This window comes from Ruditapes philippinarum, unplaced genomic scaffold (assembly GCF_026571515.1).
Source record: "Ruditapes philippinarum isolate M1 unplaced genomic scaffold, ASM2657151v2 ctg1900_1_1_1_1, whole genome shotgun sequence".
Lineage (NCBI taxonomy): Eukaryota > Metazoa > Mollusca > Bivalvia > Venerida > Veneridae > Ruditapes > Ruditapes philippinarum.
In genome coordinates this window covers 189,023-261,111 of record NW_026861695.1, presented here as the reverse complement: position 1 = coordinate 261,111, position 72,089 = coordinate 189,023, and the positions used below count along the sequence as shown (strand labels likewise).

At 32.3% G+C, this 72,089-nt stretch overlaps 1 long non-coding RNA gene across 2 annotated transcripts; it reads left to right on the top strand.

The window, feature by feature from the left end:
• Positions 1–21,654: 21,654 nt before the first annotated feature.
• On the top strand, positions 21,655–44,435 carry LOC132716544 (uncharacterized). Of its 2 annotated transcripts, XR_009623820.1 has the most exons (6): positions 21,655–21,773; positions 24,911–24,989; positions 36,735–37,256; positions 41,662–41,736; positions 43,416–43,519; positions 44,322–44,435. It is a non-coding gene; the product is annotated as an uncharacterized LOC132716544 (long non-coding RNA). The 2 variants fall into 2 exon arrangements; XR_009623821.1 differs by lacking the exon at positions 36,735–37,256.
• Positions 44,436–72,089: the final 27,654 nt, after the last annotated feature.

The window sequence follows — 72,089 nt, the reverse complement described above, 5'->3', positions numbered from 1 at the left end:
TATTACAAGATAAATAACACCTTTCTATACTTTTTGAAGGTGTTCAATTTCACAATTTTAAGATATGAATCTGTTTTTAATATACTACCACAGCCTTAATTGATACAAATTAAAACATTTTTTGTGCAATTCTTTAATCCTGGCTGCCATTGCAGGTGTGCACGAGGAATTCCAGTTGTGTAGTATTATCAGGAAATATTTGTTTTGTAGGCTATGATTATTCAGCCATTATTTGATAGTGCTAGTGAGCTCGTGTCTGATTAAGGAGATGGTATCGAGGCACTTGTAGTGCGGGCCAAGTTTCTCGTGCATAACCAGTCACATGTCAGGCCAACACCTACAGTAGAAGCAGCTGTTGATACAAAACTTAGAAATTAGTTTTTTATGCTAATTTATAGCAAAGACACATAATCAATATGTCCTCATGTACTTTTAATGGGTTTTTTTTTTAGTGTGTGTTTTTTTTCTTGATTGAATGAATATCAAGTTTTTTGTAAACTAAGTCTCAGCTTGTAGGACCAGGTTGTAATTCACTATCTCCCTTGTGTTATGAATGTCCTGAAAAAAAAACAACAACAAAAAAACCTAGATGTTATGATAGAGAATGCCAGGGTGTTAAAAATTCAATTGTTGGTATTTTGAAATAAAGTTCTATTCATTCACAGATGTTAGTGAAATATTCAGCATGCATAATGAATGGATGTTGCTGTTCAATTTGTTGCTGATTGTATAACTGCTTCAGTATGACCAACTACATTCAAGGCACATTAAATAGACCAAAAATAATGGAGTAATTATTTGCTTTGAATATTCAATTATATTGTAATTCCAGATTGAAACCGGGACATCCAGGTGTCTGCACAGGTCCCTGTGAATAGCTTTTTCTCTCTAACTATTATTTACTAAGTACCTTATGATCTAATATTGTACCTTAATTGACCTTGAAAATTAATGCAATAATCATTCAAAATATTGAATTGGTATTATTTATTGCTACATTGAATAAATAATATGTGTATATATCAAATTAAAATTTGTATCTGTTTTTTTATATATATTAAAAGAGTTTGAAACAAACAGAAACAAATTTCTAGGTAATGTCCTGACTGTTGTCTGGGTATATAGGTCATATTACAGGTGTGTTATATATTGTATTTGGTGCATGTCCTGTCTGGTGCCGCATATTACAGCAGGTTAACTGTCTTTATAACCTGCTATCATTGCCAATGTTCTGTAACATTCAAAAACAGTCTGTCTGGAGGGGAAGGTTACATAATCAAAAATTGTTGAAAAATAAATGGGCCTGGTAAAAAACACTGTAGATTGTTAGAGACCATATGTTGTACTGGAGTCTTATGTTGAATGTTTTCCTCTGTTTACAGGTATAAAAACATTGGAAAATCATTCTCCCATGCATTTTACAGAAAAAAATGGCTTCAAACTGTGCTAAGTTTTCTCATGAAGATTTTTAACAAGTGTGGTTGTGGTGATTTCTGACAGAAAAAATATATTAATTTGCAGGGGAGATTCTTGGATTTATGATTGTTTAACTTCAGGTTTTGGTAATTAACTGTCAGGGAAAACTGATGTCAGTATTATCACTGTCTGTTTAACTTAGACCATTCTGACATGTCTGTTGTAATGTCTTACAGGTTAAATTTATGAGGGACTGTAATGGACATATTCTATGAAAAAAACAAAATGCTATACCTTTAAATGGACAGTCTTAAAGTGGAACGTTTCAAATAGTTAGTTTAAAGCAAAAGAAACAAATCAAACAAAATAACTGAGATTGGTTTACAATTTAGATCAGAAATGTATTATTTTTGGATAAATTAATTTGTAATTTTCAATACTGCGCATTTGTAATGTTGTATATCATTGTTTCTATCTTCAGGTTACAAGATGATCTAACATGCTCAGAAACCTTTTTGCCCTTTCAAAAAAGTAAAAATTTATTAGTTTCTGAGGCATATTATGCCTTTAAATGGCTGAGAATTGAAATAGTTGTGTGCTATATGACACACAACTAGTAGTCATATAACCTTACACCCATTTATACTTGGTCATATAATCTGTTGATCTTTATTACTAAAAATATAAACATGCAGCAGCTAATTAAAATGGTTGCTGCTTTGCAGTGACAACCTTCAGATAATTATGAATGTTACTGAGGTTATGACCTTTTCAAGGGTAGAGGTCAAAGTAGCAGAATCATATTCCGAAGCATGGTCATAAAATGCATAAAACTAATCTACAGTGATAAAACCGTAATTGATATTTTTTTTCTGTAAACTGTTTGATTGGAGATAAAGCAGGTTCAGCTGCTTCCCCTGAATGTAGTGTAGACAATTTATTAAAAACAAATGGCATGAAGTATCAAAGGTAACATTTTGGCATGTAAGGACATTTATTATAAAGTCAATTATTCTTCATACAACCGTAGCATTTTCGTGTCTTGCATAATTTCAAAATAAATATTTTGCTGATTTATTATGTTTGAGTTATCTACCTTTATCAATTTTGAAGCAGGTATTTGTAGATGCATATGTTCTCCTGTTTCATAAGTAAGATAAAATTGACAACATAAATAATAAAAACAGTAGGGAGTTAATAAATAGGTGGAAATAATCTAAAATCTGGATAGAAAATGTGTGGGAAAATTTTTTAAAGACGTTTACAAAAATATTTTACAGGAGTTATTGCCCTTTGATCAGATAATGCAAAATTAAGATTATCTGAGATTTCCGATCCATATCATTCTGTTTAAAAGAATTGTCCTTTATATAACAATCTACTTAGATATTCTTATGGCATTGGCATTAAATTTGTTAGAGAGGGGTTTTAGTTTTTATCCAGTCCATATGTGTGTGCACAAATTTTTGAAGATAATAATGCACAGTCATGATCACCATAAGTAATGGATTAGCAAGACGCAGGGCTCGAAGGTCAAAGATATAGTATGGGATTGAACTTTGTGTATTTGTGGTGCAGCTGGTATTCATGTCCGGTCAATAACTTCTGCATACAAAATGGGATTTCAAAATAGCTTTGTACACTAGGTAACCAACAGATACTGATGTATTACATGCCTAGTTTAAAGGTCAAGGTCACAGCAAAGGATTAAAGCTGAGTCTTCGATCAGTACAGTTGCAGTTTATGTCTTAAAATACATAAAGTTTGCACACACAATGGGACTTCAAAACAAATTTGTACACAAGATGGCTGTTCTTGGAGGTAAAAGGTCAAATCCTGTCCAGCTTATAACTTGGTCATTGCTTGGTAGATTGTTGAAATGTTTGGCATAATTGTTCACAGTCAAACTGAGTCACAAACAAAGCCCAAGTCCATAGTTTGTACTGGGAAGTTAAAATTCAAAGCATTGTCTGGAATTACTTTATAGGGTCTATAAGGCCTACATGTGTGAAATGCAAGACACACATCTAGTCATCTTCAAGGTCAAGGTCAAACTTAGGAATGAAAGGTCATTATGCATCAGGCTTAGGACTTTGTAATTACTTGGTGTATTGTTAAAATATTTATCAGATGTAGTCACCACAGTCGGACGATGTGGTGGGCACGTCCAAAGCTGCATCTTCAAGGTCAAGTTCACACTTATAACAACATGATAATTTCTTTGCTGTGACACCAAACCAGATAAGTGCCTTTACAAAAAAGCAAAAACATTATTAACTTAAATCTACTTATATTTTCCTTATTCGGTATATACATTCATTTATTATGCCCCCATTTTGAAAAAAAGGGGGTATATTGCTTTGCACTTGTCGGTCCGTCGGTCAGTAGACCAAATGGTTTCCGAGTGATAACTAAAGAACCCTTAGGCCTAGGAACTTCAAACTTGGTATGGTGACTGGTCATGACCAGTAGATGACCCCTATTGATTTTGGGGTCAAGGGGTCAAAGGTCAAGGTCACATTGACCTTGAAAGCAAAAACGGTTTCCGATCAATAACTAAAGAACCTTAAGGCCTAGGAACTTCAAACTTGGTATGGTGATTGGTCATGACCAGTAGATGACCGCTATTGATTTTGGGGTCAAGGGGTCAAAGGTCAAGGTCACATTGACCTTGAAAGCAAAAACGGTTTCCGATCAATAACTAAAGAACCTTAAGGCCTAGGAACTTCAAACTTGGTATGGTGATTGGTCATGATCAGTAGATGACCCCTATTAATTTTGGGGTCAAGGGGTCAAAGGTCAAGGTCACATTGACCTTGTAGGTAAAAACGGTTTCTGATCAATAACTAAAGAACCTTAAGGCCTAGGAACTTCAAACTTGGTATAGTGATTGGTCATGACCAGTTGATGACCCCTATTGATTTTGGGGTCAAGGGGTCAAAGGTCAAGGTCACATTGACCTTAAAAGCAAAAACGGTTTCCGATCAATAACTAAAGAACCTTTAGGCCTAGGAACTTCAAACTTGGTATGGTGATTGGTCATGATCAGTAGATGACCCCTATTGATTTTGGGGTCAAGGGGTCAAAGGTCAAGGTCACATTGACCTTGTAGGTAAAAACGGTTTTCCGATCAATACCTAAAGAACCTTAAGGCTTAGGAACATCAAACTTGGTATGGTGATTGGTCATGATCAGTAGATGACCCCTATTAATTTTGGGGTCAAGGGGTCAAAGGTCAAGGTCACATTGACCTTGTAGGTAAAAACGGTTTCTGATCAATAACTAAAGAACCTTAAGGCCTAGGAACTTCAAACTTGGTATGGTGATTGGTCATGATCAGTAGATGACCCGTATAGATTTTGGGGTCAAGGGGTCAAAGGTCAAGGTCACATTGACCTTTTAATTAAAAACGGTTTCTGATCAATAACAAAAGAACCCTTAGGCCTAGGAACTTCAAACTTGGTATGGTGATTGGTCATGATCAGTAGATGACCCCTATTGATTTTGGGGTCAAGGGGTCAAAGGTCAAGGTCACATTGACCTTGTAGGTAAAAACGGTTTCCGATTAATAACTAAAGAACCTTAAGGCCTAGGAACTTCAAACTTGGTATGGTGATTGGTCATGATCAGTAGATGACCCGTATAGATTTTGGGGTCAAGGGGTCAAAGGTCAAGGTCACATTGACCTTTTAATTAAAAACGGTTTCTGATCAATAACAAAAGAACCCTTAGGCCTAGGAACTTCAAACTTGGTATGGTGATTGGTTATGACCAATCAGATGACCCCTATTGATTTTGGCGTTAAGGGGTCAAAGGTCAAGGTCACATTGACCTTGTAGGTAAAAACGGTTTCCGATCAATAATGAAAGAACCCTTAGGCCTAAGGACTTCAAACTTGAGATGGTGATTGGTCATGATCAGTAGATGACTCCTATTGATTTTGGGGTCTAGGGGTCAAAGGTCAAGGTCACATTGACCTCTTAGGTAAAAACGGTTTCCGATCAATAACTAAAGAACCCTTAGGCCTAGGAACTTCAAACTTGGTATGGTGATTGGTCATGACCAGCAGATGACCCCTATTGATTTTGGGGTTAAGGGGTTAAAGGGCAAGGTCACATTGACCTTGTACGTAAAAATGCTTTCCGATCAATAACTTAAGAACCCTTATGCCTAGGAACTTCAAACTTGGTATGGTGATTGGTCATGACCAGCAGATGACCTATTGATTTTGGGGTCAAGGGGTCAAAGGTCAAGGTCACATTGACCTTGTAGGTAAAAACGGTTTCCGATCAATTAACTAAAAACGCTTAGGCCTAGGAACTTCAAACTTTGTGTGATGATTGGTCATGACCAGCAGATGACCCCTATTGAGTTTTAGGTGAAGGGGTCAAAGGTCAAGGTCACATTGACCTTTTAAGTAAAAACGGTTTCTGATCAATAATTCAAGAACGCTTAGGCCTAGGAACTTCAAACTTGGTATGGTGATTTGTCATGACCAGCAGATTACTCCTATTGATTTTGGATCAAGGGGTCAAAGGTCAAGGTCACAATGACCTTGTAAGTAAAAACGGTTTCTGATCAATAACTAAAGAACGCTTCGGCCTAGAAACTTCAAACTTGGCATGGTGATTGGTCATGACCAGCAGATGACCCCTATTGATTTTGGGGTCAAAGGTCAAGGTCACATTGACCTTGTATGTTAAAACGGTTTCCGATCAATAATAAGAGAACCCTTAGGCCTAAGAACTTCAAACTTGGCATGGTGATTGGTCATGACCAGCAGATGACCCCTATTGATTTTGGGGTCAAGGGGTCAAAGGTCAAGGTCACATTGACCTTGTAGGTAAAAACGGTTTCTGATCAATTTACTAAAAACGCCTAGGCCTAGGAACTTTCAAACTTTGTTTGATGATTGGTCGTGACCAGCAGATGACCCCTATTGAGTTTTGGGTCAAGGGGTCAAAGGTCAAGGTCATGACCAGTAGATACTTTATAACCCTTATTAATTGTTTGATCACTGGGTCAGAAGTCATGCATAATAACCTTATCACATGACTAATTGGCTGCTGATAGGGGGCATACATGTTTTACAAACATATCTTGTTAAGTCATTGCCATGCTTTCTAGTAATTAGTGTAACTTGATATGATATCATATAAAAATGTGAAAGATTAATTAAATTGTCTGGAAATAAAATAAAACTATATTTCCTTCTTTTTGTTGTTCATGCATGGGTTGACCTTTGCCAAGAATGTTTGCCTCCCTTGAATAGGGGATTTCAAGATCAAGACACTAAAACATCATACAGTGTAGCTAGACTGCATTGAAATTTGGACAGGCAGAGTCAGACTGCCCTGTATCATAGTGACAGGGCCATCACTTATACTGCCTCACAGAATGAAAGTACCATATCCTTAAAATCCCATTACCCCAGTCTGTATATTATTACATACATATTAAAAAGATTTCAGAAGTTTCCACTGCAGAGAAATATAGTGTACTAAGAAAACAAGAGCTATAAAGTAAAGGCAAAGCAATTATATTTCAGAGAAAGCTAGAATTGCTATGTTCAGCAGTGGGAAGCCAGTATCAGTCATGATAAAATCTGTTGATTTCCTTCCTATCTTTAACTGATACACAAATAGGAGTCATACTCACCTTTACTGATAAAACATGATAAGAAATAACCTGGAAAACTCTGTATGAGAAAAAAATACCATGTTATGATTCATAACAAATAAAAAGAACCTATGATGTAATTGTTGACAAAGATGAGAAAAGGTTTTTTGATCTGTTTACATTGCCCCAGTTTTCTCTTATTTTTCCTGCTTGCTCAACTGAATTTTACATGTTGGACCACCAAGAATCCATGATGTTTAAAAACAAAGTATGAAGTTAATTTGTTCTTTTCTGAAAAAAGCTTCTCATATGAACCAATTCTAGAACTTAACAGTCCTGTAATGATACCGTTCTTGTATATGTCAAAGTATGATTCACTACTTTACACATAGCAATTAATTTACTTATTCCCTGCATTTAAATTGCAACCTTTTTCACTTTGCAAATGTTGAAAATACCTGGTACCATGCAGATATTTTGTCCTTTGATACATATGAATTAAAGTTTACATCATTGAGACATCTTATATTATATTCTTTTATAATGATCATAATTATACATTTAATAATTATCAAAGGAAATCCAGCAAACCACCAGTCCTATAACATTACATGATATAGCATACTCCTGTAAGTACAATAGCACCACAACTATCAAAGTTACAATTTTGAAATACCATAATTATGTCCTTTTAACCTAGTTGTCATTAAATAAATGAATAAATATGTTTTATATGCACGCAAGCATGCTGTGCTTTGAGATAGAAAACAAGCATCTGGTTTCATATGAAATGTTGCTTTTTGCAGGGACATTTATAGTGATTTCCTTGAATCATCGTCTATCAGTATCAAACTGATATCAAATTTGTTCAGGAAGATTTACAATACCTTGCAGGTGTGTGCTTAATTGCTGGCCTTGCTAATTCTGTACAGACTGATTTTCCGTGAAGAAATAGAGATAGTTTCATTAGCTGAAATTCCTTCTAAGACATGTTTTATTGTGTTTTATTGGTTGACTCCCATAATTTGTGTTAGAAAGGTATGTGAAGATTTCCCAAAGAACTCCTATTGAATGAATAGCAGAGAAATCTGAATGAAAAAATGCAAAACACAGACTAGCTCTATTAAAGTAATCTTAGTGGAAGTTATAATAAATAAGCAATTAGTCTCTAGATGAAGGAATAAGATAAAAAAAAGTCTCTGAATGTACATTTTTTGCAGGATTTACAGGGGATAGGTTTTAGCTTTTAATGTTTGCAACCTGTTAAAAATGTTTTTGTTACCCAATGTTGTCATTCAGCCATATTAGGTCTAACAGTCACCCTCCATTACCATCCTTGTTTTGAGTAATTCACAAAAAAATTTTGAAACTATTCTAAATTTCAAGGGGAAAAATCAGTATTAACTCCTGTATTGGTTTATACAGAATTTATTTTAGTTCGATTGTGTAGGAAGCTATAAGCTTATAGACACACTTTCGAATCCGTTCCTGGAACTAACCAGTACTGAGCAATGAGTGTAAAGTTTCTTGCCCAAGGAAACAACGACTTGCCCCTGACGGGGTTTGAACCCATCTGGCTAACCATCATTAGATTACTTATCCGACACGTTAACCCCTCGGCTGTGTCACCACTGACTCCTGTATTGTGAGCTGGTTGTCTTGGGTAAGTCCTAATGATACACGTCTTTAATTAAATTCAAAGGATTTTTTTGACTGTGAGAGAATTTTGTTTAAGGGTTGTGCATATTATTGATGATTTATCAATTAGCAGCATGTACTACACCAAATTTTGTGATTGTAATAAATATATTAATTAATTTTCATTAAATTTAGTTAATTTGTTAGCCTAGTTTATTGTGGAATGCTAAACGGCACATTTGCAAGCATTTGGTAAAGAAAACAGTCTGCTGGCAAATTAAGAGAATCGAAATTATACCATACCACTGGCTTAATGATAAAATTTATTGCTTATTTACAGGATAATCTCAAAACTGCATTAAAACACAAACAAAAAATTGGTTAATATATTGGATCGGAACCACAGTTTACCTCATATCCTGTCATTGCCATGTTTCATAACCTTCCTGTAAAAGTTTTATATGCTTTCTGTTACTCCAGGTGCCATTTTGATACACCTGGTGAGCCGGTATTTACAGGTGAAAGCTGTTTATGAGCAATTAAACAATATAGGTAGGTGTTTTTATGGATTTTCAGTATTTTTTATGCAAAATCTTATGGGAAAATATTATGGATGGGGATTAGAATAGGAGTATTTTTTACCCTGCTGATTGGTTTATTTGAGGTACAAAAGTGTTATCTTGGATTTACAAGCCACAAAACCTTGAATCTTTCAACCCTTCAGATACAAAAAAAAATATATGTGTCCTTTTATGAGATGGAAATAAAAACTTTTAATAGTATACTAAACAACTGTAAGATTGTTTTAGAACAACCACTTCTAGTATAGAATTAAATTGTAATTCATATAAATCGAGATTACATTAATGAAAATAAAGAATGTCAAAAGTTTACTAGCACTGTAAAATTGTCTCAAACCTATTTTTGAAAGAGAATTGTATCACAGACTTTTTAAACCTGAAGTGTCTTAAATGATTTTTTTTTACAAAGGAATGCACTGTTAATAAAAATATAATATTCCCTTTTTAAGTTAGCATATACATTTGTATTTCCAATAAGTAATGAATGGTTTTGTCCTTATTGAAAAGATTGACAAGTCCATTTTAAAGATATTTAGCAAAGTTAGGGTTAATTTACTACAAGTTAGGGTTAACTTACTACTCTACAGCAGCATAACATATATTAATATATTTTCAATGAATATAAAATCTTTCTTTTTTTATATGCCTGAAATAATTTCTGGCATATTATGTTATACCCCTTGGCGTCCGTCCGTCCATTAGCAATTTGGTTTCAGGAGCATAACTTAAGTTCCATTTGGCCCACAATATTCAAACTCCATAGGATAATTGTCCATATTGGGTAGAAGATCCCTATTGATTTTGGGGCCACAAGGTCAAATGTCAAGGTCACTATTACCTTAAAACTGAAAACAGTTTGCTCTATAACAACTTAAGTATTAGTAAAATTTTATAGGATGAACAGCTAAGTCCAAAACATGACCCCTATTGATTTTAGGGTCATAAGGTCAAAGGTCTTTACACTGAAAATTGTGGTTTCTGGAGCATAACTTAGTTTCCATTTGGCTTACAGTGTTCAATTTTCATAGGATGATTACCTATATTGAATAAAAGATCCATATCTATATTGGGGTCAAAAGGTCAAATGTCAATATCAAATGACCTTAATATTGTTAACAGTTTTACAACTGTCAGACTTCATAGGATGATTTAACTTATATTGAGTACATTAATTATATGCCCTAAAAAATTTGCTTATATTATGTTATACCCATGGTTTCTTTCGGTCCATCCGTCAGAGCATTTTTACTTACAAGATAACAACTTGATGGTGGTGCTTTGGAAACAGCAACTGTATATATATGAAGGCTCTTCAGTGCTTTTTTGAAGGAGGTAATAGTTTATTTAATTCCCATGTCTTACAAGTGCTTCATTCTTACTAAAAAACAAAACAAAAAACTTTCGGGCATATAATGCTCCGCCTAGCGGTGCTCTTGTTACCTTATATAAAGATGCAAGTCACATTTTTCAAAAGCACATGTTGTGCTTCAATTTTCTATAATTATATTGAAGAAACTTACATAAACTTAAAGGAGTGTCCACTGCACATGGCATTTATCCTTGAAACTGGGGGCTTGGTAAAAAAATGTATGTAAAAGTTCTTTGTCATAGGCATGATTTGCATGTTATTTAACCATTATATTCTTGTATTTCTTGATAACTATTACGCACATTATTATACTCCTAGAAGGGAGAGAATATAGTCACTGCCTTATCCATTCCTCCATCTGCCTGTCCTTCCAGCCAAACATTCTATTGTTTTGATCTTCAGTACATCCATCAAATCAGGTGGAAAATGTAGTAGAGAACTTTATAATATTATTAAAAAAGTCATTTTTTAGACATAAATTTACTGGTTTGTGAGCTACAAATAGCTTTATTTTTCATGTTATGTAAGTAGATACATTGGGTTGGTGGCCCTCTAACTTTAGATGAAGTAGGGGTCATTAAATTTAGCTCAAGGTCACTTGGGCTGATTTTTTTTTTTTTTTTTTTTTGCAGCCTTTATTAAATTTTATTAACTGATGTCTTTACTTATATATTGCTAGGGAGATATCTTGGTTTTCTTCTTTGATGGTTTTCTTCTTTTTATTCATTTCGGCCAAGGTCACTAGCTGGTGCTTAAAATAGATTTTTACACTATGCTTTTGCTCTAATTCTCTTTTTATTGACTCAGATGTTCATTGTAATACTTTGATAAATGTGCCCATTGTTTAAAGCAATATTTTTGTTAATTTAAAAGGCCATAATGGTATGTAATGTCTATTGGTAATGTCAGACGCAATACATTATGATTTACCAAGGTGTTTTTTTTTCTGACTTAGTAATACATGATAAAATATGTTGAACATGGCTTAGCTTGATAATTATATAGTCTTAACAATACTGCACAATATAATTATGCTTTGGTCAACTTAATTAATGGTAAACTTGGATAATTCTTGGTGAATTTGACCCTTTTTATCAATGAAGGTTGAAATATTAATCTTGTTCATTTGAAAATAAAGGACAAAATGATAGATATGATTTTAACTGTTTTCCCTCCTTTTTTCAGAATGCTGTTTCATCAGTAAGGTGGTAAATTAATTCAGTAAGGTTGGTGGTCTATATATTTCTCTGTCTTAATTGATTATTTCTTACATTGAAATTGGGTGGTATTTTAGTTGAGATTATGAATGAATTGAAAAATTACTTATTTCAATAAGATTGATAGTTATACTATTGAATAACTTTGCCGTAGTAAGAGTTTTATAATTGTGATGTTTATCAATGAATATGTTAATAATACAGTCAGGCTGTTATTTTATAGGCACATCTGTGATGGTACTATTACTATGTAGTTATTTGCCGTTACCAGTAATATTGATATACAAAATAGTAGATGGATAATGTGTAGGAAATTGGTATTGGACTAATTTTATCAGAAAGTAATGCTTTATGCTGTATCCTTTTCTCGGAAAGATGACTTCGATCAGTCTACCTCAGAACTTTGTTTTGCTTTTCTCTGCACTAATTCCTTGAGAACCACTCACACTGTCCGCAAATTCTGATTTTGACTTGCTTGTCAGTTTAACCTGAAGCAGTTCTTTACTTGTTCCTATGATTTTCTGGAAAAAATTAACTTGATTCTGCTGCACCATATTTGTAGTGAAGTGTCAATCCAATTTTCTTGTATACTTCTACAGTTTTAAGGCCTTCAGATAACTTATAATAATGCAAAAGATTTTGAAGTGGCAGAAGGGTTTCTGAGTGAGTGAACAGACTGAAACTTAGTTAGTTGTGGTAACTAACTGTCTTGTGAATGGCAGACTTTTGCCCACAAATAGAGCCAGTTTATGTGTGCACATTTTGTCAGTCTGACAAGACCCTTTACTGATGACTGCCTTTAGTTTCTTGATGATGAAAAATCCATTACAAACTATGAGTATCGTACCTGAAAATTTGGAAACATTAAATATAAATCACAGCCTATTAAAATGAAACTGTCTTATAATAATAATAATAATAATATTTCTGAGATATAATTATAAAAGTTGTGTGTATTATTTCTAGTTGTTAATTTCATATTTAAACAGAAACATCATATTTTGTACAGAAATAGCAAGACTATACATATTTTAAGAAAAATATTACATTGATGTGTTAATATGCATGAATTTTTATATCCTTTTATAGAAATTGAAAACAAGCTCTATGCGAGGGTGATTAGGATGCAAACTGCACCTTGTTTTTATAAATACATATTTTACTATTTAATTTTAAGACTTTTTGTTGTTTTATTTTTTTATTTTCCTGGTTAAACTTTAAAAGTTTGTATTACAGAATAATTCCTTCTTACAATTATTAGTGCCCAGTGCAGTATTCCAAGATACACAAAATTATTGTTCATGTCCAGTCACAAAGATATGTAAAGGTGTAAAAGATATGTAGAGTTGTAATCATAAAACTGGTGAAGTACCTGATATGATGTTTAATGTTATAGGAAGATGGTATGAAGTAATAATCAAAACAACCTGCTGAACAGAAAAACATTTGAAATGTCCAGCTGTCTTTGCTTTTTCATAATAATCACTTTGAAAAATCCTATGTTGAAATAAAATGATCTTGAAAGTTGAGCTTAAATCTGCATATATAGTCTTAGTCATCTGTTCATCAGTATTGTTTGTTTGTTTGCTTGCTTGTTTGTTTGTTTTGTCAGATTTTCATGTCCTCTAGTCTATGCCCCTTTAAGGATTTTCATGAAATTCAAAGGTCACTTTGTGTATACTATATGTAGACAAGGGACAGAACAAGTATGGTAGCTGTGCCAGCTCAAGATCATCTACACACATGTATGTCAAAAGTTCAAGCTTTCAGCACTATGATTGTCCCAGATTTCCTTGATATGTTTATTGGCAGTCAGAAATATTGTCATTGTCAGTTACGCACTATAAGCAGTTTGATACAAAAAGTCATATTGGACCAGGTCTAATATAACAACAGTGTGAAAATGGTTCACAAATAAGCAAAATGATTTCCAAAAATATGATAAATAATGGCAATATTATACATGTATTAAAAAAAACACCTTAAAATCTTTATGCTTATAAAACTTGTCAAGCATTCATAGAAACTAAATAATAGAATATTAAGACATTTAAGTTCATTTATAAAATGATACTACATATTTTATATAATTTACAAGTTGTTAAAAACTCCCAACTGCCTTTTGAAATATTTTATAACCTCTCATAAAACAGTGTTTGCATGTTGCAGATATGCATTCATTTGATAGTTTTATGGCAGGTTATACTACCTTGTACATCTTTATTGCCCATGGCAGAGGTCTTGCCAATTACATAATTATATTGATAGATGCCAATTTCCCAACATTTGATCACAACATTGATCAGGGCAAATTGTACTAAAATTTATGATCAGTCATGGCATCCTGGCAATTCCTGTAACATAGAGCATGTATTTACATAGCAAACATGCAATACTGATATAGATATGCTAGTAAGATACATTGTCTGTGCTTTAATTATCATTTAAAACTTCTAGAACAATCAATGAATATGGTGTTTTCTAAATACTTGAAGCTGAGTTGTAGCTGTAGCTTTCATGCAGTAGTTATCTATGTGATAATTAAATTCCTTCCTTAAATACGTCATATGATCTTCCCAAAGATATTCTTTCTGCATCTTCCTTAAGCAATTGTCAACAATAAGTATTATGTATGGAATGTCGTCATTTATCTGTTATATCGTCATGATTCTGTTAATCACGTACATAATTATTACGCATTTTATCATTTTCTAATATTTTCTTATGTTGTTTTTTGTTTCATATCATGGATATATTAGCACTGCACGGATATATTAGCTCTTGCATCATAAAAGCACTATCCTTCTATTTAGCAAAGACATTATTTTTGTCCAGAGTGCGTACATGAAAACTCTTTGTTACGAAACTCTTTTGTTGCTTTTAGTCATGATGATTTTTGTCATGATAAATTATTTCATTATCATGTGCACTCTGAAAGAAGTAATGCATGTATATTCAGTAAATATTTTTGTACAGGTGAACTTTGCCATTTTAATGGACATTGTTTTATATTTTGTTATTGTTACATGTAATGGTGCTCAGGTTGTCTTTTTCATGGCATTCAAGAATGGTCTATGCCACATTTACAGTTGACCCTTGTCTTTCACTATGTCAATCATATATGGTCAATGTCACATTTACAGTTGAACCTTGTCCTTCACTATGCCAATCATATATGGTCAATGTCACATTTACAGTTGAATTTGTCCTTTACTATGCCAATCATATATGGTCAATGTCACATTTACTGTTGAATTTGTCCTTTACTATGCCAATCATATATGGTCAATGTCACATTTACTGTTGAATTTGTCCTTTACTATGCCAATCATATATGGTCAATGTCACATTTACTGTTGAACCTTATCCTTTGGCATTCATAAATGGTCAATGTCACATTTTCAGTTGAACCTTGTCCTTCACTTTGTCAATCATAAATGGTCAATGTTACATTTACAGTTGAAGTTTGTTTTTCTCGTAGTCATTTCTCATGGTCAAAATCACATGCTCCTGGGATAGAAGTAACAAGAACACGCACTAGGAAAGAGCCATGCATTAATACATTTAGTCATACAGTTTACAAATAGCATAAAGAAATCATGAGTAAAGTTAACAATATAAACATGCTGAAAGAAGGTTTTATATGTAGATGGTGTGGAGAGATATATGTTCTTACAGAGGCATATGTTTCTGCACTGAATTGAGTGTTACATAATCATTGTACGAGAGTGCTTTTAGTCAAAGGAAGGTCTTATATTGTACACTTATTTAATTTATTCCACATGAATCACATGACATATGTTCAAACAAAACCGTTCCCTCTAGCTTCTAATTATTTTATTACAAAAAAATTATTACATATGCATGATTTTTGAAAGAGGAAACAAACAATTATTTTCTCTTTTTTTTCTGTTTTTTTTTTGCTAGGGGAATTATTATTTTTTTATTATAGATGTGGTACATAAAGTTGTTTAGGGATGGGATGGAGTTTTTATGTGGAGTTTTTTATTTGAAGTGTATGCAAATTTTTTATTTAAATGATAAATAATATGTGACTAAACTTTTCATCAGAAAAACCTCGAAAGCTACTGAAAATGACAAGTGTAAAGGTATAAGAAGAGTAATTAGAACGGATGATCAAAAGGTTTTATGATTATATATAGGTAAATCCTTTGATTTCTTTTCCATAGAGACATTAAAAAACCATTGAATACTATCACTCGACAATCGTCATGGAAATTTAATTTTAACAAGTGTGAAATCACCCAGAAACCACATCAAAATCATGACAAGGTTTTAATATTGGGAGCAAATTTGCAAGCAATTTTAATCCTTTGAAATGTAATTGTGTCGGATGAAAGTAAATCAATTTAAAACTGCCTTAACCCGCTATGTCATTGCAGGGTGTAATAATTGTTTACTAACAGTTTCATGTCATTTTCTTTTTCGGTAAATTTTAATTTTGAAATAAGATACGGACCTTGAATAAAAGGCCTTACCTATTTTAAAGGGGCACATATGTGATTAGTAGTCTATTAAGATAAGTTGATAATACTGAAGTAACATAAACTATGTCTGAAGTTTATTTCATCAAAGAGCGTACATTTTATTACGCCTTTTCTTCATCATGTTGTAAATTGAATAAAGCTTATTTAATTGAGTAAATACGCAAGTATCAAAGACTTTGTGAACTGTTATGTATCTCAGAATATTTTACTGTCAAAATGATAATAAAATGAGAATGTAAAAGATTCTTTTTGATGTTTTGTATACATGTTTAAAGGTGTGGTAAGAACTTAATCTAAGGACTATATTTTCAGATAATTTTATGTGAGGATTTGGATATTAAAAATGAAATAATGTAAACACTTATTATTTAATATAATTCACAATATACTGATGTCTTTAAATTTGTTAATGAAACATAGATAATGCAAATTCATTACCTGTTGGTGCAGTGTGAGGATTGTAATTTATGGATTGTTTTATTTGATTAATTAAATAAATATATAAGGATGAAGTACATCACAGTTTTTTATTGCTTTGCCAAAGGCGAAGGGGATATTAGAAATAGTCTTCAGTCTGTGCATCCGTGCGTCTGTCCCAATTTTAACCACAGTGCAACTTCAAATTAAAGTAATTGAACAATATTCTTTAAACTTCAAATACTGTCAGAGCACATTTAGAGGAAGTGCATTGTGCAAGTACTATGACTCTACCTTTCCTACTTACTTTTAGAGTTATTTCCCTTTTTTTTATATTTATACATTGACATAGCACACTGGTAGCAAGCCCAGTGTTTAAGAACAATAACTCAATGTTGCCTTCTTCAAGATTTATCCCTTTTATCAGATTTACTTTAAAGAAAATTTCCTGAGCATAACTCCAAATGTACATGAGTGATTTTCTTCAAACTTTATAAACTGACAAAAATAAAACAAAATAAAAAAATCACATATACATTCTCTTACTTGAAAACTGTACTTGGCATGACCATAACTACAGGGCTTTTAAAGGATTTCCTCGCACCAAGTAAAATGTGCCAAAGTTCAACCTTCAGGTAATTTCTTCCGGGGGAAGGGATTAACCATTTGTAATATGAGTCTTGTGTTCTTCTAATCGGTTTTGTTAATTGAAAACACCCTTTTAGCCCTATGAACCTTAGTCTGCCGTTTTAGCTGAATTATAAGGTAGGTCAGTCCCTCGACCAGTCCGTAGACCAAACTGTTTCCAATTAATAACTTTAGAAAAGATTGTGCCTAGGAACTGCAAACTTAGCATAGAGGCTGGTAGTTGACCCCTATCGATTTTTGGGTCAAAGGTCAAGGTCACATTGACCTTCAATTCCAACCAATAACTCAAAAACCCATTGGCCCTTTTCCCTCTGACTTCCCAGGTGGATGCACCTGGTGCATGTTTGTAACATCTCTTGTTAGGTTAAGTTCATCTGAGCACTCATTTCATTATGGTATCTTAACATTAGTACATTGTAGTCAGTGTACCATTTATGACATCATTATTATCACTTGATAAATTTTAAGCAGGAAAATAAATTCTAATGACTAACTTTTAGCCTAAGGAAATGGGAAGAAATATTAGCACTTGGGAGAGGATATTAGGGTCTACTGGTGGGTGGGGTTGATCCCTTGATGAAGATGAAATTTGATTACCCCCCAAGGAAGAACCCTATAAATGAATAAAGATTTGCTTGATCTTTTAATTGAAATTCTAGATTGCTAATTTCTGTTGAAATGTAAGAACAAGATATGCAAGAAATTCTTAATTTGTGGAAATAATTGAATTTTGTTGAAAGTGATGAAAAATTATGTCACAAATTTTGTACAAATGCTCCGTGTTTTGGATTCAATATGTGATGAATTACTTCTCTTTAGAGAAAAAACACCATAAAAAAATTCAAAATAAATTCAAATGATCTTCAAGTTGGTGCACAAATTCCAGTGGTTGATAAGTAAGTAATAATGATTGTTATCAAGCAGCTAATCAAACATGTTGAAACATATAACTTGTTTTCCCCCTTGTGGCTAAGGGTTGAGGCATCAGAGTTGCAGCGACTGTTTATTCCTGCGTGACGGTAAAAGGTGACTAAATGGGCTCTAATAACTGGAGTCTATGCACATCTCTTAGCTTTAGGAGGTGTTGTGGTTTTGACCATTGGTGATGATTTAAATTTGTTACATAGAGTTTACTACCACCTGTCCTTTGATACTGGATAATGTCCTGGAAGCACATCTGAAAGTGCATTTTTATAAACATGGATCTTCAATCATAATTAAACATTTATTGATAAGTTTAAACTACTTATATTATGTTTTGGTGACTGACTGCAGACTTTGATCAGCCTTCAGGATATGTTAAATAATTAGTCTGCTTGCAAGATATCATAATTAATTAATTATTAATTGCCAATCCTTATTTCTTACAGGATATAACATTAATAGAAATAGTTTTGTTGCTGATTATGTGTACCGAAATCTGGAAACATTGATAAATACTTGGAGACACTGAAAACTGGACTAACCAAACAATTATAATCTCCCTAATTAAGAATGATATAGACCCTTTGGCATGAGGTTTTATACATTTTGCTTTCAGTCACCTGAGCCCAAATTATCATTAATTCCAAGGACTAGCCTTTGAAGTTAAATAACAGATAAATGTACTTTCAAATAATTCCAATCTATGAGAATGATTATAGGGTAAATATGGCATTCTGTTAAAACTTAATCATGATTTGTATTTGCAATCATTACTGAGATAATTCACTTCTTGATTGATTAATGAATTATTGTTATGGATATTCACAGTGTATATGTATGATTCATTATGATTGTCATTTAGTTAATACTTCTTATATTTGTGCTTTCTTACATCGCAGACATGATATAAGTTTGTTTCTGCTTAAATTATTTTGGTTAGATCAATTCTGGATTCATTTATAATTAATATTACAGGCAAGTGTTGTTTTTTATTTCTGAATTAATACTTAAGAAGTTTTATGATGATAGGTCAGACACTTGGATTACTTTTTATTAAGGGAGGTATGTATGTTACGATATTTCTGCACCCGCTACACTTATTATAGATAACGAGAATATTAAAATTGTAAATATAACCTTAATACAGCACACATCAAACTAAAATATTGGCACCAATCTTCAAATTTAGGTGTCTCATTGATTTTGATGGGTAATAAATGTACATATACTTCACATTAATTGCAGAGTTGCAGACATATAAAGTAGAAAACACCGACTGAACCTCTAGGGTATCAAAGGTAGCATAAATGGGAACAACCTTTTTAGAAAAATATGTGCATCAAAAAGGAGATAAAAACTGTTTCATTACATATAGTTTTTAGTTTAAATTTTGTTGTCACACTAAGTCAACAGAATATCTGAATAAATCCAACAGCCAGGTGCTTTTGGCTCCATGTTGTCCTTTTTCTTATACTTTAGATAATTGCATTGGACAGTTCAAAAGAACCAGTTGTTTATTCTCCACAAGGCACTGACAACTTCTTTTCATAATTTAAAATATTTTAAAGGTTATGAATAAAGGACTTATAAGTCACACAGAGAACATTTTATTACAAATTCTTACCTGGTGTTTGAACATATTTACAACTTAGCAACCAATATATCTTTTTTTCTCCTTGGCAAGCGTTGTTGGTGGGCTTTTATATTAGTAATAAAGTTATTAATGCGGAACACAGTGTATAAAATTAATAGTGATTGACCACAAGTTACAAAAATACAAGACCTTGTAAAGAGGAGTGTGCCAAGAGCCTGCTGGTTGTCAACCACAGAGCCATCTGACGTTTATAAATGATTGATATTGTCACCTTTGTGCGTGAACCCTTTCTAAATTTACCTCATCCAGCAATATGCTAACACCATTAAATTGATTGTTTTTACCTTTTTGGACATTAACCATCAGTACAGTGTATTTGCATTCAGCTGGTGCTCATTAAAATTCCTTGTGGTTAATTTGCAATTTTGATTGTAATATTTTCAAAATGTATTGATTTTTGTAATGTAATAGAATTATTATAGTAGCTTGTTTATTTAAATTTTGCCCTCATTGATCCAAGAGAAAGTTCTTTTCACTGTACTTTATAGATACTTTAAGAGTGCAAAGCTATAACTAGCGTTACAGATTCTGGAATTCTAAAAATTTATAAGAACACAGTATTTTCATACTCTTAAGGTCATTTTTAAAAGAAGATTTATCAAAGAGAACCTCAATCATTTTAATAACATTGTAAAATATCCTTCGACAGAATATCACATTGATATTTAAAATAAAATTAATTGGTAATGCTGCTCAAATGCAGCTAGGTACAAAACAAAATTATTTTCAATGATTTCAAACTTTAAACAAAGATCAAAATAAGTTCCTATTGTTACTACATCACATTGGGACAGACCAGTCTGCTGATTAGTCTGACCAGGTTCTATACTGTTTGTAACTATTGTAACTACTAATTAACTAATTATTTGTGTGTGACATCTTATAATTGTTATTGAAATCCCTTTAAATTGGAATGGACTGTTCCAAATTCAAAGTTTGGCAAATCCATTTCACAAAGTTTAAAAAACAAACCTGATATTAAAAGTTAGGGAAGTTCTAGTTTAGACTTTACCTCACACAGTTAGCTTACATTATAATAACCTCCGAAGTTGATGAAAATAGCAAGTGGAAAACATCCTAAAACTTTATTGTAGAAAATGCAAGGGATGCAAAAAAAGTTTATAGTGGAAAATGCTATGGATGCATGGCAGAAGGCAGTTTTAAGGTCCATTAAGTTAATGCTATGATTATTTTGATAGATAACCTTTCAGACAAGTCTGAGGGAGCATTCATGATTAACTCAGGGGGTTCTTATTTTCTATCTTAACCAATGTGTCACATGTTTTCAAGAAAATTTACGACATTTGCAATTAGTTAATGTTACAGTCAGTGCATAATGTAACCAGGGATGACTCAGTGTTTGTGTCACAAAATGTCACAGTCATTGATGGAAGGGATTTACATGTACATGTATGTGCAAAATTTATGATGTCATAAAATTCTGGCACAAGTTTTATGTCAAATACAAATTAAATTGTGAATTAAAGGCACATTATGTCCCATAAATAAATAACTTATCATGCTAATGGTAGAATAGGACAGGAACTGTTCATTATAATGCCCTGAATTTCAAAGACCCATTTGGTTTGGTTGCTTACTTCAACTGCATCCTACTGACATTACTGTTACTAGTGTATTTTTGATCTTTAAAATGTATCATTGTAGGTATCCACTCGCCTGGAAGTTGTGTTAAGCTTAGGTGTCTGTCTCTCCAGCCAGGGACCATGGATATAAAACCCTTTAAAAATCGTCACCATGTTTCCACACAAGGCACCAATACTGGTAAGTTCCATGTAGTTCAAGATGAATTAATCAATATCAGTATGTTCAATCTAAGTTCCTGGTAGTTCAAGATGTTGTACGATTAAGACAAACTCATTATGTTCAATCTGTATCAATGAACATCTGGCAAAAAAAGCAAGAAGAAAAGACATTTATTTTAATAAAAAAATGAAAATGAAGAAAAAAAATAATACATTCATAAAAACACATTTTTTGTGCTAGGGGTCAGAGTGATGTTGGGGTATATCACTGTTACTGTCAAACTTTGTTTTGTGATAGTGACTGATATTAAACAGATGGTTATCTGATAATTTGACAAGCTCAGTGAAATATGAGCCCCTACCTGCCTAATCATCCAACACTTGGCCTTATCTCCCACATCTTGGACATGGAAAATGCATTATCATGCAATACATGCTTCCTTCCTGCCGTAGATTTATATTTGATGAGCGTTTCATTTTATAACTGCATGTTTTAATAGTGAAAAAAATGTTTAATGCAATGTTATGAATTATTCCTTTATTTCTTTTTAGGGGCATTTATACTATACTTCTACTACTGGCATGCGAGCAGTTCCCGTACAGAAGCAGTACCCGTATTTTTCATTTAAACGCTTGATTTTTACTTGCATTCTTCAAAAATTCATTTCAAATCAAGCAGACACATAAACGAGACAAAATCTAAGTGTCAGTTCGGCAGTACGTATATAAAGTCTCATTTTAAATCACTTTCACCTGTGCGTCGTCAAAACGTGACCTTGTTTTCTCTGGGGGATTCCGTCCTTGCGCGCATGCGCAAAAATACTTACACGTGAGGCTTGTTAAAGGGTTTTCCACTAATACCACCTGTTTACAAATAAGTAGGCAATGTGATGTAAACTTGTTTAATTATCAGAATGTTGACCAATATTACTATATATAATAATTTTATGGCTTTGATGCGTAAAATATCATGCATACAAGCATGCTTTTGCATGTGAATGCGTTGTGGTAACGGTACCGGGTAATTGATACCCGCGTTTAGTCTATGCTCTATTTCCTGAATTACATCTATTTATCTCTTAGATAATGGTCCTTTCAACAATTGTAAATGAAAAATAGGTCCGATAAAATAAAATTGTATAATCATAATGGGTTAGATTTTATGTACGGGAACTACTTCTCTTCATACAAAATAATGGATAATTTCGGTACCCCATATGAGGCCTAATAACTAAGGGTTGTTCTATGTTAAGAACATCATGGAATTTCCATGATTTGTGTGACGAGCTGAATATTGATGTGTAACATTCAAATTTTGGTGAGTGAACGTAATAAAAAATAATGTTTAAGTAACTATGATTTTTGTACGGGAACTGCTCGCATGCCAGTACACATAATGAAAAAATGATCATTTGATGAAGAAAAAATTATCATCATTGATGACTAAGTTGTGAGGCAATTTCTGTCATCTAAAATGATTTACTGTCAATATTAGTAGAATATCATTATTGCATGGAAGATGTAAAACAAGGCGTGAAATTAGATTTTTATACAGTACAGTCAAACCTATGAAAAAAATCATCAGACACATGCTTAATAATGTTAAACGTCATTTGATCACACTGGGCTTTTTTTTTCTTATTTTTAAAGTGCACTTTAAAAAAGAAAAACACAATGTTCCATACCATTTAACTTATCAGTATCGTCAATAATGCACTTTTAATTCTGTAAAATGAACTGAATCTTTTAAATAATCATTCATTTAACAGATTTCATGCTTGAAGTTTAAAACTGAGATATAATTCTACAGAATATATCAACAGATTAGATATCTAATAAATGATACCAATTAAATAAAATGTATAGATTTTTAATTATTTTTCTAAATGTACAGCCTACAGGTATTGACATTGATAATACCTACAGGTATTGATAATTCAATGCAATTTTGTCATAATTATGAAAATCTAATTATGCCCCCTTCCAAGAAGTGGGGGTATATTGCTTTGCACTTGTTAATTGGTCCGAGACCAAACCTTTTCTATCAATAACTTAAGGCAGCCAGAGCCTTTGAACTTCAAACTTGGTATGGAGATTGGTCATGACCAGTAGATAACCCTGTTGTTTTTCAGGTCAAAGGTCAAGGCATATTGACCTTGTATGTCAAAACCGTTTTCAACCAATAACTTGACATCCAATGGGACCTTGGCCCTCAAACTTGCATGGTCTTGGCTAGTAGATTACCCCTATTGATTTTGGATCAAGGGATCAAAGGTCAAGGTCACTTTGACCTTGTATGTCAAATCAGTTTCCAACTAATAACTTGCCAACCTTGGGCCATCAGCCTTTAAACTGCACAGGTGTATTGGTCTTGGCTAGTAGATGACCCCTATTGATTTTAGAGGTTACTGGGTCAAAATGTTGTCTTGACAACCAGTTGGAAAAACATTTCTTGTGTAAATTATTTTGTGCAGTTTGTATTAACTTCTGTCATAAAATTGCCAAACACAACCTTTAAGGTCAGTAGATAAGCCCTATTGATTTTGGAGGCACTTGGTCTAAAGTCAAAGTCACAATGACCTGGCCACATGACTAACTCAGGCTGCTGGTAGGGGGCATACATGTTATAAAAGTATATCTTGCTATTTTAAATTTTTTGTTTAGTCTTTAGTTTTTTGGGGGTTTTTTTGTTGGTTTTTTTGGCAAAGCAAAAGTTTCATATTATAATAAAGGTTAAGATTGAGATAGGCCAGTATCGCAATTAATTGTCATGATATTTGAGTGCCGCTTTTCCTTTACCAGTGTGGCAAATGGTTCCCTTAAATGAACAGCACTTACTATGATAAAAGTAAATTCTAGCATCAAATTTCATGCATTTAATAAGAATTTCATGTACTTAAATAACATGCTTAGAATGATCAGTTTACTTTTAATAACAAAGTTTAATTATAGGTGAATGTGAAATTGCAGTGTCACTATATTAAATGCCTCTTTGCATTACCTATGGAAACATCTCTTAATTAAAATACATAATATCCTGTTATTTATGACTTCTAGGGTTATTATTGTTGTAAATATTATTATAGACCCATTGAAGATTTTTATTATTAATGTGTTAGCCTTTGGTTACCTGTATTTTTATCATTTTTATTACAGGTGATGTTGAGGATACAGGGAAACCTCTTCATAAAGACCTCTACAGTGATTTGTATATGAAAGTGGCCTTTATCATCAGGTGACCACTAACTTGAAATACATTTCTCTCATAAATGGTGTTATGGGAAATAGAAATACAAAAAAATTTAATAAAGTATCATTTCTGTATAATGCAAATTAAAGTTTCCTTATCAATGTGAAATCTTGGAACCTTTTATGGTGCCTATGTGCAAAAGCTTAAAATTGGGTGTTAACTCAGTAAGCATAAGTTTGAGATAAGAGAATGTTTCTAATATAGGATATAATTGTATTGTAGCGTAATTCAATGTAATCCTGAAGGGGGCACCTTTTGGCTTCCATAGATTCCATATCCAAAATTTGGGTGCAGCCACATCATTGAAGTATATGCACGGCATAATTAATAATGTTCAGGATTAATTTTGGACATGATTCTTTGCGTATTTGACAAAATTAAAATTTTGATTTTCACTGCAAACACATTTCTGAGCAGGTGCATGCCTCATGACATTTCTTGCCAAAATGTTATATTTCTCAAAATGTTGAATACTTGTGGTTATTTGTAGAGAGACAAACTTGCGCACATTTTTTCTTATTTTATTATTTTTTTTTTAAGTTGGAAAAACTAACACCCTCATGTAATGTGTGCATCATGTCAAACTCCACAAAATCAAATTTTCATGAGGATGAAAGTCCCTTAGGTTAAACATGGAAGTAAATCCAATGTACTTAAACTTAAAGGAAACAAAAAAAAAATGTCATTTTTGTTGCCTGATTCTGGATTGGTTGATATTTACACTAAAATAGTGTATAAGTTAAAAATGGTTGCAATTCAGTATGGACCAAATAAAAGTATTCATCAACTGAATCTATTTTAAGAATTAAAAAAAACTAATTATATCGAAAAGATCTTGACATTTTGTAGTAGTTTTTGACTGGTTGTTTATTGCCAGTTATTAAGGCCTGAATTCTAATCAAACAGGTCATTCCAGCTTTCCTTGTCAAGCTGTGTCCAATGTCCAATGATGATTCTTGTTTATTATTATAAGAGGGTTATATATAGGCATTTCCACTTTAAGGTTTTAAGGGATAATTGCAAAAGTATGATTTCACACAAAATTCTGAATTTGCCCATTGATTAGCCTCATATCTAGTCTATGGCCATTGGGCATCAGTAAAAAAGACTATTAATTACACGGATGCTATCTCCAACCTGGAGATTTTTAATGTGTTTTTCTCTCCACATACAAGAGGGCTGTCTGCAAGAGACTGCATATAAAATCACTTCTCAGTGCTAGAAAAATGAAATCGTATTTTTCATGATCTTTCAAGCAGATCTAAGGGGATTAATATTCTGTTTTATCAGGATTTTATCTCTTGCTTGATTATTTTGTTTACAGTGTGATTAGAGATATTGACAGTTCCTGAGATTTGATTCCTCTAATGTTTCCTTCTATACAAATGGTTGTAATTAACTGATTACCTTCCAATCACCTACAGATATCCATTAGAACTTCAAAGTGTGTGCTGAACCCTTTCCACAGTTCCCTTATTATTGATCAAAGGGACCCAAAGCCTTAAGAACTACACTTAAGCTTGCTGGTTAATCTGATAAGGAGGTGTTGGAAGTGAAAAAATGTCATATTTGCTAATAAGACAGGATTATGAAATTAAGTAGGTGTAATTTAGGGAGGTTTATGGAGTCATAAGTCTGAATGTAAACTTTATTTTAAGTATAAGACAAATATGTAACAGAATTTTTATTGGACAGAAAATAGTTATACATTAAGCTAAAGTTACAGAATGTGGCTGATATTCTGTTTTAAGGTGCCTACTTGTGAAGGGTCACCTGACATCTTCCTCCATCGGTAAATTGGGGCACCCGTTGTCTTCCTCCACCAGTAAATTGGGGCACCTGACATCTTCCTCCACCGGTAAACTGGGGCACCTGACATCTTCCCCCACCGGTAAATTGGGGCACCTGATGTCTTCCCCAACCAGTAAATTGGGACACCTGACGTCTTCCCCGTCCAGTAAATTTGCTGTATGAACACGTTACAGTGATGGAGTGACTTAAAATCCATCAAAAACGAACACAGCATCTTTTTAAGTTAGATGTTAAAATTTTGTACCTATTCATCTTACAATGTTTGACTTTGATAGATATTTCTATTACAATATTTTTCTGCACATGAGTTCCGTTTTCATTTTCCTGGAATAAAATTTAATTAAAGAAGATACAATACTGAATAGTTTTGATGATGTCTTCAATGTAGAATAACAAGAGACTGTAGACTTTCATAGAGGCAGTATTGATTTTATTTTCTTATGTAATACTTTAACTCTCTTTAGAATTAGTTTTGGAGCTTCAAATACCATATCAATTATCTTGTTGTGGCACTGGAAGAAATTATATTGTTATCTGAGTGCACTAATGGGTTAACTCCTTACATAATTTAACAGGAGTTAACCTGTTACTGCACTAAGGTGACAATATTTCCAGATAGTTCTGAAATTTTAGTTTAGACTGAAAAATCGTTCTTACATCTTAGCTCAGTCTGAAAATGTCTTAATTTTCAAGTTGTTTTTGGAGTTTCTGACCAGTCCTTAATGTTTGTTTGTGACACTGAATATATTATACCCGGTATTACATATTTTAATATCATATTCTTACATTTTATCAATTTAGTATGATAAAACATCTGCATTTCACTTTGAAATTGGAAATGATAATTAGTAGTGAAAATTTATAGGGAAAAGTCTAATTAATGTTTAGTAATTATTGTAAAAACCAAAACCTTTTGTCAGAGGTTTGAGCTATAAAAAAAGAAAGAAAAAAGATTCTGTACTTTACAGTGTGTTCATTTAAGGAGTACATTTCATGTAAACCATTGACTCTTTTATTTCCTATTTTAACACAACATGTTAAAGATGAATTGACATGCTAGCCATAACCATGACTGAAAAATTCTAAAATTAGCTTGAGCTGAACAAAATATGATCAGTAAAAAAATATTTTATAGAAAACTTGATCTTGCAAAATTTGTTATCATGCCATCCACCATTTAATTTAAAAATTGGCATTGCGTATGAAATGAAAAGCCCATAGAAGCACTTTCTTAAAATGTGTTTTAAAAATTATTTACCTAAATTTCAATAATATTACATGATACAAGTTCAATTTAATTTAATTGTCTAATTGGGTAATTTTCACAAAATGTTTTTATGGTATGAGGAAAAATCCTCTTACAAAACCAGTACATTTAAATTGATGAACTACTCTATATGTAGAAAAAATACTGTTTATTAAATGTGCACTTAGAATTGAGAAATACATATACCCATTCTACTAGCACTGGACTTAACCAAACACCTGACCTTTTCAATATTCACAGCAGATGCATACCAATTAATGACTATACCACATTGACTACCCAGGTAATAACATCTTATAATAGGTATAATTATCATAGAATTATATCTGACCCTGACATTGTTAATTTTCTAATTAGAATCACATACATGTATCTCTGTATGTTTTAACAAGTGTCTTAACACACTGCCCCCCACTTGTTTTTTGAACAGGTATCTACCTGTAGAAATATTAGGGGAGGAGAGATTTACGATGCTGGGATGTAATTGATACTGTGTTGTTAGCCACCCTGACATCTCTCTATATAGATACCTTGGTTATCTTGTTACCCCTCATGTAAATTGGCATAATTATACCAGATTATCTAGTGCTTATCACATCTCCATACAAAATGATGGGCTATAAAATTGTGGGGATGAAAGTTAAAGTTCTGCAGTTTATCATTGGCACACGCAAATATTGCAAATGTGTCAGCTTACTCTGCTCTTTGATTACATTGATCTTCTCTGATTAATCTTCTGATCAAAAGATTAAATTTTGTAGACTTAAAAGATTTGAAATTGTGAGAGATGATATGTTGATGATTTATCTAGTTTGGATGCTAAAATTTTAAATGCAGGCATGATAAGATTCAGTTGAAGAGCAGTTAAAAGTGTAAACATTTTGGGTTATTCAAAATTTGTTCCAATACCAACAGATGTGAGATTCTCTTTTGGCTTTAGGGATGAGATTACTAGTAATGGTACGTAACAGTCCTCTGCAAAACTAGTTGAAGTTTCAAATATAGATTTGACATTGATGGGAAAACAAATTCATGTAATCCAAGCTTTCTTGAGTTTCCAATGTTGAGAAATGGTTTCTTACTGAAATTTAATACACCAACAAGAGGTTTAATAATTATGCAAAATTGATGAAGTACTTATGACTCACAAAATGTATTTATAAGATTTTATACAAGGTAAAATCATTGACAGAAAGTTATTATAAGATACTTATTCAATTAGAAATTTTTAAGAGAGAATTTTCTATCATAAACTTGCATCTCCAAACATGCATCTCCTGAAACCACAAATTACCTTGCCATGTATTTAACATGCATCTGTATATGATCTGTATTAATTTACCTATAGTATATCCAAAATCTGCTTCATCATTGATACAATTTACAGATATTTTTTATTTAATACCAAATAATATCTATATCAGATCATATTCATAAATAATTATTTGACATGCCCGTCATTATCTCTGGCTGGTATATAATTATTAGTTATTGCACAAGACCTGACAAAATTTCCTCCCTATTATTTATTGATAAACCAGTAAACCAGAAAGAATTTACCTCACCCACTTTGGACTAAAATACCGCAAAATCAGTGTATTCTCACACATAAAACATAAGTATTAAAGGATTGATGTTTAAAAAACATATATGAGTTATAATCATTCCCACGGTTACACAAGAAAACTCAGCAAAATCAACAGAAACAGTAAGAAATAGATCAAAAACCTTACATGTCCCCTTCAGATCTAGATAGGACTCCGAGAGATGATTGTATCTCCTGAGATAAAGGTGAACTAAATACCTCTTGAAAGCATATTAAAAGAAATCAAAATTACCGTGGAAATGAAAAAAAACTCCAACAAACTCATAAGCCTATTGGGCTGTTAGCAATAATCATTAGACAGGTTGGTGAGGCTTTATCAATCAATTCAATTACATATTCCCTGGGAAAATGTTTTAAAATATGTGTTTTTCTTCCTCAGATTATTGCGCTCCATTTATTCATCAGTGTATTAAAGGGTACACCACTTATCTTGTACAGTGTTTGTGCAGACAGACAAATGGATATTAATAATATCACATTAGGTTATCCATAAAAAAAATATGGCAAGATCTTAGGGTTAGAGCATTTTTTTCGAACATTATTTATAGATTTTTGGCAAGTTTTTCATACAATATTGCAGTTATTATAGATAGTCTCAAGTGCGGGGTGGCGTTCCTTTTGAACTGCAGTAATTCAAGATATGTCACAGTTTTTGGATAGAGCTCACATTTTGTATGCAGTTTTTACTGCATCATAAAGATGTCTTCCTGTGAGAATGAGGTGAAAATATGTTTTAAAAAATGGGTAATACATTAAGGTGAAAGAATGTTTATCAATTTAGAAGAGACATTAAACAAATGTTATTGCTATTTTTCTAAAGTATCTGAAACACATTTCACATTGAATAAGTGATTTGTGCAGGGTTTTTTCAAGAGTAAAGTGTTGAAAAAAAAATGAAATTGTTTAAAATGATTTAATGAAACTTCTGTTACCACGATTACTTTGAAACAGCTTGGTAAATCATAATTTACATCAGTTCATTATATCCTGTTCATAGTAAAATAGCATTGATCTAAGCAAAAGCTTCTACATCATACGTCACATCATCATCACATGACTGCGAGTCCAATAAAAGTACCATTGGACGTAATGTATGAAGTTTCATTGGTGCTTTGATATTGCATATTCTGTTCATTTTTAAAGCAAAGCATGGGGTATAAATTCATTATTTTTCGTGTGTTTCCCCCCTTTTTGGAGGGGTGGGGGGGGGAGTGAATCAAACTGTAAAAGTAACAAGTTATTTAGTTTTCTGATGATCCATACCAGTTTCATAAATTAAATAATTTTCTAATCGTCAACATATTCTGAATGCATTTTACTTCCTGCAGTGGTATTCTGTTTGGTACAGCAACTCTGCAAAGCTGACATAATGCTGCAATTATTGTTTGATAAGATGAAAGCTGGTAGATATTGCATAATTCTGTAATGATTATATTTACAACTTTTGAGCAAACCAATTGTAAGGTAATACATTTTCTGAGATACTACATGAAAATTATCAATCTGCTCAAAAAATACATCAAAGAGAATAAAACAAAGTTTGTGTACAATTTTAACTTTTAATTTAACTTAAAGGGGAAAAAAACTGATTTTACTTTTCTTGACAAGCATTTGTTTGGCTTTCTATTTTAAAGTTAATATTTAACAAAACAAAAACATTTATATGATTTTTACTGTTTACAATGTAATTTGGCAATGTTTCTCAAGATTGATTTGCTATCTTCAGTGGATATATCAAATTAACATTTTGCTTGTCAAAAATGACTACAGAAATGGGTTTTTCTGTTTCTTCAAATCTGATTATAAATCTTGACTCAATATACTTCAATTTGTGACATAATAAATGGTAAGATGCCTTGTACTTGAATTCAGTTAAAAGAGCCTATTATGATTACTTTTAATCAAGTACTTAAGAAAAATAAACCTTCATTGAAATATTATCATTCTGGAAATAATGATCTTGTTTTATAATAACATACAAGAGAGATTTGCTGAGAGGGGAAAAAATTGGTGTTTACAGATGCCAGGTGCCTCGGAAATCTTACCTAAGGTCTGTGAGAAAAAAAAGAGAAAACATGAGGAAAAAAACACCTCGTGAACATGATTCATGATGTATATTTTATCATGATGGATCAAAGATATACAAAAAAAACTCGAGCAGGTAGGGTTTCCCTTTTCCCAGAGTAACTGGCTTCTGTAAATCTACTGATGTTAATAAACATGGACAGGTGTCACTCTGAGGGTGGAGGTCTGCTCTATGTACCTTCATGCCATCTTTACAACTGTAAATACCACTTCTAATTAAATACATGTTATTGCTAGCATATTTATATTAAAGCCATTATTTTTATTTACCTTGGCGATTAACTGTTTTCGTTTGTGGGGGTTTATTTCATGGAATCAGGGAGCGTCAAAGATTACTTTTTATGACAATGAAATGTGTTTTTCCTATTAAAAGAATCTGTTTCTTGTTTAAAGCTGTTGTCAATTTGTAAGAATTGTGTCAGGACCATGATAGGATGGAGATATAAACCTTAACGAGCGTCATAAAATTTTTATATGAATTTTCGGTAGGGGGGGGGGGGGGGGAGTATCTTTCAAAAATGACAAAAAATCAGAACTTTTACACAAAAAATAAAAGAACATGTTGTTGCACTGTTGCTGACATATTGTTCTGATCAGAAATTGAGCTTATATTAGGACCCTAACTTTGAATGTTTATTTTGATAAATAACTAACCTGACATGAAATAGCAGAAATTGAATTGTAATGTATTATCTGATGCAAGTCAGTATGTTAAATGTGCAAAATTTTATTAAATTGTGTGATTTGTTTTTTTTTATTGATGTTATTTTGTAATTTGGTTTAAAGTCACATCTTATATTTGCATGCCATCTTTTCAACATATAATTAAAGATAACTAAAACGTCATGTGTTTCACAAATAAACTGATATCCTTCTACCATTTGAAGATATCTTAATGTAAGAATCTTTTTAGCCCTTTGATGAAAAATCTTTTTGCCATCTAGAAACTATATAATTATTATGTATGTAATTATCAATAATATAATAACTAAAGCATTACCAAATCGCAGTAAAGTGTTAACTCCTAAGGAGTTAACACTTTACTGCACTAAGGTGACAGTATATAATTATCCACTAAAAGCAGATTAACTTAACTTAAGAGGATGCAGCTCATTTTATGTAATAATTCTTTCCCATATTTCTTAATTTCATCTTCCCCTTGTTATCTGCCAATGCATTCAGTTGCTTTTTCATATTGTTTAAAATGAAAAATTTGTTTCTAGAAATAATACTAGGTTGTTTATTGATCATCTAATGAAACTTAAGTTATTGCAAGCAGGAAGATAAAATGAAAATCTTGAAGTTTTAGTGAATTATTTGTGTAACTTCCTTGGCATAGTTTAAATGAACTAGAATTATATATAGTGTTTTAATTAGGTTTTAATTGGCTAAGATAATTGTTATATGAATGACCTCAATTAATTAAGGAAGAAGAACTAAAAATGTTTTTGCTACAAACTAGTGGATCTGAGATTTCGATTAATAAGTTCCTTTTTAATTAATTACTTTTTAATAAATTACTTCTTAATTGATTAATTTATCTTTTTTATTGATACAATCTGTTGATTATATATTTACTTTCTGTCCAATATTATATATACTAAATGTTTAAGGGCTAATGTTTCAGAATTCTTCATTATCTTTGGCAGTTAAATGTTACTAAAAGTAGGGGGCATGTTAAGGTTTTTGAGGAGCCTAAACATTCAGGCACTGGTGACTCTATTGATTTATGGTACCTTTGCTAGTGGGGAACCAATAATGAGCCAAACCAGCTTATACATGTCTGCAGGATGTATTGCCATGTCAAGGGTTGTTGTTGTTGTTTTTGTTTTTTTGGGGGTTTTTTTTGGGGGGGGGGGTTACCTAAAAATCCCAACATGTGAAATTTGAAAATGTAAAATATTAAAGCAAATCTCTTAAACTGTTTCTTTCATTTAATTAAAAATTAGTGTCTTAATTTATGTTCTTTTATTATCAAATATTATCCTGACTTTATGACACGCTCCACTTGTATTACAGCATTCATTTACTCTGACCACTCTTAACAGGGAATATAAAACTACTAAAATAACAAGATGGAGATCTCTATCAAGAGTGCTCCTTTAGAGTTGCCTCTATTGACAGCTGGTCTTAAAGTAGACATTTATGAATTATACCCTCTAATTTACTGATAAGATTTCAATAGTTTTTCTTATCATTTCAAACACATATGGATTCCAAAGTGGTTCTAAAAGATTGTTGATAAATCTAAAGGCTGTGCCGAAAACAAACAACATAAAACAATTACAAATTAGTTAAGTTTGAAGAGGCCATATTGGAATCTAACAAGTATGAAAAGGCAGAGGTTAATAGAGTTATTGGTTAGTGAATAACATGATGGAGGTTTTTTCTTCCATTTGTATGTCTGGTTTTTCAAGAGTGCTGATTTGAAATAAAAACAAGGTCCTTCATGATGCAATCAAAGACATATTGTCTGAAGTGTTATTATTTGAAGTGTATAGCAGATACTTAATGCTGTTATTGAACTGTTTGACTACCTATCAAGAGGCCATTGGATGATTGAGACGGTGGATGAAGTATACTAGAGAGTGTTAGTGAAGTGGTGACGGTCGAATTACGTCTACATGGTGTCAGATTAGAGCTTGAATTATGTCTTTATATTCTCACATTGTACAGAAATATGTCTAGATCAGTACAAATACTAACAAAAAACATTGTATCTCTAGTAATAATGGTAATTACTTACATACACTTGACCCTTAACCTTGTCAAATCTGTGTAATGGACTTTTTAATAGGTGCTCGAAATTTGGAATTGTTTATCATTAGTTTAATCTTATTTATTTTAACTTGACTGCATTATGAAAGCTTAGAGCTTATTTCAACCACTCTATCTGGAACTAGTCGATGACTTCTAATCCAGTTACCTCTCTGGCGTGGGTTCGATCCCCGGGAGATGCTTTAGTAGTTTAGCGCGGAGGAAGGTAGTCTTGTACTGGTGTAACTCTCCAGGAACGATGGATAGGAAACTACCCGCCTATATGACTGAAATACTGTTGGAAAAAGGGGTAAAATGAAACAAACAAACAAACTATCTGGAACTAACCAGCATTGGTGAAAGATGTCGAAACATAGTTGTGACCCTTTTTAGGGCTTAAACCAACAAATAAATTAAGTGAGTCCACAGGTCTGAGGAAACATAATTATACCCCCACCACAAAATGTGGGGGGGGGCTATAATGGATTCGCTTTGTCGCGTCGGTCTGTCGGTCCGTCCGTCTCCATTTTCGTGTCCGCTCTATAACTCCTATACCACTTGAAGGATTTTCTTCAAACTTGGCTCAAATGTTCACCTCAGCAAGGGGATGTGCTGAACCCATGTTGCCCATGTGTCAGCTCAAGGTCAAGGTCACAATTGAAGGTCAAATATCAATCACAATCATATATTAGACAGTATGTCGTGTCCGCTCTGTCGGTCCTACAATAATTGAAAGATTTTCTTCAAACTTGGCTAAAATGTTCACCTCAACAAGGGGATGTGCAGAACTCATGTTGCCCATGTGTCATTTTAAGGTCAAGGTCACAATTGAAGGTCAAATATCAAACAATCAAATATTACACAATGTGTCGTGTCCGCTCTGTAAGTCCTACACTAATTGAAAGATTTTCTTCAAACTTGGCTCAAATGTTCATTTCAACAATCGGATGTGCAGAACCCATGTTGCCCATGTCTCAGCTCAAAGTCAAGGTCACAATTGAAGGTCAAATATCAAACAATCAAATATTACACAGTATGTCGTGTCCGCTCTGTAAGTCCTACACTTATTAAAAGATTTTCTTCAAACTTGGCTCAAATGTTCACCTCAACAAGGTTATGTGCAGAACCCATGTCACTCTTTTGCTGGCTTAAGGTCAAGGTCACACTTGAAGGTCAAAAATTGACTTAGAAAATGTTCTTTAATTTTTCCATATATCTGAATATTTCTGAATCTAGGAAAGGTATTTGCTTGAAACTTAAAATATAAATGAAGTGTCACAATTAAGATATGCTGGTCAAGTTTCATAACTCTGTATTGCATTTTAACAAAGTTATGCCCCTTTTTAATCTTCAAATTTACATACAATCACATATTAGACAATATGTTGTGTCCGCTCTATAAATCCTATACTAATGGAAGAATTTTCTTCAAACTTTTCTCAAATGTTCACCTAAACAAAGTTATGTGCAGAATCCATGTCACCTTTGTGCAGGCTAAAGGTCAAGGTCAGACTTGAAGGTCAAAAATTGACTTAGAAAATGTTCTTAGATTAAAACATGTTCTTGAATATTTCGGAAACTAGCATAGGTATTTCCTTAAAACTTAAAAGATATATGAGGTGTCACAATTACGATATGCAGGTCAAGTTTCATAACTCTGTTTGGATTTTGACAAAGTTATGCCCCTTTTTAAGTCTTTAAATTTACATACAATCAATACTAGACAATATGTTGTGTCCGCTCTATAAATTCTATACTAATGGAAGGATTTTCTTCAAACTTTACTCAAATATTCACTCCAATTGGGCGATGTGCAGAACCCATCTTACCCTTGTGCCAGCTGAAGGTCAAGGCCACACTTGAAGGTCAAAAATTGACTTATAAAAAGATTAGTATATTGGGAAAATGAAAGGTTATTTGTAACTGTTTCGAACATGATTTGATAATAGATATTTTTACTATTACCTGTACAATTAGTCTTTTTTTCACCAGAGATAATTTCTTTTTATGTATTTGTGTCACTTAAGTTATTCCCTTAACCACCTTTCCAAGTTGTCTTCTGTCAAGGACATTGGTGGGGGTATGAATCGCATTCAGCGATAGTTCTAGTTATGTGCAGATTTTAACAGCATTTGAATCAATGATATGGATTGCCAATTAATCTGTTATTAATGAAAACCTTGACCTTTATTGTTTATTTAAGGAAAGATCAGCAAGGGAGAGTGAGATTCACTTACGTAGCCTCTAACAGTACATAGCCTCCAACAGTACGTAGTTTCCAACAGTACGCAGCCTCCAACAGTACGCAGCCAAAAATTAGGACCATCATGATGACTGACAAAATTTAACAGAGAGTAGTATTGAATTGGGTCAGATTGAATGAATATATGTTCAGCTTCTTAAAGTAGTCACAATGACGTGCAAAATTTAAGGTCTCCTACAATGTCACAGGAGCTCTACAGTCATGCACTGCAGATGCTATTAGGAAACGGACAATCACCATCAAAACTCGGTGAGAATACAATAGGATGCTCCAAAGCAAAACCATCATAGCTATGATAACATTGTGACATACCAATCTTCATGAACAAATATTAGATTTTTCTTGTGATTAATCCCACAGCACTCTGGATACTAATATGTCACATCAATACAGTGAGAATGCATTACAGGGTGACAGGGGCTTAAGGATCATACCATAGGCAAAGACTCCTAAATTGAAAGAGTAATGGGGTTTTCTATAGTCTGAGAACATTAGCAGCACACTTCTAAAGGCACATCACTTAAATGGTTTTATTTTATTTATTGATATTATATGATTTTGTATAACACAGTCTTTTATATTTACTTGTATGAGATATGACCATTACATGCATGAAAGCATTACTATTGTACAGTTGTTGCTGTTTTGTTTAATAAATTAACCCATAACCTGCTACATTTCTATAATTGATCTGTTCAGCTTTGAATTTGAAACAGTCCATTCAAAGTTCAAGGGATTTCAATATCAAAATACAAAAATTGAGCTGCCAACACTTTAGAGCCTGGTCAGACTGTATGGATAAGCAGGCTGGCCTGGCTCTATACTGGTGGCAAAGGCTACCCTGGTTATCTCTTTTGGTTCCAGCAGGTTAAGGGGTCTTTTTAAGCTTCACACAGTTTCATTCATAGGTTACAGCATTTGTTAAACATTTAATTTAACAACATGATTTATTATGACTGTTTTTAATTGAACAAATGTGCAGTTTGGATATTTTTTTCTCATATATTTTCCATTAAGTATCATATTTATTAAAGGGATATTCAGGCAAAATAATGACAAAAAATATTAAAATGATTGTCTGTACTCAAATCACGCTAAAATGACTTTTCTTTACGTTTCAGCATGAATTTCTGTTTAAATTCTATATATTTAGGTTTTAAAGCGTAAATATATCTATATATGTTGAACAAACTTAGACGCCAATAGAATCACCAAATAGTTTTTAAACAAGTCAGGTGACTTGAACAAACCCTTGAAGTTACAATAACATATATTGTGGATATTGTATGATTGAAACAAGCCTTAGTCATTCATTTGACATGTTCTTTAACGTTTCCAGAGTTCACTTTGACAACTATTGTGAAATGCTAGCGCTCTAACCTGACCCACGCGGGTCAAGTTAGGAAACCACCATTTTGTTCTTTATATGGAGAAAAGTTTTGTTCCTTTGACTGTCTAATATATTCATTTTGAGGGCATTTACGTAATAATGAATGAAAAATTCAAAACTAAGAAATGAAAATTTTGCCTGTGTCTCCCTTTAAGCTAAAGAGTCGTAATCTGATGGCGAAATCAAGCTGTTTCTTGCATATCACATAATGAAAGACTTATGGCTATAATAATTTTGATAGCACTGTTACCGTTATAATTTTCCTATTTACTTTATTTAATGTTTTTTTCCCTGCACCATTATGTGTTCATAAGCATACTTTTCAATTACTTATGTCAGACAAACTACATTTTCTAGACATCAAAGAATGTGTCTAGTTACCTGATTTGGTGCCATAAAGTTTCAGATTTCTTCAGTTATGTCTACTGACTAATTTTTCTCTATAATATGGTACTGGTTTCATAATGCAAGACTAAAATAATAAATCTTTGTTGGATTTTAGCTCACCTGAGCCTTACCAATATCATAAAAAGATAAGAGTATTTATGATCTGACATATGACCTTATCTAGTGTTCATTAAGGATGTTTTTGGGAGTTTTCATATACGCATAATATTATATAGGTGAAATTAAAACTGTTCAATAGAATTTCTTTAAACTTGGCAGTTTGTTAGAATATGATAATAGAAACATTTCTGTCTACATGTATATGAAAACTCCAGAAAACATCTTTAATTATTGTTGTTCACAATGTCTATCAGCATACAGCATCACCTTATTACAATAACTGTTTAACTCCTATTAAATTTTGAAGGACCAATTACTGCACTAAGATGACAACCAGTACTGCACTAAGGTGATGACCGGTAGTTTCTTGCCAACCGTGCAGTAGATCATATTATTAAGAATGTTTCCCCGTCTAATTCTTGTTTTGTCCAGAGATCAAAATTTGCTATTTACTAGTTTTCCAATTGCTGAGGTGGACAATATTAGTTTTTCTTATGATTTCTTGTAATACTGATATTGGGAGCCAAAAATTTTGCCACTTGTTCAAGTAATTTTTGGTTGTTGGATCTAAGATCTTTATTTAACCTTTCACATTCTACAAGGGATTATTTCATGTGAAAAGCCCTAAAATGAAATATTGTTCAAGTTTCCAGGTCCCTCTCTTTTCCCACCTTCCCCTTTCCCAATGTATTGTGTTTCCAAGCAAAAACAAATTATTTTTTTTTATACTAAGCATGGAAGGTGGCAAAATTTTATGGTTCTGTCAAAAATGAAAAAAAAAATGATTGGTTATTGAATTCTTGGTTGTCTGCTTTCTGCATTAAAAAAAGCAAAATGCAAATAAAGTTATTTAACTTAATCATAGAGCAGTTGAAATAAGATTTTGCTGGGTCATAAATTCGTGGATTGACCTATCCACAAAACTTAGCACCCCATGAATAATAATGATTTTGTAGTAATTTATTAAGCATTAAACTTATATTCATTATAAGATTATGATTTTGTACTTACACTACCCTGTAATTGTAAATCATGCAATTTAGTCATTAATATACCACAAGGGTTTTAAAAAATATTTTGTTCGTTATTGAATTTGAGAAAATTATTATAAATATAAAAAAACAAATTTAAATAGTGACTGAAATTAGAGCCCCATCTTGAGCAGGTGTTAAACTTGTATATCTGGCCATTAATCTGTTGATTTTAACAATGTTCCGGTTATTAACTAGTGAAGTCACTAGACTTTAAATGATCTCATGCCATATAATAGACCTTTTACTTTCTTATTAATTGAAAAGTGTCTTCATATTCAGATAAATTGAACAGCAAGAAGACTCGGTATTATTCTGGATATTGATATTCTCAGCTGATATTGATGAAAGAGAAAAACACAGAATAATTATTGCTTGACAATTTGTCCAATTTTGAGTTTACAATAAAAAAAATTTTAATTGCTTTTTGTCCCTGTTGGCCTTTATTGAATGTTTCTGATCGTTAAAGTCGTGTGTAAGGCTTGCTCTTTCACAAGGGACATTTAATTTTATTTAATTGAAGAAAAAAGCCACCTTGCATAATTATGATCTGAATGTTCTTATTTACAGTGCCAGAAATAATACATGGAGAGCCTCTTGGGATATGGTTAAAACTCATTAAAATGGAATTAATAAGTTTAACCATGTGAAGTTTAAGCTTTAGCTTTACTGTGCTTGTATAGTAGCTGATTAGCCTTAAATATAACCAGTGCATAGTCAGGTCAGTGACTGCACATTTGTGCAATCTGACCAGATTCTATACTGATGGCTGCCTAAATTCAAATTTTCATCTTAATATCCCTAAAATTGGTTCCAAAAATGGAAAAATTTGACAAGTCCATTTAAGGAATTCAGAAGGTTAAAGGTATTTTTATGTCCAGAATGTCACCTTGTCCCCGTCTCTAATTGTCCCCGCAAGAAAAGTAACTCTGTATTATATATAAACGGATACAGTGATCTTGCATAGAGATGATGAAATATTGTTCTTTTTTTAGGTTATCAACTTGAAATTTGAACCTTATTGCTACATAATACTCTCCACTGAAACACTTATAATTCTAAAGTAGTTTATCATAAAAAAGTGAAAGATCACTTGACCAAAGTTTTCTTCCTTCTCACATTAAGCAAGTAGATTGCTCGGAGTTAGAATGCTACAATGTGTAGGTAACTCTTAAACAGTTTGGAAATGTTTTGAATTTTGATATATTTACTACAGTATCCAGTTAGCTTACAGAACATGGGTGGTTCTACTCAGTTGCCCATTCATGCCGGAAGTAAAATATTTACACCACACTTTGTAATAATTTGTATTTTTAAATAATGTTTGGGTTTTTTTCTTAATGATAATTTTAAGTAATATCTCCTGTAGTTAACATACCAACTAAAGTACAATATGATGCCTTATGGAAAACTCTATATTATCATTTATTAAATATTATAAAAATAGCAAAATTGGCTTTGATAGCAGTACTATGTCATGAGAGTCTTAAAGTTAAGTCTTTCTCTGATACTGTGAACACCATATAATTATGATGACTCATGTAAAGGAAGATGTGACATCAGCTGGGTCCCTATGCTCTTTCAGGCACAAGCAAAGAGGCATTAACCAACCTTCCATTACAACCCAACAGAACCCATCGCATGAAGTAATGTAATGTCTCTTGTAGGATTCTGATCCACGACTGTAACACTGGCTGTGATCCTAAGACAACAATCCTTAATCATGTTGGTAAAGAAGCCACTTCACTTAAATTTTGTTGTCGTAACATTATGACCCCATTGAATATAATTGGTTTATCTTGAAATAAACAAATTTAGCATACAAAATAGATAATGTAGCATGGAAATTGTCATGTTAGATTAGATATAACATCATCATCATTTCAGATGCAATATGTTATATTTCTTCCTGGAATTGCTAATTTAATTGTCTTTTCAGGTTTTGTGAGGAATGGCATCAGTCAAATGGAATAAAGAATATCCAAGGTGGTATCTGGCCGTGCTAGGTGTAAAAGTATGTTGTCTTTTATTCCCTTTGATACCTTAGTATAGTATATCTCTTAAAGGAACTCAACTTCGGTCCAAAAGCCTGAAAATTTGATTTTTGTTACATAGACCAGCTGGGGGCATTCAAAACAGAAAGATATGCAAAAGATTATAAAGAAATATACAGAGATTTAATTTGAAAATCTTTTTTTTCTTCTTTTTTTTGTGCTATTCTTTGGCCAATTTTGTAAGGCTTTTTAATTTTTGGTTATTTTTTTACAATTAAAATAATTATTCTGAAAAATCATGATGACCAAATAGTTTGTAATTTTGCACGTTAGCTAATGACCTAGACCTATATCAAATGGAAAATTTATCTTGAAAACTTATTTCCAATCCCGTTATGTCAAAAAATGTCAGTCGAGTCCCTTTAAGAATGCCCAAAATAGCAAACTTGAGTATGTTGCAGACGCTGTTATTTCAGTCTGTTCATGGACAGTAATGGTATGTGCAAGCTTACATCCATACCCATATAGCATTGGTTTAAGCAGTATTTCAACAATCCTTTAAAATTTAAATTTGGGTACATCCACAGATGCTAAGTTCAATATCCTTTCAATTTAAAAAAAAAAAATTGTACTTATTTTGTATTTCTTTAAAGGTCATATACTAATATTATAAGGAGATTAAGCATGTCATACAGTGTAGAAATAATATTATAAAATGTATTTTTGTTAACATAACTTCTAAAGGAAATCAAGCAGTATAAATGCCCTCTAATTACCATAAATTCTATGTAATAACTACATACAGCATATGTTCCTTCAGCTCACATGATTTTGTTTGTTAGTTCTCCAGATGTTACTATATATTTTATCCAAAACTAAATCTTTTCTTTTTTTATTATTCTATTTTCATTTTTTAAAGTCTGAGTGGCAACATCTTGCTAGCATAGATAAAGAAGTATTGGTAAACTGTCAAAAAGTTTATATGAAATCTGTTAAGGCTGATGCAAATCAAACCATGCTTATTGGTTTAATGGACACAACTTCTGGTACTCAAAATAAATGTACTTTAACGGTGAAATGTAGATCAAAAAGTGATGTTTGTCAGTTGAACTGACCTTTTTATACTTGTCCTAACTTATGTTTCTTAGAGGTGAAAATATTTTTGGAATATTTTCTCTGAAATGCAGTCAAGTATATATGTTTTGGAAAACTGCCCTCAAATATTATTTTTCTGGAGTACTCATTGAAACAAACAAGAACCAATTTCTTGCTTGTTGATTTTTTTTGTTTCATAATAATATTATTTTTATATTGTTTCGCAAATTTACATAAAATATTTAATTTAAATAATAATAAAATTTGCTCATGTGTCGTTCAATACATCATTTTTGTGGGGTAAGGTTGACAGAGAAAATGGACATTTGCCGCTCACCTTTTCAGTCAAGGTGAGCATTTCCCTCCTCCTCTTCTATTTTGGAAGAGCAGACATTTGCCCCCCTAGAAATTCTGATGGCTGGACATTTTAAACAGGGGTGGGATGGGGGGTCAAATATCCGCCCTCCAAACTCTTTAGGGCCTGAGCAAATGTGCCCTTTCAAAACACACATATATGAGAAAGCAAATGTCTGGCATCAAAATAAGGGGGCAAACATCTACAATTGGTGCTACACCTTGTCTGATCCTCGATTTAATATTTCAGACAAGAGTGGACACCTGGGTATAACTATTTACCTTCTACGGGCTAGAAAGCTTCATTGCCAAAGTGGGGATTCAAACACAAAGCAAAGCAAAGATGCTTGCAAGGTGAGTGATTCAGACACTCACCTCTGTAGACCTGTATGCATTTTCAAACAAATATTAGAGATATTCTGATTATAAATCTTTATATTAAACATCTGTCTTACCTATGATTCATATTTTGCTGGCTTTGCACTTTAAACAGGTGCATCATAGTTTATATCTGTAACTAAATGACTTTTTTAAAGAGATGGGTTTTTTTAATACTTATGTCAACCCTAAACCTTTGCAAACATCATATTTAAAAAAAAAACTCGACAAGAAATGTCTATGTAATGATTTTACACTAAGGAGAGAAGTAGATCTTTTTCTTTTTTTTCAATTTGAATGTATACCTTGCTGATAAATAGGCAGTAATTAATTAACAGTAGATGATAGAGCACAAGCTTGTTTATTTATAATGATGTAACATCACAATAATTTATAGATTATGCCCCTACAGTTCATAGGTATGTTTATAATTTTCTCCAGGTATATACCAGAAATAGATGTTTTATTTTGTGACCTAGTTAGGCATCTTGCCAGCTCTCAGCTGATTACAAATAGGTCAATACTGTATATACCAAGCCAGTCTAAACAAACAGAACCAGTATTGATTATGTACAAGAATGAGAAAAGTTTTGTTTCCTTAAGAGAAAATATAATGAATTTATGTTAAAGTAAATTGAAAGCTATGATTTATGCAATAAGTAATTGTTATTAAGTATAAAAAAAAACACTGAATACAGATGGGATGTATAATCTGTGTTTTGAAGATAGTGCAGTATTATTGCTATTAATTTTTATTTAAATTTAATTTGAATTTCAGGGAGTTTGGCGCTCATCATTGAAATATGATTCCCGATTTTGCATCAGTTGAAAAAAGGAGGAAACAAATAAAACAGTAAATCTTCAGAATGGTGTTCTTTTCCATATGTTGTGTCAGATGGTTTTCAGAAGTCATGTCACAGGGTTTACAGAAGTCATGTCACAGGGTTTATGGAAGTCATGTCACAGGGTTTACAGAAGTCATGTCACAGGGTTTACAGAAGTCATGTCACAGGGTTTATGGAAGTCATGTCACAGGGTTTACAGAAGTCATGTCACAGGGTTTTCAGAAGTCATGTCACAGGGTTTACAGACATCATGTCACAGGGTTTACAGAAGACATATCATAAGGTCTGCAGAAGTTCTGTCTAACAAGGGTTTACTGACTGAAAACAGTGCAAATAGTGAAAAGTTACAGGAAATTGTTGGTTCCATTCAAGATTTAACTAAACTCATTGAAATAATATAATAAGGATGTTAGAGCTTGATGTAGGACCTGCAGTTTGTGATGGTATCCTGTACTGCTGAGACAATAAATGCAATAAGACAGTGATCAGTATAACAGTGATTTATAACACAAACATAGCAGATAACATTGGTAAAACTTCCTGTTTAGTAGACTTTTAGGTGGTTAAATACACTGACATAGATTAACAATGTAAACATTGGATATATCAATACAATCTACCTGTGAAATATAAATTACATCCTATAAGTAAATCTTAACCATTTCTATTATATAATGGACAAGGTGGGGAGAAAAAACTCCACTTGCCATTTTCAATTTTTGCTATTATTTTTCTTGGTAATCAACTGACAGATGGATTTAGTCAGAGAAAAAAAAGGAAGATTTAAAGATTTAAACATAATGAGGATTGTAAATAGACTTGTTGTATAAAAAAGTTTTGATTACCAGGTGTTTATGAAACAATGATCTTATTTCTCTATTTCAATAACAATATACGCTGGCAACTACAACCAACAGATCCTCTCATATCACTTTAATCAGCTTTTGTTAAAACAAAAAATATGAAAAGAATAAAAATTGTTTTATTTTCCCATAGCAAACTTCAACAGATGTGATGCAGTGTTACTTAGCAATAACTTTGTAATACAAGGCTTTTTAAAGTCACACTTAGTTGTAATCTATTAAAGTGTTAAATGGTTGTTTAACTTTTAAATAAGATCCATATTTTTATTTAAATAATCTGGTTATGTGTTTTAATATTTAAATAGCAAATAGTGCACCTTTAGAAATTTTTTTATTATCTTAATTTCACCAGATGTAAACTTGAAAATTTATTTTGATTGTCATGAGTCATGATTTTAATGTTTATATTGTTGTGAAAAACAAAATAAATAAGACTGATCCTTTTATCTTATAATACCTAATTGTTATAAAGTAACACTGTTGTATAACATAATTAAGTTGACAACAGTTTCTATCTGGAGTCTGGACATGCAAACTGGTCTGGCTGCAATATTTGACATCGTACTGTATATGCATGATTAAACTGGTCTGGCTGCATGGACAAATCAAAGCACAGAAGGCGCTGAATTTGTTTGGGTCTCAGAATGTCAGAAAGGTGAAGGTTGTGAGATTATAAAACAATTTGTTTTTGTATATTGACACCAATGCTCTCAAGCGTTTTAATTGTAGTAGATTGGCTTTAATTTAAGACTATAATTAGTAATCAACACTGATATTCAATCAAATGTTTATTTGACTTAAACAATTTGAAAAAAAAAAGTTGCCTTAACTGGGATTTGAACTCCAGACCTCTCGCTTCCTAAGCGAGCGCGCAAACCACTCGGCCATGGTGAATTTATATGTTAACGTCCTGAAGAAAACCATATTATTCTAATTTAGGGTTTATAACGACGCTAACTGTTGTTTATATAAATAATCATGGCGTTTACTATAAGCATGTATATCTATAAAGAATAAAACAATATTAGAAATCTTCGACCATTCGGGAATTATTTTGCTTGAAAATTAATGCGCCTGTCATGTGACCATATTTACGCAGTGATCTCCCCTGAATTTTTTCAGCCTTAGTGTTACATATAAAGGGAAGTAACCGCTTCAAAAAAGGGGACTACTTTCGGCATTTGCAATTAACAGCATTAGAGTCTGAAATTTCGCTACCATTATTTGTTTGGTCTGACGACCCAAACAAATAAAAAAGTAGTACACTGCAAAACAAACAAATTTCAAAATTAACTTATCCATTCACAACTTATCATTTTCATCATTATGTAACAATTTTATTAAAAATATTTCTTTCAGAACCAAATATTTTCATATTATTTGGCCTGGAAAGGCTTACCTTATCAATAATTGTTTTATAATATCAAATGTTATCAATTCAAATTTCTTTCTCATTAATATTTGTTTCCCTGAAGAAAATGTATTACTCTAATTAATTAAATAGCCCAGATAACCTGTTTTTTCCTTCATCACAGGGCGTGCTAATATTCTCTAATATCATTCATAGATTACTTTCCAGTCTATTTACTTTTATCTACCTTTGATCGTTTTTCAATTTTATGTGTTGCTTTATTTGCATTTTGACCACTTTTTATGGCTTGTAACAATTCTGTCAGAATTATGGGTAATTTTAATAGATAGATCATTCTTTGGTGATTCATTATACATAGTTTCAATCATTTACTTTTTTATTTCTGTTTGCCAACCCTCCTCATGTTTCTCCGATCAAGCTTTGCCCTTGAGGGGGGAATAACGGTGACTCAACTTTTGTGGTTTTTGGCTGGCTCTTATCAAAGTATATATAAGTGTAAGTGGTAAATATAACATGAAGTTACTACTGTCCTGAATTGTTAGCATTCATTCTGTCATATGTGATAAGTTTCACATGTAAGCCAGTGTATTTTTCTTAGATTATTGAAAAAATGTTTGAATATTTTATAAAGGGAGAAATGTTTGAGAATTTCTAGGTCGGATGAGTGAATAACAACTTGGCATTATTGGTGCCATGGCAAAGGCCAGGGCTAGTATATAAACATGTCTTTATAAATTGGTAATGATTAAGTGCCTCATTTTAAGTGGTTACCACACCCATACTCAAGTTACAGTCTTTTTGTTCATTTATTTTTTTCCAAAGTCATCAAAAACTTACAATGGCTCATCAAATGTTATGCTGACATTATTCAAGGTCATTCCTTCACTTGGGGTCAGATTAAGACTTTGTAAAGGTATGCCTGTCAGATGCAGTTGTTTTCTTCTGTAAATGTGTACATCTTTTGGTTTTATTCCTGTTGGACTATACTAACTACCACATCTACAGCCAGTAGAGTAGTAGAGGTCTCTGTTATTGGCAAGGTTTTTGAGTCTGGTACCTAAAAAACCTATTTTACAGATACTAAAATTTTGGTACCTGAGTCTATGTTTTGCATTAAACAGAGCACTGTTGCCTTGTTATTTCTTCCATAGGGATGTCTTTTGCCAAATAGTTAAGGTTGTTGACTTCAAACCACTTGCCTCTCACCACTGCAGGTTTGAGTTGCACAAGCGTCAGATTCTACATGTGAAAGCTATCCAGCTGGCTTAAGTAATGTTGTTGTTTCTACTCTGGTGCTTGAAATCTTGTCATATGTTGGAAGTCATAGATTCCACATTGATAGTTTTCAACAGTGATGTAAATTTATTTGTCTCTTCTTTTGTTTTGTATAAATCTTTTTACTTGCTGTGACTTTACTGGATATCTTTCTTTTATGATAGAATTCATCTGGTGGGGATTTGAATCTACATATGAATCATACGCTCTTTCATAGGGAGATGCCATTTTTCTCCATTAAGTGTATATAATTATATAAGGTCAATTAGCATGAAGAAAATGCAACGGGTGTAGTGGTTAGCATACTGGACTGGCAGTCCAGAGACCCGTGGTTCGAGTCCCAGCTACGGCATGTCGATTTTTTCTCGTGACTTTTCTCTGTGTTACTGTAAAACACACATATATAAGTCAATGTATTTATATAACATAACCACCTAGTCATGGATACCTCAATTTGTAATAAATTCATGATTTGATTTTTTATAGATTAGTGAAGAAATGATCCTGAAACATAAAATTTGAGCTTATCTGACTGAAAGTATCTTTTTGCTTAGATACCCATCTAACATTTATTATAATTTTGCATGTTTTGCAACATGTTTTCTGTATACGAGACATCACATTAGAATGTAGACTATTAGATAGAAATCTTGAACTCAGTGTTAAATACTGCTGAAAAATGATGACAAAATCTTATGCTATGACTCAGTGTATATCTATTTTTATGTCATTAATGGCAAAATATAGTTGTTGAATACTCTGGTATTAATGTTGAACATGTCTTGTTACCATTGTTTCATCTTGGGTAGGTAATAGGTATTAATAATTAGTAATAGATAAAAAAACAAAACAAATTAAGCAAATTTCAATATATTGGTCAAAAGTTATGTTTCAACATAAAGGTTCTTTTATCCATGGAAAATCAAATTGATAAATAATTAACAAAGTTAAGCTAAATTCAATATTTGACCTTGACTGTCGAGGTCATTTAAAGGTAAAGGTCATATTTGAATTACTTGAAACATGTTTTATCGTAAGGAATTACAAAATTATGATCAATTGCAGCAAAATACACTAACCTTTAAATAGTGCAAATGTCAAAATAAGGTCAAGTTCAAATAAATCTTTCATGTCTTGTCCCAAGGATTGTTGTGCAAAAGTATGAAGGCAATCCATTCATTTAACTGTGAAATTACAATATCTTCAAGGTCAAGGTTATTTATTGGTCAAGGTCAAATTAAGCTTCATCTTCTTTAAGACATTGTAAGGTAGTTGTGATCAAGTATGAAGACACTCCCTTCATAAATAGCAAAGTTATAGTCATTTATAGCAAAAAATCAAGTAAAATGGGAAGGACAATCTGACTGTAGCAGTAGCTCAAAATATTTCTTCGAAACAGTTGAGTTTAAAACTGGAAAATGAGAGATCCCACCGATGCTATGAAAACTATAAAATTACATGAAAAATGCAGCCTTTATTAAATAAGTTCTTATAGTAATAACTTTAACCTTGTAGCCTTATAGTAATAACATTTACCTTGTAGTTCACCAAAAAGTTATTTTTTAAAGTAACCTAAATTTTCTATTAAGGACAGAAATGAAGATCTAATAATGAAACCAATTACATGCCAGAAATTTTGACAAATTTTAATAAAATAGTGTTAACCCGTACATCTTCCTAAAAATAGGTACAGTACAATGCCATGAAATATATCTTAGAATTTTTCACTATGCAAATTGATATAGTTTGTGAATAAAATTGTTATATGTTTCAACAGTAGTATTTTCTCTGCCATTCACAGACATGTTGTACACCCAATGGTTTTTATCTTCCTTCCTCTAAAATGTTTATTTTTTCATTTCCTGCATTATTTATGATAATTTACTTTTATCAGGCTGTAGATTTATAAAATGATTGTCAAAAAAAAGTGTACTGGATAATTAGAGATCAGGTTTTTTGTATGTGACCTATATTAGAGTAAGATTACGTCAGCCAGATTAAAGCTGACTTCTCTATGATAAGCACATAAGAAGATGTTTATCTAAATACACTTCTGATGCAGCTGTAATACTTTAGTAAAAGATATGATTACATCCGTGATAAGATCTTCATATAACCCCCTCTACAAATTCTAATTCCTGGCTGACACTTCAAAATCCAAGTGCCATGACAAAACCATTAGGCTTTCTATTTCAACAGATGTTTTATTGGATATTATGACTTTCAAAAAAAGATAAGGTTCCGGGCATTTTATGCATGTTTTGAGGTTTTCAGTTGTTATAATTATGTTCATGTTTTGTTGCTGTTGTTTTTTAAAATCATGATTATAAACAATGCAGCACTATCTTTGCATTGCATGTAGGATTACATATCATATACAAGGTCAAAGTTCAAGGTCACACAAATGATGTAAAAAATAGTGTGCATTGCATGTAGGATTACAACTCGTGAAACATAGGCAAGGTCAAAGTTCAAGGTCACACAAATGTTATAAATCAAAGGGCTGCAGCTCTATGGTATTTTCTGATTTTTGCAATCTAAATCATACTGACTATCTGTATGTACTTTCCTGTATAAGTTTATTTTCATATACTATAATTAATCTCACGCAGCGACAGCGTTTTGATTTTCTTCTATAACAGTTTGAGATTGATATAACAGTTTGAGATTGATACATATGGAATTTTGCATGAAAAAAAAATAGAATTACCTCGACTAGGATTTGAACCATAGGCCTCTCACACCCTCAACCTCTGCACCACGGCGAAGTTATACATATGTACCTTGAGTAAAAACGAAAACATTATGTAATTCTAAATTGAGAATTTCCATTTCGTGTTTGTAATCCTTATTAATTTCGAGGTATTTTGTTCACGATAAACCTGTTGTTTAACACTGATGAAAATAATTTAGCGAAAATCTTCTCGCCAAAACAGTCCGACATGTATATATTCCACTACTCGACAGTCAGATTTATTTGTGTACTACGCTCTAGAGTATTCGGTAATCGACATAGCTAAAAATAGCATTTTCATTGATTAAAATGATATTCATGATAATCCGAAGCTTTACGGAAATAGCCGAACATTTTTCATTGGGTAAAAAAGATATTCATCCGCGAAATTTGTGATTGTAACCTCATATTTCTGTTGACTAATCTAAACTTTTAATGCACTGTAATTCGTTAAATGCCTACATTAAAAATTATTCTTTCTTTTAATTGCTGGTTTTTAAGCAGTTTTGAGTGAGAACTACTTTGCGTTGTTAGGACTGTTAGGAAATTTTGTGTTAGACCGTGGATGTTAGCTATGTATTTACTGATCTTACGATCAGAAAATACAAAAATAGTGTGCATTGCATGTAGGATTACAACTCATGAAACATAGTCAAAGTTCAAGGTCACACAAATGATATAAAAAAATTTGATGACATGAATAACTTGAAAGATACTTTGTAGGGGGAAAATTTGGCCACATGTGGAGAAATTATTCAAGGAAATTTCCTAAGATATGAAAATAGTTTCATCACATTTTCCTGCGTAATATGAATTCCATGCACTAAGTAATTTAAGAAAATAATTCCATCTTTTAAAACATAAATGTTATACATAATATCAGTATTTTGCTAACTACAGATGTATATATAGTTCTGTAATTCAAAGTTATTGTAGAAATGATTGTGTTAATTGTTGTTTCCTCCATAATGTGTGTTATTTTGTCTCTATTAAATAATCTTCCTCACTGATTTATTTAAACAAATATAAATAAAATGCTTGTACACAATGTCACGTTAAGGCCATTTTTATCATGTTGTCACATGTTTTTTGTTCTGTTACAGACTTTATCATTAGACTATTATTCTATTTTGGTGTGGGTTTATCAATTACACTGCAGACCTAATAATTATTGTCAGGGTGGGAGTGGGGGTCATTCAGACAGTCATTGGAAATCATTTCCAGAGCCTCAATTTTTTACTGACATAGGCCTAACAACTATATCCATGCATTGGCATAATATAGTTAAATGATTACAAAAAAAAAATATCTATAATCAATTTTTCGAATGCCATTTCATGACAATTATACAATGTAAAACACAGATTTGTGTCCACTTTATGAGGTAATTCTACAATACTTGATATAATAATTAATTGTATTATAATTGTTTTAAGCACATGCAATTGTTTTGTCTTTTGGTAAACAATCCACAACAGTTAATTCCTCTAATTATACAGTAGCATGACAAGTAGTTATACCTGAAGTTTTATCAGATTTTTCTGCCTAACAAATGGTTGTTCCAGTTCTAACAAATACATATTGGTACTGATAACTGCTTAAACTAATCATTTTAATATGTTAACTGCTTAAACTTGGTATTTCTGTACTGTTAACTGCTTAAACTTATCATTTTCTATGTCCTTGATTTTGGTATGATTACTGCTTAAACTTTGTATATTTGTACTGTTAACTACTTAAACTTAGCATTTTAGTACTGATTACTGCTTAAACTTAGTATTTTTGTACAGCAATTGCTGTAGTTTTGTAATTGCTTAAATTTAGTATTTTTGTACTGATAACTGCTTAAACTAAGCATTTTTGTTCTGTTAACTGCATTAATTTTGTTCTGTTAACTGTTAAAGTCGAGCATTTTGGTCCTTGTAAGTGCCTAAATTTACCAATATGGTTGTATGACCTGATTTAATTAAGCATTTTTTTCCATTAACAATGAAAGATAATTTAAGTTCAAATTAGAAGACATAGTACAAATTGTGCTTGTTAAGCTGTTTTGAAATACACATACTTATGATCAATCATACATTTTTGCCAGGCTTAAATACAGAAGAAAATCGGCAGTAAATTGAGAAAAGAAGAGATTTTTTTTATCAAAATCAGTCATGCAGTCCCATCTCATGATCTGTAACTCTGATAAAATGTTTATTTTTATTCATAACTGTTGAAACAATACAGAAATATCATATTTTAGCAACTCATTTCCAATTATCTTATCATAGGTCATTGACTTTCTCTAAGCATTACATTAATTGGAGAAGATATATTTTTTTATCTTGATAAGGAATGTAGTGAAAATAGAGGCACTTCTTATCATAATTTCATCTCTGAAAGACATAATTGTGCTTTCTAAAGAGGTAAGTTCAGTGTCCAGTAATGTAATGCAATGACTTTTGAGATATCATAGAAATACTTCCCAAGAAATGTATGAATTGGAGGGTATTGACTCATTAATATTGATTGACAGGTTTGACCTAATTCTTCATTTCTTGAGGATAGTCCAGTTCTGTTGTACTGGTATCTTTAGATTCTCTTCCAATACAAATTTGTCTAGATATTTTAAAGGTGTTATTATTTCATCATCTAAACTTAAGGTATTGCAAGAAATTTCAGAAAGCAAAAGTAGCCACCAGTATAGACAACAGACTCTATTTTGTTAACAGGTAATTTTTGTACATGTACTTTAATTATGTTATCCCTTTAACTTTGAATGGACTGCCCCAAAGAAACAGGTGATGGTGACGGTTGGTCAAGGATCCAAATATCCATTATACAAAATCAGCAACTTTACACTATAGATATGTACCTGTTGGCCTAGCTATTATTTTAGTTACTGAGGGGTAATGAAGGTCATGAGCAGAATTTGATTAGTATGTGTCAAGATTGGGGCAAACTGGGGATTTGACTAGATTAATATTCCCAATTGGGAACCAGTATGACTTTTGAACTCTGCTATCAGGGTAACAAGAAGGTGAAAAGTAAACAAAAAGTAGTTCTACTTTGGAAATAGATAATTACACACTAATTAGTTATGTCATTTTTAAGTTCTGATCAAAAATAGGATTGACAGTATCCCTTCCGATGACCATTGGCCTGATGAAAGTTTGACTTATTATGTCTCCCCCACCTCGGGGGGAGACATATTGTTTTTGCCCTGTCCGTCCGTCCCTCAGTCCGTCCGTCCGTCAGTCAGTCCGTCCGTCCATTCTTCGTTTCCGGACGATAACTAGAGTTCCTTTTGACCTACAGCCCTCAAACTTCATAGGATGATTGGTCTTATAGAGCTGATGATCCCTATTGTTTTTGGGGTCAGTAGGTCAAAGGTCAAGGTCACACTGACCGTTGGTCAATTTCTCGTTTCCGGATGATAACTAGAGTTCCTTTTGACCTACAGCCCTCAAACTTCATAGGATGATTGGTCTTATAGAGCTGATGATCCCTATTGTTTTTGGGGTCAGTAGGTCAAAGGTCAAGGTCACACTGACCGTTGGTCAATTTCTCGTTTCCGGATGATAACTAGAGTTCCTTTAGACCTACAGACCTCAAACTTCATAGGATGATTGGTCTTATTGAGCAGATGATCCCTATTGTTTTTGGGGTCAGTAGTTCAAAGGTCAAGGTCACACTGACCGTTGGTCAATTTCTCGTTTCCGGATGATAACTAGAGTTCCTTTTGACCTACAGCCCTCAAACTTCATAGGATGATTGGTCTTATAGAGCAGATGATCCCTATTGTTTTTGGGGTCAGTAGGTCAAAGGTCAAGGTCACAGTGACCGTTGGTCAATTTCTCGTTTCCGAATGATAACTAGAGTTCCTTTTGACCTACAGCCCTCAAACTTCATAGGATGATTGGTCTTATAGAGCAGATGATCCCTATTGTTTTTGGGGTCAGTAGGTCAAAGGTCAAGGTCACAGTGACCGTTGGTCAATTTCTCATTTCCGTATGATAACTAGAGTTCCTTTTGACCTACAACCCTCAAACTTCATAGGATGATTGGTCTTATTAATCAAATGATCCCTATTGTTTTAATGGTCAGTAGGTCAAAGGTCAAGGTCACAGCGACCGTTGGTTAATTTCTCCTTTCCGGATGATAACTAGAGTTCCTTTAGACCTACAACCCTCAAACTTCATAGGATGATTGGTCTTATTGAGCAGATGATCCCTCTTGTTTATGGGGTCAGTAGGTCAAAGGTTAAGGTCACAGTGACCATTGGTCATTTTCTCATTTCCGGATGATAACTAGAGTTCTTATCAGTGAGGACATTTAACTATTATTGATATATCAGTGATATATCAGTTGTCTGGTTTTATATACTCTGTTCTTTTTTGATCTTTCCACCCTTATGCGGTCATTTCTTCCTCGCTGCGCGTTCAATGCTACATGGTCACAGCAAGGTGTATTACACGCATTGTTTTGTTTGCTGATGATAACTACAAATTCCTACTAGCGAGTGAGTTTTCATGCAATATGTAAGTATATAGAAGCATCTTCTCATACAACCTTAACAATAGAAACCATCCATAGACAGCCTTCATTGAAGTGACTACCGGGTATTTACATTATCTTATCTCCATTTCCATTCCTGTTTCCATTCACAGTTATTCTCAGCAGTGGGGGAGACATGCGCTTTTTTACAAAAGCATCCTCTAGTCTTCATTTTATATTTGGTCTGATAATTTTGCCCTACTTCTGTTTCTGTAACAGAGTCTACTGCTGGTGGCATCAGATTCTACCCATGTGACCAGTGTCCAGCATGTCTGCATATATGCACTGTTCCATATTCAGTTGGTACTTATTTTAAATTTTTCATTAAAATGGTTAATAAATACATGGTGTTTTTGTAGGTATTGAAAAAAAATGGTTTGAGATATTTACCTTGATTCAAGTTAAATTTGTGTAGAAAATCTGTCATACATTAGATTCCTTTAAAAAAAAATTGTTCTTCTGTTAGTGTCAATAGTCCATGCCACACCCAAACACTTTTCATAAAAAATGCATTGATGACCATGTCCCGTCAATACTTCTGTCATTTCTGGATAGTTTTTGAAATAACCTGGAATAAATGTGTTGGACATTGTGACAAGATGCTGCCTGCAAGAATCAGATCTCCAGCTTTAAGTTCAAGGACAGAATTGTCATAAAATGTTATATTCTGATTTGATTGTTTCTAGTCCATGACTTTGCCATTCACGGATGGATTTTAAAATAATTTTGCATAAATATTTGGCACATTAATATTGATCTAATATAATTGTCTTACCCAAATGCAAGGTTTGTAGCTTAAAGGTCAAGGTCACATATCTTGAATGGAAAATGTTCATTTAAAGGAGCTCCACTGATGTCATTAATCCCTAATCAAAAATCATAAAAATTGAAATTATTACATAGATCAAATGAAGCACTAACAATTGAAAAATCTGCAAATATAATAAAAAGGTATGTACGTTGATGGACAATTTGCATTATGGACAGGTTTTGATATTTTTTTATTCCAAATAAAGGTACCTTGTTATCACATATAGAAAAATAGAAAATGCATATACATATACTTGTATTCACAAGTCAGAATGTGTGACCACATTTAAACAGGGTTACTGAGACTCTTTATGCAATAATTAATTGATTTCATGATGTTACACAAAACTATATTATAGCACTATCTTCAAAGGAAAAGGTGACCTATTGATTATAATAGATGACATAGTCTTTGACACAAGTATATAAATAATGTCATTTCAATTAGATGACATACTTTATGATATAATAATGGGTTTTATAGCGCTGTGTTTGACTGATGTATCTTTGATGAATTATATATTTATTATTTAGGCCATGATAATAGTCCGAGTGTAGAAACAAGGACATTGATCTTTAATAAGTCTTTACTCAAGAGGACCATTAACTTAAGTGATTAATAACAGTTATAGATATAAAATGTAAGAATAAAAGCTGAAATTTTCATATCTAGCAGATACATCCAATTGTTTCACATGCAAGTTGGAAGACATGATGAACAATTTTAAAGGCACATGAATATGTTTTGAAGTCTTTTTTAGTGTTTTTCTTTTTTCTTTTAAATAAACTGAACACGGAGTGTTATTCTTCTTAATCTCTTTATATCTGCCATGAGATATTTTGATTGTGTTTTGTATGTTGCTCATTTTTCACTGATGGCAGGGGAGCTGAAGCTGTATGGTGTCAAGTTTTGTCTTTTGGCTGACTTGGGATTGTGCAATTGGTAGTAGCTTGGCCTTGTATAAAGTCAATCCTCAGTCTCCTTTGGAAGATCAGAAGTTGACTAATGCCTGAAGCACTATTGAGAAATGGTGTCGGACATTAGGCCTACTCTTTAAGTCTGTTTCTAAAATAGATGTGGGACTTTTATTGCATTGACATGATTTATGATCAGAGAATATGTAATTAGCATATTATTCCATCAATTCAATAACAATGAGTTTCAGTGTGTCTGCATTTTACCCCTTAATTCTGCAGAAATGACATTTTTTATATGCTTAGAAGTCAAAAGTAAAGGGCTTTTTAAGTGACATTATTTATGTATTTTTATAATTCAGTATATTTTGTGCAGACACATTTATGGACGTCTGGAGTGCTTCTATGCATTTATATATTCAGTAAATATATTTTATTCAAAATTATGAAAAAAAAGATGCAATAGATAAAGAAATATATCATAAAGCTAATGAACATTTATTTCTGATTTAGTGTTTACCAAGTCTGGGCATACAAAGTTGTATATAACAAATTTTCCTATTTAATTGTCTGCATTATTACACTTAGTAGATATTAACATTTTTATATAGATGGAAATGTTGTTAATAAAAAAAGTTTATTGTGAACAGACATTTCAAAAAAAGCCATAAAGCTGCACACACTCTATTCTCCCTATTTATACATAATTAATATTAAATTGTAACTTGGTGGAAATCTGATTTCAGTGAAGAAAATGTCTTTTTATTGCAAATGACTCATTTATAAACAATTTTATTTTATGCCAATTATTTTAATATCCATAAATATTCTTAATGCTTGCAGATTTTTCCTTTATGATATATACCATAGTTTCTTACTTGTAGTTTTGATGGGTACAAAATGGTTATATGTTTTACATACTGTCATAATTATATTTTAATATATCTATATTCATGATTTATAGTGCAGTAGCTGTTTGTGTCACAGGATGCAATAAAGTTGCTTTTAATGAAAAGGAGCAATCCTGTCGGGCTTTTGAATTCAGAAAAAAAAGAATAGAATAATAGAAATTATGTTTCTTATATGATCGATCGATTATAGTATCTGGTAGAATAATGTGCACATTAAGATAGACTTCATGAAAAATTAGTTAAAATGCATTTCTTGTTTGAATAGAAAAATTATTTTACATTTAAGCTTTAGAAAAAAATAATGTTTTTCTTTCTTTAGAATTCATCCCAGACTGTTATAGTCATCAGCTTTTAAGGTAATCAATCCTTCATTACACCCTGTGAATCTCATACCCCATTTCCATGCAAAACTGGTGTAACATACTTATGTGGCAGTTCATTGTGTATATTATAAATTCGGTGAGTTAAAAATGCTAGAATTTTGCAATGACAACTTTATAAAGCCTGGATCATAAGTCGGAAAACTATTGTACACTGGTTAGTCTTCAGTATATAATAGATCCAGCATGGTCAGAATGCACTGTTAACAGGTTATAGCCTATTATAATCTCTCAATAATCCACTCAAAGGAGGAACCAGCTCTTTAACTTATGTGCACTAGTTCATAAGGGCCTCACTTTGGGTATTTTGCTACACATTTAGCTGGAAATTAACTGAATGACTTTGTCAGTTTTAATAGGAGGATAACACAAGAGTTCTACTAAATTATTTATTATCCAAAGTCATTGCTTCACAGTATATGCAAAAGATGACTTTTAAAGTGAATTAATATGTTATGTTCAAACATGGTTGGCTTTGAAGACCTTTCATAAATAATAACTGCTTTTGATGTACCTGTAATAATTTTGTTTGAATTCTTATTTTTATTTCAGGTGTTTAGTACTCGACTTGATCAAAGAGGGGAAACAGGTGTAAAACTGCTAGATCAGTGATATGTTTATCCTTAAATCTTATTGTTAAATCACAAATTCATTTCAAATTAAATATAGATATAATAGTGTTTTAAAAAAATAATTAGTTTGTAATTTACATTCAATAAACTGCTGCTGTTTGAGAGATGGGGTGGAAATTTGATTGATGACTTTTTTTATGAAATGTAACTGGTAATAAAAATGTTTTAAATTTGATAGCACAAAAAATAACAGTTTCTCTGATTTATGTTAGAAGTTGAATATTTATCTGTAAAAGTAAGTCTACCTTCTCTCATGCATGAAATAGTCGGTTTTATCTTTTCAATGAATGAATTTTTGAAACACTGCCATTTATATATATACAGCTGTACAGCACATTAATTTAAAGGGAGATAATTTAATATGTTTTATCAATTAGCTTGCTTAAATTAATGTGACATTATGATGTAATCATTTTGAAATAAAGAAAATGTTTATGATCTGTGGACAATAAAAACTAATCACTTTTAAAATAATTTCGATTCAGTCAGTAACTAGCACTACTCGCGTCTTTAAGTAAGTCTGGTTGGTTATAATTTGAGCTGTATGACTTTGCATCGTTCCCCCATGTTGCATTGAGACGGATCCCCAAAGCTGTATGAATAGTATTATAAAATATGAGGTATCTTTTCAAATTGATCGATAAATTGTAGCTGAAATATTGCTTTGAAATTAACATTCATGTATTCGTGAATGAAATTAAAAAGAAATATAACTAACAAAACATGACAGTTTAATATGCTTATTTTAGTATTGCTTCAGTTTATGTGTACAATAGACATGTAGGAAAATATATGTGTACATGTATGGTAGTTAATGGACTTGTATGTGTGTGGTTTGCCCTGTCATTTATGTACATGTAGGAGGTTTCTAAATAAAAGTAAAGTAACATATGTCTTTTTTATAAAAGTATACTTTCTTTTCCCCTTTCATTTTTTTTCCTTGAAGTGTGGAGGGTGCCGAGTGGGATTTTTATAGCCTACAAATACATGATACATAGTGACTAATTCCGAAATATTTTAAGATTTACCTTCTTCCAGATAAAATTTCACTGTATTCTTTACAAAGGTATAATTTCTCATTTTATTTTACGAAAGGTCGGGTAATATATCTGGCTTTACTAAAGATTTACCATTTAGGAGTGGCCCGCATTAGATATTTGATAACTGCTTAATTAGTGGACCATTTAACAAGCAAAATTGCTTTTCAAGAGAGGGTCTTGAGATGTATTAATGTTTTAACAATTTATCACAAGTTTTTGTCATATTTAACTCTATAAATGAATAGATTAAGGTAAATGGTATATGACAGGCACGTGCCCATAAGGCAGGTGGAGCACAGACTGTGTTAAAACCGCAGCAGATGTTTCGAACTTTTTATCTTCATCTTCGGAATTGATTTATTTTATTATAAACCATATAGGGAAATAAATCAGTCTTGCATTGCGAAGATTCGCTCATTTACTTTACTAGATTTACAATATTTGCCCACAGTTTATACGATAAGCTTAACTTATGATGTACCCCGATATGAAGCAGTGACAATACAATTATGATAGGGGGTTTATAACACTGAAACATTTACTGTTTATTAAATATTTACTTGTATTAGGAAATCATGCATAATAGGGCAGCTGATTTAACATTTGTATAATTTATTACTGATAAATCAGCGCCCCGGGAATTTAAGTTGTAAACTATTAAACATTGTAACTTTTTAATGAAAAATATTTGAAAATTGCACCTTGTAACCCAATATGAATGAAAAAGGAAATAATGTAGCCCATTCGGTCGGGAAGTAATAGCAATTAGCAGAACTTAGTTAAATAACCCTTTAACCACCTATAGAATCTTTTTGTATTTTCTGACCGAAGGTCAGTAAATACAAAGCTGACATTCAATCTCTGACACAGAATTTCACGACAAACCTAACAACAAGTAGTTCTCAAAACAGCTTAAACTAGCGATTTAAAGAAAGAAATATTTTTATTTTGTTACAAGTATCCAACAAATTACAACGCATTCAAAGTTTAAAAGTAGCGTTGTCTTATAGAATTGTCAATAAATGCACAATCACAAATTACGCGGATGAACTTGATTTTAATCAATGAAAATGCTATTTGATTACCGAATACTACACAAATAAACCCGCAAACTCTAAATTTAGAATGACTAGATTTTATTCAGGCATCGTTTATATAACTTCTTCGTGGTGCAGGGGTAACGCGCTCGTCTAGTGTGTGCGAGGTCTCGACTTCAAATCCCAGTCGAGGCAACTTTTTTTTTTTCATTTTTTTTTTCATTTTTATGTGTGTGTTTGTCTTATATAATTATGCTGTTATGAAAAAGCCCCATATGAAGGGTAATAAAAGAATGATTTTTTGATGCAACTCTACTGTAGTTATGCAAAATTCCGTATGTATCAAACTCTGGTGCCTTGCAAGATGAATTATAGTACTTAAAAATAAACTAATACAGGAAAATACACACAGATATACAGTACGATTTAGATTGCAAAGATCAGAAAATACCACAGAGCTTGCAGCCCTTTGATTTTTTTTTAGAGCAGTCCATGGCTTTCAATATCAAAATACCGATCGACCAACAGTATAGAACCTGGTCAGACAGTACGAATTTACGGGCTGGACGGACGGACTTTCGGTTCCAGCAGATTACCGGTTAATTATACAAGGGTCAAGAAAATACAACGCACCATTGTCAAACAAAAATATGTGATGAATCGTCAGTTGTGTCACCAACGAAATATAATTCTGTAGACTGTGATAAAAATTTAGAAATATTTGCAAAATTCATAATGCACATACGAAGTAAAGGTTAGATTCTATATATAATGTAGAGGAGTCTTAACTACACGGTGGTGTATTCATCATCTTAATAGCGTCTGGCCTGCATTAAGCACACCCTTGTAGTCCTGCCGGTCGCTTTAGATTTGCAAATCCTACAAATTGTCAACGTATAGTTCCGTTTTAGTGGGTTGATTCTGTAAGTTGCAATAGTTACTTTCAAAATACATGTGGCCGGGTATGAAATCAAATGAGTGATGAATATTTATTTAGCAGTCGTCTGATAGTTCATTTCACAATCAGCTTAAAATATCGGCAACATTATGACGACTGTGAAGTCCAACCAAGCTGGTCCCAGTTCAATGTACAGTTTCATATAGCATGTTCCTCTCGTATAAGGCCTTGGTTACAATCATGGTCAATTAGTAAAACTGATTGGCTTTACTAAGGTCCATAACCTTCTGAAGCAACCAGTACATGCTGTTTATATGTGTTTATGCTGTAGCATAAACTTAAATGCATATGCTAGGTTAATTCCGTATTAAAAGCATTGTCTGTGGTTCTATGGGTCTATTAATTTTTTTACTGCCTTATTAGATAAATGTTTTAATAATTGATAGAAATTAAAAATGGTATAATTGCTTTGAAATTACTTAAAAAGAAATTTAAATACGATAGGTTAAATATTATTGAAATACTTTCAAATATGGAAATTTAAAAAAAAATGCTAAATAGAAAAGCGAGATAAAATCTTATTGATTAACTGTCTTTTTGTAGTGTCATTTTATCTTGAAATCTTTCAATTACATCTGGAAAACGCATGCAATATATAGATAAAATATCTACTTGCATATCAGCTTCGATCATCACAAACTTTTATTACTTATATTGCTACCTTTTTTCCTGACTTAATGCTTTTAAAGTGAAACACTTATGTCACCGTCGATTTTGATGTAGACATTTTTTTCTCTTTTATTTACATATCTGTTTTACTTATCTTTTTTATGTACAGATATTATTTAAATTTTCTTACAAAAGAGACTTTGTATGGTGCAAGAAGTAAAAAAAAAAAACGTTACAATTGTCATTTTTAATGTAATTTTCTAATCGAGTTGACAGATATCAAAAGAAAGTGTAATATTTGCTGTTTTATGTTGTTTTTGTTGTTTTTATTGGTGTGTGTTTAATGCTAATTTATAATTTTATCGTAAGTACACGGTGAAGGTTCATTTCTACAAGATTTAACTAATGAACATACATTTTTATAGGACAAATCTATTATTGGTAAAAACACAATCTAGTGTAAATGTTGAAACAATGTGATCAGAAACCTTTAGAACTGACTGTGTTTTTTTTTTTTGGAAACGTTAAAAAATGTTTTGTTAAAACATTTCTTGCAAATAGTGAAAGAACCAAGTTAAGTACAACTGTGCTACGGGCGATGTGAGCAACACAGTACTTCCCGTAGTTCCACAGACTGGTCAAATGCAGACTTTCGCGAAACGAACTTCGTTAATTTCCAATATGCTGTATGATACTGTACACTGTATATTGAAATTTCAACACAATTTTATTTATTACATAATTCGTTCTCGTGAAATTGTGAAATTTTACAGAACAGAACAGAACAGAACATTATTTTATTTCGACTTGTACATAGTACATAATCATAATCATACATAGTGTGATAATACATTGCAATACATTACAATACATTTTCAATACTAATTTCCAATGCATTAAAACAAACTTTAAAGACAATGTCACGTTACTTAGTACTTCTAAAATCCCGGAAGGTGCTCATTTTGAAGGATATGTAGAAGATAAAATTAAATAATTAACCAAAACTTACTTTTATTGATAGGTATCTTCGGTAATACCCTTTAGAGCTCATCCTAGTAAATCAACCCACTCTTTCAAGGTCTTTTTTTGTATTGCGCTTTCTTGACGTTATCTCGTGATGAACTATTTGGGGGATTGCAGAATTCACCGTCACTTACGCTTTCAGATCTACGAAGGTCTTTGTAAAGTTCGCGATAATTTGTAGTTCTTGTTGCCACACTGTTTTGTTTTATTCGTTGGTCAACATTTTTAAACTATATAGGCCTGCTAGGTGATATGTGCAGATTCTTAGGTTTTAACCTACATTTTCTCTATGTCGAGAAAGAAGTCGGATGAAAAGATTTGTCCATATTTTAATGATAAATATTTCTGTGATATTCATACAGAAAGCTAAAATTTCTTTCTCTCCTCAAAATGTCTATTATTCGGATGCAATTTCATTATCATTTATGGTCTTATTTCTAGGCATAGAAAGATGCAATGAAAAGTTTGTCATTTTAATTATATTTTACAAAATAACTTCACCAGTACCCATTCAACAACTATCTCTTCATTTCAGTTGACATTTTTATTATTTCTAAAATTGAAATGTTGAAAAAAGTGAAGAATCAAAGTACATTATACATCGTCAATATTATAATTAATGTCAGCGTTTTAGCGTCATCCTTATATTAATCACTTGAGAATTGACGGTTTTAAACCGTACTATTAACTGAAAAATAATTATCGGGAGAAAAAAATGAAAAAATTAGTTATAACACAGAAAATGAAAACGTGTATTGCATAAAACCTCTATTTATGATAAATCACCTTTTGAAATTCAAAAAGCAACTACGCCCATTACCTCTGTTATAGAAAGGGGAACCTGCGAAACCTGCTAATTGGTTATTCGATACTTCAGACATATGCTCTTGTATCAAATGATGTTTTAATAGCCCACTATCACAAATCAATACAACCGTTATTTCATTCTGTTTTAATATTGAAATTGGAAGCTTGGTGGATTATATACAGCACGTTATGTAACTAATGTTATATGCACAATAATACCGTCACGGACTCGTCACTTTCTGCACATCGACATGCTGCTATACGAATATTTTGTGAACTTTTTTACAGAGACAGAACGAAGATTTTAACTTGCTCAGAGAACTTTCGTAAACTTTTACAAAAAATGAAAAAAATAAGAAAAAATGTGTGTTGAGGGCTCCTAAAATTGAGATTGTATAGGTGTGTGTTGCGATGTTTAACATCTCTTGTGCAACTCGACTACTGTAAAGGCAAGAGTGTTCCTATTTTCATGTTTTCCTAATTTTGCTGCCAGTAATTTTTTAATATTCAAAAAACCGTTGATAAATGTTTGGCATTATTTAGAAAAAGACTATGAGTAAAAGTGATCGATGAGAAGGACAGAAGGCAGCCATTTAGTATTTGTGCAAGAAGCTAAAAGCAACATCTGTCGGCAATGAAATTATTTATTTTTTAAACTAAACCTAAAATTAATAAAATTGAAACTGTAGCTAATAAACTTCCTTAGAGTCAGTATCAGGTCAGGAATTCTGATTTGTATAAAATTATAAACCTAATACGTAGGTCTAAATTACAAGAGAATGCCTTTCATTTTTCGCTTTGGAAACTAAAACTTTTCATAGAAAAATCAGTTTTTAAAAGATTTGGTTTCCTTAAAGAGAATTAAAGTTTGCAATTTTTAATTGTTTGCATTGACTGTAATGCCCTATTGGTGTGTAACAGCCAGATTTTATCAGACGGAATGAAGACTGCAGACACAAGTCTTCTGATCGGGTTTCAATTTTGCATGTTTTAGTTCCTTTTAGATTTCGACTTCGGTTACATTACCGTTATCCTATTCTTGATTATAGACGTAATTAATCAGTCATAAAACGTTTCTAAATCTAGGCAAATAGATCCGTCTGCTTAAAAAACAGACTGGTTCAGCGTACCATTTTACAGGTAAAACATGATGTTTTATCAAGTGTTGATGAACCGTAGACTAGAATCAGTGTATCCAGGTGTAATTGTTATGTAACAGTTGATACAGCTGCCGGGTCTGTTTGAAATTAATTCATCACTTTTTAACTTTTGATTATTTAAACGGAACGCATTTAAATTAAAAAGCCCCTTTGATAAATTGTAGTTTTGTAATCGCTCAAAATTGTATGGTTTGAATGGATATTTAAGTGTTCGAACTGATTTACTTGTAAGTACCTCCCGACACGACTTAGATATCGAACTTGTAGGTGGTACTTAATAAGCATGAAGCTTTGGAAAGTCACGTAATCAATAATACTTATGTTATAAGTCAATTCACGACAGATAACCAATGTTAAGTTGCTACTTAAAACTCGACTGCGAGTGGTTGACTTGACCAAAAAGAAAAGAAACAGAGCTGACCGTCAGAAACAAAAATTTGCGCCTGCAACCAGAGACGACATCGACATCGTATTTAAAAAGAGGCAAGAAGATCCGAGTGGAATAAACTGGATTGTTTAGCAGAGTTGGAGATAAAAAGATAAATTTTGAGATTCCAAGAGGCATATCAAAGAGGACCTTGACGTATAGCCAACTGTATTTCAACTTTTGAAAAAAGGTCTTAATGACTCGTGTCACTAGCACTGATAATAGGTAATGGAGAATTCTTGCAGACGGTGTCAAGGTCATAAGTTCAAACCTGTTTTGATGTCTATTTTACACTATTTTATATTCGTAGCCCAGTCTTATTAAAATGTTAGTTTTGTTTCGAGAAAACATGCTATCAAAATATACGAGTATAAAGACTTTCATTTATATTTTTATGCTACTAGTTGCTGTTAGTGACGGCGGACATGTTGGCATACTTGTCAGACTCTGACTCTGACTGTGATTTGTTGGCTTCATTGCACACATGGGTATTTATTAAGACGTACTCGACGTTGACATAACTTTAATTCAAATATATTACAAAATATATCTGAAGATATATTACTAGCCAATGGTATCGACATGTAAAAGGACTGGACATTTTATTTATATATAAACAGATTGGAACGACATACGTACACAGTTGTTTGGAAAACTGTGGCGCATTTCCATTAGGGTACTTCAGCTACCAAAGATGTATCCAAACTGGCCTTGCGTCTGTTCAGTATGACTAGGCAAAAAAACTGGTTTATAATTTACGCGGTTGAAGGAGAAAAACTCTGGCAGAACAAACGCTAGAATCTGGATGTTGTGTCTGCGACGATAATGTAATTGTTAAACAGATGTAACTTCACTGTAATCGACATCGTAAGATAACCTTATTCTTACAGAACTACAGGTGCGAACGTTATATAACAGTTTTCTATGTCTGCCTTTTGAACCTTACTGACTTTTTTGCTGTTTTTTTTAACTGAATAAAAATGGATCTGTATTTCTGTGGGAAAACGTTAAGTAAATACCATTTCGTGTCCGAAGATAATTAAAATTGTTAAATATGTTAGAGTAAAGGATTGGTGGGATCATTATTTCATATGTAAAATAACCACCATATTTATAGAGAATCCTATATTTAGAATGTTTTTCTTCGAATTTAACACCTTGTACTTACAATGGTCAAGGCTATGCTGGGTACCAGTTATATCTTTTAAAGCAAAAGATGATTTTTGAACAATGTTTCCAATAAGGATATATGTCCTTAGAATTGTATAAGATATTTTCAGGGTCATCTATTTAATATCCTTGAAAACTGGCTATGGTGTTCTGTTGACATTCATTTGTCGGCTATGTACAGCATCTGAATTTGTCGACGTACGTTTAGCAGTTTTATTTGTCGAATTATATAAGGCATATTTGTCGACGTACGGTTACTGGTAGAAGCTGCCGCCGAACTTCTAGCAATTGGAATTGTCAATATTCGTTAAGCAATTGGAATTGTCGACCTACGGTTAGTAATTGGATTTGTCGACGTACTTTTAGTAGTTTGGGTTTGCTTTTTTCGTTACCTCTGTACTTTTAGCAGTTAGGGTCACCGACGTACGTTTAGCAGCTGGATTTGTCGACGTACATGTAATCTTGGAAACGGCATAAAGAAACGGACAAGCTTGTTGTTTAAATAATGGCTTTAGAGCATTTTACATGTAAAATAGCTCTGGATGAGCAATTATTTGTCATCGAGGTAGCAAAGAAGCACAATTTGATAAAATCAGTATTTTTACTTCCATTCTATAAATGGTTCAGGTTATTGCCCAATGAGTAATTTTTGAAAACTTTAACAGGACATCAAAGATAAAAAGCTTATTGGAAATAAAAATCGAAGTATTTAAAGGTCATAATTGGCCTTTAAGCAGTTGACATGATTGTTAAAGTTATTTGTGTTTAAATAACGATTTTTTTCAATAAGTACAACAAAAGAGTTAACAGCTAAATCATATGTTTTATGAAAAAAGAAAAAAAAATATTTCTGACATGCATTCTGAACGATTAAAACACAAACTTTTACTATTTTAGTAGTCAGTCGTAAAGGTAAATATGTACTTTGCACGTTTGTTTGTTTGTTGTTTTGTTGTTGTTGTTGTTGTTGTTGGGTTTTTTTTACTTTTCTGTACACATTTTTACTTTTTAATCTTATTACATTGCTTTCTTTTTTTACAAACATCAATAACAACAAAAAACAAATGTAATACAGGAAGCTGTGACGTTGCCAACAATGTTAGTGGTACTTTATTTTTTGCTCTTGATTTGGCCAAATGAATTTGAATCTGGCAGAAATTGTGCGGCGTATGTCTGGCTGTAAATCATTGCAATGATATTCGCATTTCTAAAATTCTCATTTTCTTCCTGTATATACAAGATGCGATTCACTCTGTGATTCTCTTTTTAAGTTTAATTTCTTTGCCGTAAATAAATATACAGTATATTGTATAAACATAAAGAATTCTACTTTTTGCTTCGAAGCTGGTGTAAGGTTTATCGAAGTTATTCTTTTTTTTTTTCTTCAGAAAAGACAAAACAAAAACAAAACAACGTTTTTATTGATATAAGAATTAAATATTTATGAATCCAATATAGGTCAGACGAAAAATGTCAAGAATTATTGAACGCTTGATTACTTTAAATGTTTACAATGTCTCAGCAAGCTTCCATGTGACATAGATTTTTAGGTTATGAAATATTTCAGCATGTCACGAAGCAGGGGCATTTTAAAGAAGATTCAAAAAGTCCATTAACATGATAACTTATTCAGGCAATAAATCAAAAATGTTAAACAGATCGTTTTCAGACAGTCTCGTACAGTTCTGGAAGACCTGTCTTTCTTCATTGTTTACATACATGAACTAGACTGTATTGAAATTTGTATTGATATTCCATTGAGGTTTCGACCTAATTCCTTAAATAGTTGCTCTACATTGCTCTACTATATCATTTCTTTAAAATGATAGCGTTGCACTTTAACAATCTATCTTATTTTTTTAACGAATTCCGTACATTCAGCGGAACGGAGAAAAAATGAAGCAAACTTATTTAAAGTGATAAAAGGTCTTTCCTCGGTGTAATTGAATTAAAATTCCGCATGGTTTTTGAAGCATCGAAGGAAAGATAATTTCAGGAGCACTGTTTAACATTAAACCACCATATCGACCTGTTTTACAAGAACAGACAATTTTAATAGCACTATATGCCACAGAGGCCGTTTACGACAACTGTATTGGTGGTTATTTTGCGTCTCAAATAGTTCCATTTTCTATATTTGTTATGATGGTGTCTTATCACGTGACTTTTTGTGATTCTGTCTGTGACAGAACCCGTTCCGAGTAATATTTTTTATTTCGTAACTTTTTTAATATTCTGTTATTTTTATTTGTCAGTACCATATTAATATAATGTTTTTAAACTAAAAAAGTAATTTTCTCGGAAAGTTTACATATGTTTTCGAGCAATCAGAAATTCTCCCTCATTAAAGAAAACATATTACCCGGACAGTCTTTTTGTATTGGCTTTTTCCCCAGCAGAACACATCAAGTTACCAAGCAACGCGACTCTGTCGGCATCAGGTAGAAACCTCCTTACTCTGCTCCAGCCTTTACCACCAATATAGAGCCAGGCAGTCTAACCATGGTCTATACTGATGGTAGCTCAGTTTAAGTAATTTGATATGGAAAACCCATAAACTATAATCTTTTTAACTTCAAAGTTGTGCAAATCAATTACACTTAAATCCAGCATGTCATAGGTTAAGCCTTGTATATTCACAAGCTTATTCGCATATACATATCATGCTTTCGTATTTCTAGTGTGATCAAACGTATGTTATTATAAATATGCACTATTGCTGCAAGTAATGATCAATGATCAATTGACAACTTTCTTTTGTTATATCTTATAAACGATACAGGTTCTTATGACACAGAATTTTAAATAATCTTGAAATTTGGAACATCGCTAGAGGTGAATGGAAACAAATTAATATATGTGATTATTGTACTTGCTTAGCCAACGTTTGACTGACATGGCCTTTTCAAGATGTTAAGTTCTTAGGCGACAATGTAGAGTACAATGCACGTTACATTCGCTAGCAATGCCTCAAATGTGTTTTAGTTAAGAGACACTGAAAATGGGGTGGATTGTAGGCTCTAGGTCCGCCAAGGTCTATGAATTCTTTCGAATGAAAAAGCTATCCAGCTAGCTTACGGAACCCCGGTGGTTTTTCGTTTGAGAGACCCCAGTAAAGCTGGAAATTTACCATATGACCTTTACGGTGCCGGTGTGATTTGATATCAAACAAACAAATACATGTACATGTAGGAGATACTTAGTACAAAATAATAATATTATACCTAAAATATCTAAATAAATACTGGTTGTATATCTAAATAAAGCGTTGGTAGAAAAATATTCCAAAAATGGTCATTGCGTTGTTCGGCTAGGTCCGAAATAGAAATTCAGATACATTACCATAATAGGTAAATAAAATAGAAATATATCGTCAGAGCCTTGACGTGCCCACAACTTAAGGTGCTAAACACGATAATGAATTTATGAAATGCGCCAACGGAGTTTAGTGACGACATTAGAATGGTCATATACAGTGTCTAATTAGCATATTTGTACACGGTGGTCGTCAATATGAATCTACACAAGTAACATTTTTTGTTCACAATTTGCATGTTCTTTCTAGATACTTTTCGTTGTCTGACCTGCAACTTGCAGTCAAGTTTGTACATATGATATGTAATGTGGCGTTTTGATGTTTTTTCTTGTTATACATACAGTTTGTGATTGGTGTTTGAACTTGTACATACACCACTCTAACAACATGTTTATTAAAATACAAACATTATTTACAAGATACTTCTGATCAAAGTCAGTTTTATTGTCAGTTAAGATCAGTTTATGTATATAAGTAATGTTAACTTAAGATGTTTCATCGGTTATTTACATTAGGTTACAACAGTAAGGTGGTCATTTTATGTTATCATCGAGGACAGGCTATAGGTAGACTATATGCAGTTGTTACGGTGTAGGTTTCACAACTAACCGTAGAAACTAATGTTCTGAAAGTATTATATCAATATAAACAATTATGTATTTTAAAAATTTACTATCAAGTGCAGCGGGTGGAAGAACGTTGTATTTGTCAACCGACCGACCTATTTATTGAAGAAACATATTTAAATAAAGGATGAACCTGTAACGAATATGGAGATTTAGCTGTTAATGATAATAATATGATGAATATTCTATGGTCTAGTCATTTCTAAAACAGAAGTTACATACCTTTAGATTTTAGCCGTAAAAACAACAGAAAATACGAAAATAATATTGTTGAGACCTCGCAAGCTAAGTTTAGATATTTAAGATAAACAATAATATAGGAAAGAACTGAGAGAATTGACAGTAATTTGGACACATTATACTATATGACATGTATACTATATGACATGTATAATATGTATACTATATGACATGTATATATCATGTATAGTTCAAGAAAGCAAGTAGGCGGTCGGCAAACATTGACCGTATCGAAGCGATTTCCATTTCATTACTTGAGAAAATTCATTTTTGATAAGTTGTCAAACTTTTCCACTAGATAATGAACTTATATTTATACTAACATCAATATTTTCCTACCTACCTTCTTAAATGTCAAATTCTGACAGCTCAGCCTTGATAAAACGGGCATTGACTTCTCCGCGTTACGTTGTATGATTTGATATGTATTAGGTAGCATAGTAATTGACGTCTTACTATGGATTCTCAATCCTCTAGGCCTGTCATAATATGCCTCCAAGAAGAGGTGAATGCGCTATCGAATGTCGCTAAAATACGTAAACTGTATAAATAAGGACACAAAAATCTAAAAAATATTTGCAAAGGCTTACTTGTTTTTTGTATATTTTTGAAAACATGTTTAGGCTATTTGAGTACACATGAAATACTATTTCTAATATCAATTTATAGCAAAGTACGCCAATAGGACATTAGGTTTTTACTTTTTTATCTGATGGTTTTGACAACCTTGATACTGGTTAATTTGTTCTATGAGAGGGCATAAATAAACTAATTGGCTTTTTTTTGTAATAATTATGCCATAATATAAGATTCGGCATCTTCCAGCACTTTCCGTGTGTTATAGTGATCAAATA